Below are 72089 nucleotides of genomic sequence, written 5' to 3' on the forward strand. Positions count from 1 at the left end.
TCCTCCTGTGGTCTGCGGCCAGTGGTGGCCTCAGCCTTGGCTCCGGCGGCAGCCGTGCTTCCATCACTGCGAGGCGCGCGTCTAGCATCGTTCCGACGGCACGCATGATGCGCTGGAGGCGCCGCTCCTCCTCATCGTCGCTCCGTTGGATCGGGGCGGGGGCGGGTATGGCTGCCGGTGATCCCACTGCATGGGCCAGGCGCGCCATCTCCGACCTCATGTCGGCGATCGCCTTCTTCATGTGCAGGATCTCCGCCTCCTGCCTCCTGCAGAGCTCCTGCAGCCTCTTATTTTCACCGTCGGTAGTCCTCGCTGCCATCTCTTCCTTGGCCTCCCGAATGGCGAAAGCCATCTCCTTCAGGGCACGCACGTATGTGCCCTTCAGGTTTCCTGACTTTGCCGCAATAGTGACGGCCAATTTTGCGGTCTCCTCCAGTCTATTTTCAGGATCGGGTCTGGATTCCCCGGTACTGCCCGCGACGGAGTTCTCCTTCACCCTGAGGTTCCGGACGCTCTCCATAATCTCCTTTTCGGCGAGCAGCGCCATCTCTTCGCGTTGGGCCTTCAGGTGCGCCTCCTTGGCGGCCGTGAGGCCAACGTATTGCCCTATTGTGGACGGTCTTCCTCGACCCCTTTTGGACGATGTCTTGGATGTTGTGGCTCTGTTGGGCGAGCGCACCGTATCTTCACCTGAACTGCTCCCAGTTCTGTCCGGACTGTATGCTTTGTTCCTTTTTCTTCTGTTCCTGGTCGGGGACGAACGGGTTGAGCTGGCAGTGGCCATGCCGTCGTCTGACAGGATACTAATCACTTCAATGTCCTTCACGGACCCTCCTCTACTTACATCGTTTCCTCCGTCCTTCACGGACACACTACCGCCGTCCTTCTCGGACCCCTTAGAGCAGTTATTGCCCCCCCAGAAACGGTGGGGCAGCGTGCGGCCGATCTCTCGACCGCACGGAGGGATTCTCCCCCCGCAGAGCGGGAGGTACCCTCCTGGGGTAGATTATCTTCATAACTGATCATTTCATTTTTGGTTTTCCTGTTTTTATTAACCAGGGGTGCGGTCCCCTGGGACGCCCTCACGACTGGTCTCCCACCAGCCATGCATCCCATCGCCGGGCGCCAGAGCTTAAGATTGGGGTATTTTTTATAGAGGTTTACGTCCTCGCGGCCCCGTACCTCGCGGCAGCGGCCCCCGTCCCCCACACGGTGAGGATTACGGGTTGGCCGGCAGTCCATCGAGTGCAACGAGCAGCACGACAGACCACCGCCCGACGCTCAAGTGAACAATAATCCACGAAGCCACGCCGGTATACCGGTACCCCCCTCAGGAGGGCGTGCCCCTGTAGCCGAAGCCGGGGACATGGCAACCAGCGGCCAGCAGTCGCATAAATGCAACGCTGGCTCACTCCTACGACAACAGGGCACAGAGTGCCACCGCTCACGGCACGCCGGCAGTCCGCTGCCGGCGGAAGCTGCGTTCTCCAGAAGGAGGGCGCAGTTCTCCCGCTCCCCCTAGTGCTGGTTTGGTCCGCGTCATCCGATCTCTTTCGTTGCAAAGCCTAACTAAGCTATCCTACACCTAAGTCTAATCCTAAGCCTAGAACCTACGCCTAAGAATCCTTGCAACGAAAAAGATCGGACGATACCTCTGGGAATGTCGCCCAGAGGATCCCGTTATCCGCCACCTACGGACGCGCCCGGTGGAAGTTCAGCACAACTCCCCCACAGACGGAGCCCCCGGCCACGCAAAGAGCGCGCCGGGGGGCCCGCCCAGGTCCCGGGAACCTAACCTAACCTAACCTAACCTAACCTAACCTAACCTAACCTAACCTAACCTAACCTAACCTAACCTAACCTAACCTAACCTAACCTAACCTAACCTAACCCAGTTCCCCCTCAGCTCTCGTGGCGGTCGGATCGTTTTGCGTGCGCTCCGCGTTTAAAAAATCGAACGAACGGGTTATTTTACGCAAAATATAAAGTGTTATACATCAAAACGTGCGCGTTCGCGAATACTATCCGTGTGTGAAAAAAGTGCGAAAATCGAACCACTCTGTGAGACACCAGGTCCAAGAAACGGATTCTAACCTGCAAATTAGATATTCCAGACGCAACGCTGCCTGATTTTCAGCGACAACTTACGTTTCTTGAACTGCAGTTCGAAGCGCACCAGGGGCAGCTACAATCAGGTAAAGTCTCGGATTTTTCCGGGTAAAACTCGCCGAGCCACAAAAGAAAAACCGAAAACCACGTGGCCACGTGCTCCCAGTTCCCGACGTCTTGGAGAAATTTTACCAACTCGAAATCGTGAACTATCTCGAGACACGTCAGTTGACACTTCGAACTTCGAAATCGGAGCACCCCCCTGGAAGTTGGAAGACTTTGAAGGCACTACGAACTTAGATCTCATCCAGAGCTGAAACAAGATCGATGACGTCACCTTTTCTGGACCCTTAGATATTGCCCACCACTTGGACAATAATTGTAAAAAAATTCAGGAATTTTTGACAGGCAGTTTTGGAGTAACAGAGGACATAGAAAACCTGTGACGTCACGCAGAGCCGAAAGTACCTGTGACATCCTGCTCCCGGCAGCACCCTAAAGAAAACCTCCTACAAGGAAGGAAACTCCTCGGGACCAACCCCCTGAGACGCGAAGTTTCTGCACTAGAAGCTATTTGCAGAAAATTGTCAGCCACCTCCAGCTTTGGCAGCTTCCTGAGGGTGGTGTGGGCCACGGAGGACCTCCGGACAGGCGGGACATCAGGGACCGGTTCACCTCCTGTGGAACAAAATTTTTAGATTGTAAGTAGGACTAAGGATAGATTTTATATAGAATTTAAGGTGGAACAAAGGTACCGGCCGGCATTACCGCTTAAGTTTGTACACCCCCTGGAGCCTCAGGGGAGCGAGATATCGCAAAAATAACAAATAGGGTCGACTAACATATTGGCACCCCAAAAAACCACCCCCGACGAGATTTTTTGGAAAAACGGGAAAAATTTCGGTTTTCCCGATTTCCAAAGCAGAAAACAAGGGACTTGACGGTAAATTTGGGCCGCGACCGATACCCCAGTATTTTTCCCCGTCTCGATATCTCGTTCCTAAGGTCAAAACCAGGCAAACGAAGTTGGCAAAAAACTACCCCTAAGTTTGAGGGCGAATAAAAAATCGACCGAGTGACCTATCCCTTTGTGATCTCGGGACCGGACGGCCCAATCAAAATACTACAGCCCGGTACTTTTCCCGGCGAAATCGGAAAATTGGGAAGAACTTAACAGGTTGTTTAAAATACTTCTTCAAGCAGATCGACGGCAGAGAGATAAAGTTGTTTAGGTATTTAAAAATTCCAAAAATACCTCATATCTCGTAAACCGTGCGTCCTAGCCCAAAAAGAACGAAAAATTTCCACCCCCCTCCCTAACCCACCCCCCTGCCCCGCAAACCCTGACCCTTAAACCTCCCCTCCCCCCGCACCCAACCCCTAGGGTCCCAACCCCCTACCCCTAAAATTGACTTTTGTCCATTATTACTTGGACTCTGAAAAATTTTTAGTAGCAAATTTATAATTATAAAATATTAAAAAATTATTGACTATTATTTTGGCATACTCATAAATAGGTAGTATAAGGACACTTTAGGGGTAGCAACCCCCAAATTAAATAAATCGCCTTATCTCGCGAACGGGAAGAGCTACAGTAACGGGGTTTTTTGCATGCAATAGGGCTTAGTCTGGAGCAGTTTTTTGGATAGAGGTGGAGACTCTACGTAGAGTCGAAACTTAAAACTTTACATTATACGATCGAAATCGAATTGACTGACCGTGTATCTTTTAAGTTGTAAAAATACCTACCTAGTTACATTCTCATACTGACTCTAGGTAGAGTAAAATTTTGTGCACTTCATTAACAAAATTTTTTGCATACATTCCTACACACACACACACACACACACACACACACTCACACACATATACACACACACACACACACACACACACACACACAAGCATATAAATAAAAAACCTTCTTACCGACACTCGACGAGTCTAGAACTCGTATAGCCTGACGGAATCTGTAACAAAAAACAAAAAACAGAGATATAAATTTTTTTTTTTATTTATTTTATTTTGCTTATTTGTACCGTCCCTTATATAACTTATACAAACCTTTTGTGACGTCCTGTTTAGGTAATTATATTACGTGATATTGACGCGTCCTCACTGCAAGGAAAATAAAAATAAAATTAACGATGTACGCAAATATTAGAACCCCAGTGACCAAAAATCTAAACTCTCCTCCGAAAAACGCAGAACATGCTGGATCATCCAATACAGATGACCCAAATATTACAAGAAGCGTAAGACGAAGTGTGGGAGAATGGGAATCAGCCAAGGCCGACTAAGCCATAAAATTGAGAACACCAACATCTCCCACAAAAAAGCCATCTGAAGCCCCCCAAAAACAAAAAATACAAGGCTTTCCAAGCAAGACTGCGGAAGCTAGAGCCTGTCTTAGTAAGGCCAAATTAAATCTTGAAAATTCGAGAAATTTGAAGACAGACATAAAAATGGCAGTCTTACAAGCAATAGAAAGGCTTTATGAGCTTGTTAAAGAGGTGGAAGGAAAAGCTACAAGGGGGCAGAAAGTAGAGGAAAAGGGAATGCATAAAGAGAAAGAAGCAGAGACCAAGGAAAAGGATAAAGGTCAGGATGAGACCTTAAATGCATTAAAGAAAAAACTGGAAGAAAATTGCAGTCTCCTAAGAGAAAACTCCGAGAAGATGGAAGAGCTGAAACAAATATTCAGGACTCAAAAAGCGACTTATGCGGATGTGGTGGTATCACAGCCGGGGAGGCAATCCCCAAAATCCACCACATTACATTCAATAATGATCTCATCTAAAGATGAAAATGAAACAGGCGATGGTATTCTCACGGAACTCCGAAAAACAGCTAGTGAAGATGAAGGGTGGGTGAGAGTGGAAAGAGTGAGGAAGATTAAAGACAGGAAAGTTATAATGAGTTATAGAACAGAAGAAGAGAGAACAAAGGCAACACAAAGATTAAAAAAGTCAGAGGGGGAACTCGTCGTTGAAGAGATAAAAAATAAGGATCCCTTATTGATACTCTATAATGTTTTAAAGATGCATTCCGACGAGGACCTCCAAAAAGCCTTAAGAAGTAAAAATAAAGACCTCTTCCGTAACCTCAACAAAGAGGATGACAGGATAGAGGTAAAATATAAAAAGAGTGCCCGTAACCCTCACACCCACCACGTAGTGCTAAAAGTGTCCCCAACCATCTGGAACCGAGCCCTGAGCATGGGGTCGCTGCACATTGATATACAACCAGTTAGAGTGGCGGACCAAACGCCACTGGTGCAGTGTACCCTTTGTCTGGGGTTCGGACATAGCAGAAAATTCTGCAAAGAAGCTTTACCAAGCTGCAGCCATTGCGGCGGACCACACATGAGGGCCGACTGTCCGGACAGACTGACAGGCATAGAGCCTACATGCTGTAACTGCCGGAAGGCAAATATGACAACCACAGCACACAACGCTTTTAGTAGGGAGTGCCCCGTAATGGCAAAATGGGACAATATAGCACGGCGAGCAGTGGAATACCACTGCTAAAGTTAGACCAAAGAATGGACCCCCATCACCCCCCTACAGAGTATTACAAGCAAACCTCCAAAGGAAAAAATTAGCAACCGCTGAGTTGGCCATTGAAGCCACTACTCGGAAAGCTGCAATAGCCTTAATTCAAGAGCCATACGTGGGCGGGGCAAGGAGTATGAAAGGATTCCGGGGCGTAAGGGTCTTCCAAAGCACTGCACAAGGAGATGGGACTGTTAAAGCTGCGATAGCTGTCTTTGATCACGACCTGGACGTGATACAGTACCCGCAACTCACCACCAATAACATCGTGGTGGTGGGGATCCGGACCAGGGCCTGGGAGATCACGCTGGTGTCCTATTACTTCGAGCCAGACAAGCCCATAGAGTCTTATCTTGAACAGATCAAAAGGGTAGAGAGAAAAACGGGACCCAAAAGGCTTATCTTTGGAGGTGACGCGAATGCCAAGAGCACCTGGTGGGGGAGTAAGGAAGATGATGCACGAGGAGAACAACTGATGGGGACTCTCGGAGAGTTGGGCCTACAGATTCTAAACGAGGGAGATGTCCCGACATTTGATACGATCAGAGGAGGTAAGAGGTACAAAAGCCGCGTGGATGTGACGTTCTGTACCGAAGACATGCTGGACCTGATAGACGGATGGCGAGTCGATGAAGACCTAGTGAGCTCGGACCACAACGGTATGGTATTCAATATTAGACTACAAAAATCAAAAAGCATCAAAATTGAAAGAACTACTAGGATATTTAACACTAAAAAAGCCAATTGGAGCCTATTTCATGAGAAGATGGCCCAATTACTGCTAGATAACAATATGACAACTTTGATAGATACAATAGACAATAAAACAAAAGTAGAATCTGCAATCGATACATATACAAACATAATAACAAAAACTTGTGAACAATCAATTCCAAAAAAGACAAGCAGAGAAATACTTACCATACCGTGGTGGTCGGAGAAGCTCGCAGAGATGAGGAAGGAGACGAACACTATGAGACGCCGCATCAGGAACGCAGCGCAGGATCGAAGACAACACGTGGTTGATGAGTACCTGAAACAAAAAGAAAAATATGAGTCGGAAGTTAGAGAGGCCCAAGCCGGGAGCTGGAAGGAGTTCTGTGAGAAACAGGATAGGGAAGGGGTCTGGGAGGGAATATATAGGGTGATGAGTAGAGCTCGGACAAGGGAGGAAGATTGCCCTTTAACAGATGTGGATGGAGCCCCGCTGGACCCTGAAAAGTCAGCAAAGCTCCTGGCAGAGACCTTCTACCCGGAGGATCGGGAAGAGGAGGATAATGATGAGCATGCCGAAATCAGAAGGAGGGCTAAAATAAGCGAAGGTGTGCATGATGAGCATGTACCCTCGTTTACTGTTAACGAACTCAAGCATGCTCTAAAAAGTTTTAACCCAAAGAAGGCACCAGGAGCAGATGGACTCACGTCCGACATATGCACTCATGCAATAGACCTGGACGAAAAACTCTTTCTCGGCCTAATCAATAAGTGCTTAGAGCACAGATACTTTCCGAAAATCTGGAAAGCGGCAACAGTGGTGATACTGAGGAAGCCGGGAAAGGACTCGTACACTGAACCGAAGTCGCACAGGCCGATTGGTCTTTTGCCTGTGCTGGGAAAGCTGTACGAGAAGATGCTGGTGGCCCGACTCAAGTACCATCTATTACCGAAGATGAGTACTCGCCAATTCGGCTTCATGCCCCAAAGGAGCACCGAGGACTCCCTCTATACACTAATGCAACATGTAAAAGAGAAATTAAAGGAAAAACGCATTATTACCATAGTGTCATTGGATATAGAGGGAGCCTTCGATAGCGCGTGGTGGCCGGCTTTGGAGGTCCGATTGGCTGAGGAAAAGTGTCCGGAGTACTTGAGACGGGTCATCAGCAGCTATCTCAGCGATAGAAGAGTCTCAGTGCGCTACGCAGGCGCTGAATATGAAAGGGCTACCAGCAAGGGTTGCGTGCAGGGATCCATCGGAGGCCCAATTTTGTGGAACTTGCTCCTCGACCCATTAATTCACCAACTTCAAGCCAGAGGTGAATACATACAAGCATTTGCTGATGATGTGGTCCTGGTCTTCGATGGAGACTCTGCACTGCAAATAGAAAGACAGGCAAACACCTCCCTCGAACATGTTCAAGCGTGGGGCGTCCGAAATAAGCTCAAATTCGCGCCGCACAAAACTTGTGCGATGACAATAACGCGGAGGCTAAAGTACGACACACCACGCTTGAACATGGGCGGAACGGAGATCGCCACCTATAAAGAGCTCCGGATCTTGGGGCTCACTATCGACGATAAGCTCACATTCAACACACACGTTAGGAATGTATGTAGAAAAGCTATCGGAATGTATAAAATCCTCGCGCGTACAGCCAGAGTTGGTTGGGGGTTGAGTCCTGAGGTTATCAGGGTGATATATGTGGCGGTAGTAGAGCCTACAGTGCTGTACGCGGCTGCAGTGTGGCACGAATCGGTATATAAGCTGGGAGTCCAAAAACAGCTAAACGTTATTCAAAGGGGCTTCGCTCAAAAACTTTGCAGGGCATATCGCACGGTCTCCCTGAACTCGGCACTGTTAATGGCTGGGATACTCCCTTTGGATCTTCGAGTTCGAGAGGCAGCCTCTCTATTTGAGGCCAAGAAGGGAGTATGCCAGTCATGGCTTGGGGACAGAGAGATCGAGCGAATGTCATCAGCGATGGATGCCCCTCATCCCGCAGAGCAACAGAGTCTGGAGCTTGGCAATCTGGTAGACGAGGAACAATACAACAATCTCAACCACCTTGACGTGAGAATATTCACGGACGGGAGCAAGATTGAGGGCCGAGTCGGGGCCGCTTTATCCATTTGGGATGGTGAGGTCGAGATAAGGTCCCTCAAGCTTGCTCTCGCACCCTACTGTACCATCTATCAGGCCGAACTCCTGGCTCTGAGCTATGCGGTTAAGGAAGCCCAGCTCCGAAACGGGTCTACTTTTGGAGTCTTTAGCGACAGCAAAGCGGCACTCCTCACAGTCATAAATCACGGTTCCCTCCATCCACTAGCCGTAGACATAAGAAAAATGTTAAAACAATGCGCACTGCAAAATAAGACCGTTGCCTTATACTGGATTAAGGCACACGCGGGATTGGAGGGAAACGAGCGAGCAGATCAACTCGCTAAGGAAGCCGCTCTGCTGTCGAAAAAGAGCCCAAATTACGACCTGTGCCCCGTTTCATACGTCAAGCGAATCATCCGGAGTGGTTCGCTTGACGAATGGAACAGGCGATATCGGGATAGCGACAGAGCATCAGTCACTAAAATGTTTTTTCCGGATGCAGTAGCGGCGTACAGCACTGTAAGAAAGATGAGGATAACTGGGCACATTACCCAGTTCACTACGGGGCACGGAGGGTTCTCCGAATACTTGGCTAGGTTCAAGTGTAAGGGGGACCCCTCGTGTGCCTGTGAACCTGGCATGCCGGAAACGGTTGAACACCTGTTGACCAGTTGTCCCATTTTTGGGAAGCAGAGGTTCGAGCTCGAAAATAAAATAAACAAAATCGTAAATAAGGAAAATTTGTGTAAATTGATTGTTGAAAAGTATACTAAGGAATTGTTTATAGATTATGCTGTACAAATAGTAAAAGTAGTGAATAAGAAAAACAAAGAATGAAATTATGTTATCACAATATCGTGAGTATATTGTAGAGTAGCATTAATGGAAGAAGTCAAAATAAATAGTAGTTAAGTATAGCGTAAGATATAGTCAGTAAGAAAAATTGTAAGTAAATTATTATGTAGATTAAGAAATTGTAATAAAAGTAAACTGCCCATCCCATAACATCCTAGACCCCAAGTTAAGATTAGAATTAAAGTATGAATGAGAAGAACGAAAGTACGAGAGGGATAAATGATAGAACTGGAATGGTAATAGAGGACGGAATGCCTGAGAAGACCCTAGACTAAGCAACAAAAAAAAAGAAAGACCTTATGTCCAGCCTTCAAAGCTTTGCACCCTTGCAGAGAAAAGAGTGACTTAAAAAAAAAAAAAAAAAAACCTTTTTTTTTTTTTTTCGGGTAGAGGGCCGAACCTCCTACGAGGTCCCCGCGCAAAAGGGGCGCGCGGGGTATGTGAGACTCAACGGTCTGCATGGTGTTGTGAGCAGACCGCGGGCCCAAGGATTTTAGAGCCCACCCACTAAACGACTCCTCTGCACTCTTACACCCGACGTCCGATCCCCTCCGAGGTCAGAACCCGGATGAGGTAGGGGGGCTACCGCGGTCAACACTACAACCAGACGGCGCGGCTCACCCCAAGGACGCCCAGCCGACGGAGCCTTCGAGGCGAATCGAAGGCTCTGAAACGTCGGCCGTCTCGGTACGGCAGCCCGTCGGGCCGCCCAGACGGTGCCGCTGGTGTCCCGGAATACCCCGCTGGACCAGAACCAGCCTGCCGGGTCAGGACGCGATACACCGTCGACCGGTCGCTCTATTCACTCCACGGCAGCGCGCTAGAGTGCTGGTAGCGCGCCGCGCGGCCTCACCCCCTCAGGTCGCCCCTTGACCTTCACCGGGGGGAGGCCGCCACCTACAGGGGCCGGGACGTACGGGCGTATTCCCGCCTCCGGCCCCCGGCTCGACGGCGACGGATCGGTGCGGAAAGGGAAGAGCTCTCCCTCTCTCGCTCCGCCGCCTCCTTCTGCGAGATGGTGGACTCGCAGAAGTCGAGCATCGCCTTCCAGGACGCGTCGCTGCCGAGCATCGTAGCCACGACGCGCGGCAGCGAGAGGTCCTCTCCAATGACCGCGACGAGGGCGGCGCGTTGCTCGTCGAATCCAGAGCAACGCGCCAGCGTGTGTTCCGCTGTATCTTCCTCGTCGCGGTCCGCGCAGTGGTGGCACTGCGCCGTCGGTTCCCTTCCGGCTATCTTGTGCAAGTACCGGCCGAAACAACCATGGCCGGTAAGCATCTGCGTTAGCCGGAAGGTGAGGCATCCGCGGTCGCGGCCCACCCAGTCCGCGAGAACCGGGCGGACCGCCTCGACGGTTCGGAGGCCGGCCGACGGGTCCGCCAAGCGGCGAAACCACGCCTCCAGCACGGACCGCCGAGATTGGAGCCTCCGCGCTCGAACTACTCCTTCGCCGGGGCGCCCTTCCCCCCTAGAGCGGAGGTCGCTACGCCACCTGTAATCGGCAGCGAGCGCCTCCGCCTCCAGGTCCCAGGGTGGCGCCCCGGCGAGCAAGCACGCCGCCTCGAAGGAGACGGTGCGGTATCCTCGGATCGCCCTGACCGCGATCGCGCGCTGCGGACGTCGCAGCGCCGCGACGTTCTCGCGGGTCAGGGCGTGGCACCATACGGGAGCGCCGTATAGTGCCATCGACCGCACCACCCCCATGTAGAGGCGGCGCGCCACCTGATCGGGACCCCCGACGTTTGGAAGAAGCCGGCTCAGAGAGCCGGCCGTCGCCATCAGCCGAGGGCCCAATTTTTCGAAGTGAGCGCGGAAGCTCCACCGACCGTCCAGTTCGAGGCCGAGGTACCGAAGACCGGTCACCCCGACCCCGACGCGGACGCCTCCGATCACGAGGTGGGCACCCAGAGGCGGCGCTCGTCCCGGCCCGTGAAAGAGCAGGGCCTGGGTTTTGTCGAGCGCCACCTCGAGCCCCAACCGTCGGATCCTGGTGACGACGTGTGCCACGCCTGCGCACGCCAGACGGGCAGACTCCCGGTAGTCCCTCCCCGGAGCTACGACCAACGTGTCGTCAGCGTAACAAATTACGCTGAGCCCGGGGAGGGGTCCCCGAATGACGCCCCGCAGGACCCAGTCGTAGCCGATGTTCCACAGCAGGGGGCCCAGGACGGACCCCTGCGGAACACCGCGCTCGACGGGGAAGCGGTACATCGCCCCACCGTGTCCGATGCACTGGATCGACCTGCCCTCGAGGTAGGAGCCGATCAGTCGGCGGAGGTATGCGGGGACGCCGTGATACTCCAGCGCCCCCGCGATCACCGACCAGGGCAGGGTGTTGAAGGCGTTCCTTACATCTAAGGATAACGCCATCGCCACCCCGCCCCGGGATACGGCTTCATCGGAGAGGGCCCGCACGCGCAGAATTGCGTCGATAGTCGAGCGGCCCTCTCTGAAGCCGTACTGCTCCGCCGAAAGATCGGGACCCGTCTCGGTCAGGTGCCGGACGATGCGGGCCGCGACGATCCTCTCGAGCATCTTGCCCGCTTCGTCCAGCAACACGATGGGGCGATAGCCCGCGGGTGAGTCCGCGGGGCGCCCGTCCTTCCGCAGAAGGACCAGTCTGCCCGTCTTCCATTTCGACGGGAACCGTCCCGACTCGAGGCACGCTTCGAAAAGCCCCCCGAGCCGGTCCCCTAGGGCCTCGAAGGCCAAGCTCCAGACCCGGCCGTGAACGCCGACAGGGCCGGGGGCCGCGTCCTTCGCTCTCATTTTGGACACGGCCGCATGGATCTCCGCCCCCGTGATAGGGGGAGGGGGCTCCTCGGCAGCGGGAACGCTGGGGCGACGCGGCGGCGTGCCCCACGTGGCGTCCATCTGTGGGGGCTCAAAGTCCCCCCCCGCTGCCGGCGGGAAGAGTGCCGCAACAATTTCCCGCAGCTGCCGAGGCTGGAGCCTCTCGGTCACCGGGAGCGCCCACGGTTGCAGTTTCCTGCGAACCATCTTGTATGGGCGCCCCCAGGGATCTTCGTCGAGCGACTCCAGGAGAGTCTTCATGCTCTGCTTCTTGGCCTCGCCGATGGCCAGCTGCAGCGCCGTCTGCTTTTGACGACAGTCAGCGTGCAGCTGGGCCGCCGTCTCCGCGAACGCAGCGTCGCGATGACGGCGGCGGCGGTGGCGTGCGCTCCGGCGGCGCGCCCTCACGCACTCCCCTCGGAGTCTTGCGATCTCGGGCGACCACCAGAACGCACCCCCACGTGGTGCTCGGGGGCCGACCCGGGGCATGGCGGCATCGCAAATGTTTGCCATGGTGCCCCGGAACCAGTCGACCTCCGCATCCACGTCCGCGAGCCGCGCGGGTTTTGGCGCCCACGCAGCAACAGCGGCCGCCTCCATCAGCAACTCCTTGTTCATCCGTTTCAAGGCCCACCTGGGGAACGAACGGGGCGCACCTTGCGGGAGCTCCTCCTCGCCGCGGGCGCCCGCGGCTGACGACGATGACAAGGAGGAGGCGGAGAGCTCGAATCGGACGTATCTGTGGTCCGAGAGCGGCTCCGCCCCCTCTAGTACGCGCCAGCCGCGGGTGCGGCGCACGGCGGACGGGGACGCGAACGTCATGTCCACGTGAGATTCCCCGTTCCACCGCACGCAAGTCGCGACCGTGCCTCTGTTTAGGAGACAGAGGCCGGTCGCGATCGCCCACTCCGAAAGAGCCTCGCCTCGCGAATCCGTGCGGGGGGAGCCCCAAGCCGTACACTTGGCATTGAGGTCCCCCGCGACGATGACAGGGCGGGACCCGAGGCGGTGTAAAAGCGCCTCGAGCCCGCCCAGAAACCGCTCGAACTCGGCGAGGCTCCTGTTCGGAGAAAAGTACGCCCCGATCACGACGGTCCCGTCGATCCTAGCCGCGACGTACCCGGGTCCCCTGGCCACCATATCCAAGGGGGGAACCTTTTTTTTTTTTTTTTTTCGGGTAGAGGGCCGAACCTCCTACGAGGTCCCCGCGCAAAAGGGGCGCGCGGGGTATGTGAGACTCAACGATCTGCATGGTGTTGTGAGCAGACCGCGGGCCCAAGGATTTTAGGACCCACCCACTAAACGACTCCCCTGCACTCTTACACCCGACGTCCGATCCCCTCCGAGGTCAGAACCCGGATGAGGTAGGGGGGCTACCGCGGTCAACACTACAACCAGACGGCGCGGCTCACCCCAAGGACGCCCAGCCGACGGAGCCTTCGAGGCGAATCGAAGGCTCTGAAACGTCGGCCGTCTCGGTACGGCAGCCCGTCGGGCCGCCCAGACGGTGCCGCTGGTGTCCCGGAATACCCCGCTGGACCAGAACCAGCCTGCCGGGTCAGGACGCGATACACCGTCGACCGGTCGCTCTATTCACTCCACGGCAGCGCGCTAGAGTGCTGGTAGCGCGCCGCGCGGCCTCACCCCCTCAGGTCGCCCCTTGACCTTCACCGGGGGGAGGCCGCCACCTACAGGGGCCGGGACGTACGGGCGTATTCCCGCCTCCGGCCCCCGGCTCGACGGCGACGGATCGGTGCGGAAAGGGAAGAGCTCTCCCTCTCTCGCTCCGCCGCCTCCTTCTGCGAGATGGTGGACTCGCAGAAGTCGAGCATCGCCTTCCAGGACGCGTCGCTGCCGAGCATCGTAGCCACGACGCGCGGCAGCGAGAGGTCCTCTCCAATGACCGCGACGAGGGCGGCGCGTTGCTCGTCGAATCCAGAGCAACGCGCCAGCGTGTGTTCCGCTGTATCTTCCTCGTCGCGGTCCGCGCAGTGGTGGCACTGCGCCGTCGGTTCCCTTCCGGCTATCTTGTGCAAGTACCGGCCGAAACAACCATGGCCGGTAAGCATCTGCGTTAGCCGGAAGGTGAGGCATCCGCGGTCGCGGCCCACCCAGTCCGCGAGAACCGGGCGGACCGCCTCGACGGTATCTTATCGGAAGACCACTGACTTCCCTGCCATCGCCTGCTCTGCAAGATCACAATCAAAACACGCTACAACGTTACGCTCGAGTTGAGCAGCTTCGCCAGCACTTCTGGCAACGCTGGCAAAAGGAGTACATCAGCGAACTTCAGCAACGAACGAAATGGCGCACCAACGCTGCCGAGCTAAATGTGGGTGATCTTGTCCTTATTCAAGAGGATCACGTCCCGCCTATGGCTTGGCGTCTCGGAAGAGTTCGACGCCTATTCCCGGGCCCAGACGGAATTTCTCGAGTGGCAGACATATCAACAATACGAGGCTGCGTTCGGCGGCCCCTAATACGTATTTGTCCCCTGCCCTCAGTGCAAGATATTCAAGGTTGAAAACTGACCTTTCAACGAGGGGGAGGATGTTCGCGCCGACGTTTAGACATATTTCATAGATTAAAACCTCTTTGCCATTGCACTAAGGCACGCACTAACCTAACCTAACCCTAACCTGGCAATTCTTTTCCAGATCTGGTGGTTCGAAATGCTTTTTCGCGAAATTTTTTCGCGCGATTTCTTGCCTTCCACTCGTCCTTGGACGACCAGATTCTTTGTCGAGTCCTATTTTCTGGAGATGTGACCAATGATCTTTAAAACTGCTCCAGTTCATGAAAGCTGCTCTTTGATAGAGAGTTATTTTAGGATGGGCGCGTCATGATGAGGAATGTTATCCACGGGATCCTTAGTCTCCAGCACCGTTTAATCTGGGCACCATCGTGCCCAGATTAAACGGTGATCCTTCAATTTTGGAGACCAGATTTTGACTCCACAAAATCTGGTCTTCAAAATTGAACACAAAGCATTTTATCAATCATATATATTAATTTTTGTATTTATAACACTAAAAAAATACATGTAGGCACTCGGGGACTGCCACGTAAAATATATATATGTCGTAGGCGGCGGCGGCAGGGATAGCTAAGCGGTAGTTTCGTCATCACTCGTATTCGATTGAACTCAGTTTAGTCAATAAAACTTTTCAATAATAATTATTGAAACTCAACACACACAACTTTCACAATGACAGGATAAACCGACAGTTTCGTTGCACATACCGACAGACCGACTGACTGACTGACTGACTGAGACGGACGGACCGTCTGATACGGACTGAATGACTGTCTGACACGGAATGCCACGACTCTGTCCACGTACCGCCATTTTATAACTGTGGCGTTACGGAGTCTACCCTTCATTTTGTGATATTTATCAAAACAACATTTCATCATTTAAAATAATAATCAAAACCACCGTCTTAATATTACTAAAAGTCGTCAACCACGACACGGCCATTCTGTCACTTTGACGTTTGTGTATCGTTGATATTCCGAACTATTGACCCGGATGCGACACGGCCATCCTGTGTTACACACGTCCTCGTGTGTTAATCTGAAACAAAAGCCAATACCGCACAGTATCATTCACGCTCGGCCATATCTGACCACTCTACTAAAATAAAAGTCTTGTGTCATCACAAATTCTATAACGACATTGAAAGATAACACAAACGAAAATAAGTGATTTACTACTGCTGCAATTTCTCCCTGTACAATTCATGTACACAGTAACTAAGTCATCCCTGTGACTACAAGTGTTCAATGATAGTCATCCCTGTGACTACAAGTGTTCAATGATAGTCATCCCTGTGACTACAAGTGTTCAATGATAGTCATCCCTGTGACTACAAGTGTTCAATGATAGTCATCCCTGTGACTACAAGTGTTCAATGATAGTCATCCCTGTGACTACAAGTGTTCAATGATAGTCATCCCTGTGACTACAAGTGTTCAATGATAGTCATCCCTGTGACTACAAGTGTTCAATGATAGTCATCCCTGTGACTACAAGTGTTCAATGATAGTCATCCCTGTGACTACAAGTGTTCAATGATAGTCATCCCTGTGACTACAAGTGTTCAATGATAGTCATCCCTGTGACTACAAGTGTTCAATGATAGTCATCCCTGTGACTACAAGTGTTCAATGATAGTCATCCCTGTGACTACAAGTGTTCAATGATAGTCATCCCTGTGACTACAAGTGTTCAATGATAGTCATCCCTGTGACTACAAGTGTTCAATGATAGTCATCCCTGTGACTCTAATCAACAGTCATCCCTGTGACTCTAATCAACAGTCATCCCTGTGACTCTAATCAACAGTCATCCCTGTGACTCTAATCAACAGTCATCCCTGTGACTCTAATCAACAGTCATCCCTGTGACTCTAATCAACAGTCATCCCTGTGACTCTAATCAACAGTCATTTATGAGAACCATCGCATATAGATTTCTCGACAAGAGAACATTCGGCACCAAAATCCAAATAAAAATAATACGACTCACCAGATTGTTCTCATTTACCAAAAATACTCGATATTACACAGCTACCGGCATGTCGCTCCGCTCGGCCGGTGAATAGTTGACCCATCGAGCACCGACAGACGGCGCTTGCGTCCCATATCTCGTATTGGCTGCAGCAATCACGTGTTGATTGCGACACGATCTTCCTGACTGTACACGTCCTCGTGTGATGGTTAACCTCACAGTCTCCTACGAGGTGGCGCGCCCTAGCGCAAGTGTAGCCGGAGCGCGGGGGCTCCAATCTCAGCAGTCCGTGCTGGAGGCGTGGTCTCGTCGTTTGGCGGACCCGTCGGCCGGCCTCCGTACCGTTGAGGCGATCTGCCCGGTTCTCGCAGACTGGGTAGGCCGCGACCGCGGAAGACTCACCTCCGGCTACCTGTGCAGACTCACAAGATATTTTACCACCACGCAAACTTTTTACCACAGCAAATCTTACCAGCCACCACGCAAACTACAATTTTACGGGTTCCACCTCTCCTACACGATGTTACTCCCACACTGCGGAAGCCAACCGCAAACACTTGTCAAGCACGCACAAGCACGCACTTCACCGGAAAAAACTTGCATCCGCCAGCGGAACCCAAACACCGCCGCATCGCCAGACACGAACGCACCGGACGTCTTATCTTACAGGTCACGACGACTTTAGATGTGTCAATTTTTCTTCCCCACGGAAACTTGCTTGTTTTCTTCTTTGCTTGCTGGAGCCCGAAGTCATCGAACGTGTAGTGTTATTGGTATTGAATCTAGTAGATTCTAAAGTTTCAGCGACAATTCACCGTCTCATGTCCTGGTTTACTGCACTAGTGCCATGTAACTCTAGCAGTAGTCATTGGCTTAAAAACTATTCGTGTCGGAACTACCCACTCGTCATGACAGATCCATTATTGCGATCGAAGTTTCACTTGAGACTTGCACTTGCCTTAATTTCTTGCAGCAGCTTGTTACGTGTCGTATTTCCGCTAGTAAATGCCATGTGATAAATCGAGAGTCAACTGGGCAACATGAACGTAAGATGTGACGATTTCTTCGTGGCTCAGATCTTCCATCGAGGTAATAGAGACGTTATTACACGACTTACGTATGCTGCATTCACGCTCTTGTGGCGTACCACTACTAGTATTCTGATCTGCATCATGTTTTTTTTTGCTGTACTTCGAACATGTTCAAACACGTCACGCCAGTGAGAGTAGAGTCCTGATCTCACTTCTGATGTCGGCGGCAGCGGCATGGATGGCTAAGCGGTAGTTTCGTCATCACTCGTATTCGATTGAACTCAGTTTAGTCAATAAAACTTTTCAATAATAATTATTGAAACTCAACACACACAACTTTCACAATGACAGGATAAACCGACAGTTTCGTTGCACATACCGACAGACCGACTGACTGACTGACTGACTGAGACGGACGGACCGTCTGATACGGACTGAATGACTGTCTGACACGGAATGCCACGACTCTGTCCACGTACCGCCATTTTATAACTGTGGCGTTACGGAGTCTACCCTTCATTTTGTGATATTTATCAAAACAACATTTCATCATTTAAAATAATAATCAAAACCACCGTCTTAATATTACTAAAAGTCGTCAACCACGACACGGCCATTCTGTCACTTTGACGTTTGTGTATCGTTGATATTCCGAACTATTGACCCGGATGCGACATATATATTTTTTTCAACTTATGCAATAATAATTAGACAATAATAATTTAATATTAAAACAATAATAAAACAAGACCACGTTCTATTTATAAACATTAACTGTCCCTTTCACACTGATAAGCTAGACCGCGGGCGAGATAAAGATGGGCAGATTTTTCATGATGCGCATGCAGTGCGACGTCACGTCGCGCGCTTATTCACAAACACTACACAAGCGCCACGTGTGAATGTGTTGAACGTGAGCTACATGGTAGGCGGAGTGGGAGGTGCTAGGTTTTATTTACGTTACGGAATTTCTTGATTCGGTCGCCGCGCAAAGCCCGCGATAAAACCTATGCGATAGCTTAAAAACATATAACAATTTAAATTAATTAGAAGAAACATTGGAATCCAAATGTGATGCTTTCTTATGCGAGTGTTATGATATACGTAAGAATTTTGTAGTTTAATACGCCAGAGCTTCTATATAAGGACGAGTCGATTATTTTCCAGCCACGCCCATCTTAATTTTATATTGTGCAAGTATAAAAAAAAAACCAGGTCTCAAGCACAATTTTTACTTTATTTTTATTAAAACGATCACTTTTAAAATTCATTTTTACAACCTTTACAATAATTATTCACATTCTTTGTTCACATGTAAACATACAAAACGCACCAACAACATTATTTACAATAAAAATACATAATATTTACAATGACAGGACGTAGACAACAATAAATAGGGGGGCTCAAGACTGAGAGAGGGCGCTTCTAGACTAATATCACACGAGTACAGTGAGTCGCTCGGGCGGCGGGTGGCGCGCGGGGGGCGGCGGCTCGGGGGGCGGCAGGGCGCGGAGGGTGAGCTCCTTGTCCCGCGGCGGCGTGTCGTTCCGCGCGTCCGCGTTCTGCGCCTTGTACAGCGAATGGGCCCGAGGCAGGTCCTCGCCGCGGGTCCCGCCACGCTCCTCGCGCAGGGGGTTTGCGTACCGCCGCAAGTTCTCCTCGTTTTGAAGGTTGTTAGACTTCTCTTCGTCGCAGCGCCGTGACCGTTCCGCTGCCGCCACACGTCTCCTCCGCACGAACAGGAAGGCGCCAATGGCCGCGGCCACTACTAGCAGCACCACCGGTAGACCGACCGCGATAGTGGTCGCCGGCGCTGTCGATGGCTCTGAGGCCGGCGGCGCTATTGGCGGCATGCGGAGTCGCAGCACTGCCCCGAGCAGGGCGTGACGGGCCAGCCGCCGACGCGACACAAGCTCTCCGAGAGCCCGCACTGCAGTTCCAAGCGCCGCTGCACCGGAGGCTCCGTCTGAACCCACTTCGTCTCCGATCCACTGCACAGTAAATCACAGTTAAAACATGATGATTCGAAAAATATACAATACGCGACCTGGAAGTAAGGAGGTTTTACCAAAGCGAGATCGAGGGCGTCATCATCATCCGGTGCGAGATCACAAAGTAACGCCAGTGGTGGGGGCGGAGGGTCTTGAACGGCAAGAGCGGCAGCCAACGCTCGTCGCAGAGCTCCACAGGCACGCTCCACGTGCGCGCCCGGTCCCAGCCGCTCCCTCGCGAGCTGCAGCTGAGCACGAGCACAGAGGGCGGGGGGAGCGGGGGAGCGGGCTCCCGGCCAGCACGCGGGGGGTGCCGGGAGGGCGGGGGGCTCCACGCGTCGTCCAGACACCCGCCGGCACTCCCCCAGTGCGGCACATGGAGCACGCAAGCACAGTGCTGGTGCCGCCGGTACACACACCTGGTAATCATACAAACAGTGATCATTTATATATTATTATATACAAATATAATAAATACCTCTAAGTACGAGTATATTTAATAAATACTTATACTTCAGAACATACTTCATCGGTTCGGCAGGGTTGTGCGTTAGGAGCTAGGCAGTCCGGCAGGCCACACCACAGTCGAGTGCAGGTTGGCACCCCCCCACTACACCAACACGCGTTACATCCCCACCACCAGGTGCCGTTAGCGACGCCGCACGCTCCCGGTCCGTCGCCCACGTTCGGGTCTGGTCGGTTGTACACTCCATGGTTGTCGTTTTGTAGAACGTCTACGTCATCGCCCTCTGCTTCCAAGCCGGCAACAGCTGGAAACCAACATGCTTCGTTTACAATTTCATATCCACGCCCAACGAACAGAAGGACAATAGGAGCGGTGGTTTACTCACTCTCGAGGCAGCGTCTAGCAGCACGCTGCGGCGGCGCCGGACAGAGACACCGGGTGGAAGAGGGACGTGCGGGGTCGGCGACGCAGGCAGCGGGGGCGGGACAGGGCGGGGAGCACAGGAGGGGCGGGGCGGACACTCGCACTGCACAAGTCTCTCCGGTCCAGCCCGCCGCACATTCGCACATCCACCACCCCGAGCCACCGACGCACCGACCGCCGTTACGACAAGGCGAAGAGCCACAGAGATCCAGGGACAGTTCGCACAAGGCTCCGGTACGACCTTCTCTGCACCCGCAAGCCCAGCCGGGAGGCAGTGCGGACGGCAGACACGTCCCCCCCGCCTGGCACGGGCACGGCGGAGGAGCTGCGGGCGCGAGCGGCAGCAGGGAGTCACAGGCGCCGCCCCCCCAACCCGCAGCGCACAGACAGCGCCAGGACCCCTCCTCGCGCACACAAGTGCCTCCGTTCGCGCACGTTCCTTCGGCACAGCGCTCGCTCTCTTCTACAAGTACTGAGCAGGTTTTACCTGTAAATACAGTAGTTGGTTCCAGGTTGCATTTTTGTTGGAAACATGTTCTTATGTGTGTGTGAATCTATTAGTGTGATCAGAGAGCGATCGGGGGAGCGCGTACAAGCATGTAAAGCGTGTGAAGCGTGTGAGGGTAGTTGTGTAGTGAAGTGGAGCGGACAGAGACCTGTGTAGCCGTCGCGACACACGCAGGTGACGTCGGCAGCGGACTCCACGCAGGAGGCGTTGTTGCGGCAGGGGCTGGGGCTGCAGCGGCTCACCTCTGCAAGCACACGCAACGCGCGGTCAGGGGGACTGCTGCCTCTCGCGTCAGGTATTTATATTAATCGATCTCGGCACGCGTTCGCCGTGTGCTCAAAAATAGATCATTACCAGTTCTATTCATTAATCCCAAAAACATTTCCTGAGCGAGCAAAGGCTTTGATGAAAGGTTTTTTTTGTAACTATTATACTTTTACCTAAATTTAATTAGCATACATATTATTATTATTCATATCTCCTTATTAGTTTTTAAATTACTCGTCCTTTGTCAAGTCCAACATTGAGAAATGTCATACTGATGTGTTTACAGATGTTAAAGAAAGTATAATTATTAAAAGTGATTGCCTCAGAGGGGTCACGTCAAGCGTCAAACGTGGGGCGTCTACTCCTGTCCTGTTAGAGATGCGGAGAGAGAGGGAGGGAGAGAGAGGGAGAGAGAGAGAGAGAGAGTACAATATACGAACGGTCCCTGGCAGCTCGCTGCGTGCAGTTCTTGCCGGTCCAGCCGGGCGCGCAGTGGCAGTAGTAGTCGCTCTGCGCGGTGTAGCAGGCGGCGCCGTTGCCGCACGGAGACCCGGCGCAGTGGTCGCGGTCGTCCTGCTCAACACACCGCACGGCACAGCTTACTGACTACTGCGGGGGCGCATACAGCGCATGCGCATGCATCACCCACCTCACTGTACTGTACTACGACACACTAATCACTATTCATTAACTACAAACAAAATAGATAAAAGCAGATATATATAATAGAAACTTACTGAAATTTCCAATAGTGTATGCGCGTACAGTTAAAATAACTTACCGGACAATATCGTCCTGAACAACATGACAGCTAGAAAAGCAGAGTTCGGGTTAGTTTGTGTTAGTGCCGAAGCAGTCGCTGCACCTTCATGGAGGCTGATAAATTGAAATAAAAGAAATAGATCTAAAGTTTATTTAGTTAATAAGAATGAGATACGAGATAGAGGATCGAAAGTGGAATGGCGGAGAAGGGCTCACCTCGCAGTTGGTGCCGGAGAAGCCGACGGGGCAGATGCAGCGGTAGGCGTTGAGCAGGTCGACGCACTCGCCGCCGTTGGTGCAAGGGCGGGGGGCGCAGTCGTCCACGTCCAGCGAGCACGTGCGGCCCGCGTAGCCCGCCGCGCAGGCGCAGTGGAAGTCGTCCACCAGGTCGATGCAGGTGGCGCCGTGCAGGCATTGTCCCGTGCAGTCGTCCACGTTGGTCTCGCAGTCCCGGCCGGTCCAGCCCGCCAGGCAGGCGCACGAGTACCCGCCCGCCGTGTTGTTGCAGGCCGCCGCGTTCACGCACGGACCCAGCGCGCCCTCCGTCATGCTTCGACCCGAGCACTCGTCGACGTCTGCGAACACGTTACACACACTGTCACGTTACACTCCCAACTAGGTCGGAGGTCGAAACGGGTACGGTCATTGCGGACGACGGACAACGCACCTTCGGCGCAGGCTGGCCCGGTCCAGCCGTCTGCGCATTCGCAGGTGAAGCCGTCCAGGTGGTCCCTGCAGGACGCGCCGTGCAGGCAGGGGCCGCTGGCGCAGTCGTCGAGGTCGGTGTCGCAGAGCAGGCCGCCCCAGCCGCGGTCGCACGTGCACGTGAAGCCTCGCGTCGTGCCGGCGAGGGAGCACGTGCCATGAGCGCAGGGCTGCGGCGCGCACGGGTTGTCGACGCGCTCGCAGTCCACCCCGGAGAAGCCCTCGGCGCACCGACAGAAGTACTGATCCGGCGCGGTGTTCTCACAGGTGCCTCCGTGCTGACATGGCTCGTGGGTGCCGCAGTAGTTTAAATCTAGAAACGATCTTTCCTGAGACTCCTGTTCTCAGTCGCCGAGAACGTCATATCCGCAGAGCGCGCCCACCGACTCACCTTGGTCACAAAGTATCCCGCCCCAGTTCGTGTCGCAGGTGCAGTCCCAGGAGGAACCGTTGCAGTAGCCGTGCTTACACCCCGGATACGGCTGACACTGAGAACACAGTTCACCTCTCCATCCCGGTCGACAACTAGACAGACATAAATGGCAGCTTCAAGAATTTATCAAGCCTTAAATTGTGCATGAAGGAGGAGGGAGTGAATCTTGCGCACTTACTCGCAGTCCCCGGGCCGATCGCAACGTCCGTGAGTCGGGTGACAGCCTTCCTTACAAACAGCTGAAATAAAATAAAAAAGTTGAATATTAGAAATCGGAACATTACGAGTAATGTGATCAATGAAGAATGCGTCCGTAAATAGATGTGTTACATACGTTTCTCGCAGTTGTCCCCCTGCCAGCCCGGCAGGCAGTGCTTGTCGCCGTCGGGCGTGCACGAGTAGTGGCCGAACTTGTCGTCCCTGGGCCGGCAAAATGTGGTGCAAGTTGTATTGTAGTAGTTGGGCTGACAGAGCACCCGCACGCGGTACGCGACGGCAGCCGCGGCGCCCGCGTGGCGCAGCGCGTGCCACTCCGCGCTCGGCTCCACGATCCCGGACCACCACGCCTCCTCGATGAGCCCCGCTTCTGCAACACACCATCCGGACCCATCACAACAGCCCGACAGCCAACACTCTGGCCCGCCCCCGTCGGCCGACCCCGGCTGCCACTCACCGGGCTCGGAGTATTCGTAGTCGTCATACGCCTGCAGGATCAACGTGAACGAACGCTGAAAGCAAGAAACATTGTTCGGTGAGTGTCGCTCTGCATGTCAGGTCAATGTAATACTGCGAGTGTGAGGGCAGAGTGTGATGAAAGAAACTGACCGTCCATCGGAAGCTGAAGGGCAGTGCGAGGGTGTAGAGAGGCTCAGCCAGAGTGAAGGAGTCAGTGCCGAGAACGGGGGAGGCGGCGCGCCCGAAGGAGCAGCTCCCGCCGGGCGCGGCCGCCGACTGGTACTCCTTGAGGCAGAGCGTAAACCTGGTGCGGCAAGGATGCGAGCAGGCCGCCGCTCCCGCGCCCCTCGGACCGCCACCCCCGCAACATCCGCCCGCCCCCACCTCCAGCCGATAGTTGCTAAATTCCAGTATTTGAAGCTCGAACACGCCCGCCCCCGCCGCGCACTGCGCACACAAACGTACAGTATCATCACCAGGACTTGCTGCCGTCTTGCGCCCGTCGCAGAGTGAACACCTAAAGTCTCAATTAGTCGCAACCAAACAATGAATATACTATTTGCAACGAGCGGCAGAAACATGCAGGGAGGTGTCGACATGACAAGCTGTGCGACCTAACAAAGCTATATTGTCGCGTTTGACGTTTGTGTATAATACGGAGCACCTCGTGGTGAGCAGTTAGCAGAGAGCTCGAGAGGGCGTGGCCGCAGTGAGCTAAACAAAGACACCGCGCCGCTGTAGGGCGGAGTGGGAGGGCGAGTCTCCTCCCACTCGTCGACACGCCTGGTCGTCCCCTCGCTGCGACCGCGCGGTGCCGCTGTCGGCTCGTGCAGTAGATGTCGGCGCGATACTCGGCTTGAAGACAGCCGATACGATCCAATAATATTACATGCACATATATACTAATCTTGAACAACTTCAAGCTCATCACCTGTTTTAAAATATTATAATACTCGAAATGTTGTGTGATGGCGTGGTCAACATTAAATAGATACGTATGAGTATGATACATATACGTGATAGTATGATACGATTGAGTCGTCGTGGCCTAACGGATAAGACGTCCGAAGCATTCGTTTAAAGCGATGCACCGGTGTTCGAATCCCGCAGGCGGGTACCAATTTTTCTAATGAAATACGTACTCAACAAATGTTCACGAATGACTTCCACGGTGAAGGAATAAAATCGTGTAATAACAATCAAACCCGCAAAATTATAATTGGCGTAATTACTGGTGGTAGGACGTCTCGTGAGTCCGCACGGGTAGGTACCACCACTCTGCCTATTTTCTGCCGTGAAGCAGTAATGCGTTTCGGTTTAAAGGGTGGAGCAGCCGTTGTAACTATAGTGAGACCTTAGAACTCATATCTCAAGATGAGTGGCGGCATATTTACGTTGTAGATGTCTACTTACTAAACTACTTAACACTTACACAACTACGTAACTACTTAACACCAGGTGGGCTGTGAGCTCTTCCACACATTTAAGAAATAAAACATAAAAAAATATAGATTAGAGCCTCTCTAGACAGGTTAAAGTTTTAGGATAACCCTATAAACGGATGTGACGGGGAAAAAGCATGAAATAAACTTGAGTTGACTTCGTATAAGCTCGTGCGGTGGGTTCTGTCGAGGACCGAAAGTGCGAGTCCAGAGGATTTTATGTTCGACTTTATAAAATATCAAAGATAAGGTAATCGTTAACCGATAACATCTGACCGAGGCTCACTGCACATCGGTCAGGTGTCTCTCCCTGCACAGTGCATAGCGCACTGTGCACTGTGCAGTTCACTAAGCACTAAGCACACTTTAAGCTCACGAAATGTCAGTGGACGCAGTACGTGTGTGATGACTAGTACTTAATTCGTTTTAAGCTTCATCTATGTACCAGCGGGGGCCATGCATCGGTCGCTATGACGTGACTAAACATCAAGCTATGTACTGTTTGAGCGTATACATACATGTGCACACGCCTGTCTATGGAATGACTGAGAACTTGTCGCAGCAAAGAAAATAATGTAGAATATGAATATGAATGAGCAATGTCACTTACAAACTTGACGTTGTAGATGCTCTGTTCATATGTCAGAACCAAGATGTCAGGAGTTAAGTTCAGTTGTGTGTATCTACGGAGAGAGACTACGTCGCAGCAGCGGAGATAGAGCAGGATCTCATGGCGGGTCGACTGTCACTGGCACGGACTACAGGACAACAGGACGAATAATAACAGACTCTTTTTTTTCATTTGCCGATGAACGAGTTTGACCAATCCCCAACCTAGAGACATCCCAACGCGAGGGTCGCTGCCGGGACATGAGTCTCTGTTGTGTTTTGTAATAACAGTCTTTGAACCGGGAAATATTACATATTTGTGGCGGTAATAGGTAGAATGACCATAGGTACCAATCCGTAGAAGTTCACAATAAGCCTGAACATCACTACGCAGGTTCATAAATATTGCGAATTTCATTTGTGTGACAAGTAGCGATGCGTGCATTGTGAATATCATTCGTGAACACGCACTAAGTACGTGTTTCGTTGGGGGGCTGTAGCAGCGGTCCGATCGCACAGCACGCGGCGCGCACTGCAGGTCCCCGCGCTGCTCGCCGCCTGTGAGCTTTGACCTTCGACTAGGACTGTACATCATAGAAACACACACTGGTTTTGTTATTTTAAATTCCTTACTTGATTTATATTTTTGATTTATAGTCATAAAGCAATGGTAGTAGAATGCAATATATGATGACGCGATGATAGTAAACGGATAATATGGAAATCACGCACGGGTCGCCGACCTCGGATAATATAAAATCATGAATGAATGCGAACACGAGAAATAATACGACGGAAACGACACAACTTGTGACGCGCGTTCAAGTCTTTTATACAAAGGTTTTTTAATTGATTAAGCTCCACGGCTGCGTTGAAGCTCCAAACAATCTTCCAAGTCTCAATATACCATTTACTATCACTGGAGCAGTGAGATAAATAATTCCATATTGGCTGACACCCATCCACCGTTGTAGACGGAGGCCCCCATTATATCTTACTAATTCAAAAAATTTTGTAAAGCTTTAAGCTATTTCATATCGTTAAAATGTTGTTCAATAGTAAATATTGAGTAAATATAGTTTAAAACTACAAAAAAGATATACGGTCAACAAGATAAACTACAAAAATAATATATTTTTATTATTACGTCACAGTAAAAAGTTTACTAAATCATTATCAGTCCTTAATTCCACACGCAATTTTTGAAGTTTTCAAGTGAATCGAACCTTAAAGTTTGTTTACAAAATAGGTCGAACAGTTACGGGGGGGGTCGCGCTAGTATTTAGAAGCGAGTTCAATATTCTGTTCAGCATTGAATACAACACGTCTGGGAGCCTCCGCCCCAGCGGCAGTCGTGAAGCTGTACTGATCACCACCGCGCTCGTTGGAAATGCGGGACCCCGCCCTGCCCAGTGCACCTCAAGGTAGGGGCAGCTGCTGTACGATGTAGTGTAGACGCGGCACTTGGGAAACTTCCCTGAAAGGGGTAGCGACATTTACATTGTCGATCTCTATGAGCTCCGATAGTCACTTAACATCAGGTGGACCGACTTAGCTGTTTTTGGTCTTCAATAGTTCGTTACAGACCTTGTGGGAAAAGAGCAATTTTGTCTGTCGAGTCTTGACTAGTATAAATATTAGTTTTCAAGTACATAGTAAGAAGCCCGATGTACTATTCGTATTGAACGATGCGACTATGTTTGTATTTGGATTCGGCAAGCAGGTGTGCTGTCCACGGGCCCCTGTATCCACTTACCGATTAAGGACAGAAGGGCCGCGAGACCGTCTGCCCGTCAATGTAATTAAAAAAGAGAAACAGTATATTCTCGTGAAACAAGTAAAGTGTAGAGTTGTAGGAATGTGATGAGTCATGCGCCGACCGACGCACAGTCCGCGGAATATTAATGTGTCTCTACTACACCTAGAGACGATTCCACCAGCGGTTCCCACCATCGCAACTATTCCGCGTGCTTAGTCTATAGTATAATTATATAGTATAGTAGGATTTGATTCGCTTGTGATATTTTAATAATGTTTATGAAGGAAAGAAAAAAATGTGTAAATAATACGCCTACGGATCTATAAATGTAGAATATCTAAATCGAATAACTATCTACTTAAGCTTAGTGATTTTTTATCTGAATATACTGAAATAAAGTTATATTAAAACCTTTCATTAAAGTTTGAAACTAGAACTAGCATTTTTTTGCAAATATATTTGGTAGAGCAATGCAAGCAACTCAAAGTGATCTCACTAGCGTCACTGCCGCGCCGTGCTCGGGAGACGTTCAGATAATACAGTTCCCGATACATCTGAAGCAGCCAGATAACGTCCGGTCAAACCACCGAGTGTGCTGTGCGTCGGGCGCAGGAGCTCCATGAAGACGGACAGTTACTGTTCACTGATCTAAACCTCTGAGGACGACAAGTCGCCACACCACAACAATAAGAACATATTGCATTTAACGTATCCGTACACGAATGTGTGGACATAGAGTAATTTTTTTATAAAAAGTAAAATTGTTGGTTCGATAAGTTCAGTTGAATTTCGGATTGTTTGTATGTGCATCGTCTGAATGTGGCACTTGTGAAGACATCTTGGGACACATCACTACCGAACAAAGGGGCAGTTCACAAGATGACTGCAACAAATACTTTTAAAGCGGAATTAAGGATTAATTCCTATAAGGTAATCCTCAATATGAGAGTTTTTGTGAAGCTTGAATTAATTTTGATTCACTAAGATATAAGACAACCAGTTTAGAAACTCGTATAGTTTGCAGGGTCCTCTTTGAGAGATTCCGTTGAGCTCAGCTTTTAACGAACTTCTAATGGGTAGTATCATTCACTCGTGTGTTTCATTCAAAATTTGTGTTATTTTGTTACTTTAATTATTAGTATCATTATAAATGTTATATTGAATTTATTCACGGGATATGCAACAACATTTACTTTACTAGGACTACAGAATGTGCTCTACTCTACATGTAGAGCACGTAGCATACACACTACCTCACGGAATAAAGCTCTCTCGTTCAATTAATATTTATGAAATTCCGATAACCGCTCGCTGTGATTCTACACGCCGTCCGCTTCGTCAGATTTCGTAATTGACGTTAGATTAGTTATAGTTTAACACGTAACAAAACTAATGTACCTAGCTCTATCATTAGTGAGAATTTCATCGTAAAACTCGTAAAACAGTAAGCTTTCAGTTTCGACGCTCTTAACTGTTAAACTAGTAAAATCAGGGAAGCAGTTCTTATTAACTTATCAAGTAACTATCGTACGCGCCTTAAACTCAAACATGAAAAGTATAAGTTAAATAATAAGTCATACATTGTAATAAGATTAAGAAAGAAAGTAATCACGCAGTGGGATAGACCAGATAGTGGATCGGTTGCACCGACAGAGAGAGAGAGCAGTAGAGACGTACACGCAGCGTGCAGGCGAGGGCGAGGAGGAGCAGCAGCGGCGCGCGCCGCACACACCGCGCCCGCATCGAGTCAGCGCCCCGCCCGCTCCCTCCGCGCCGCCCGCATGTCGCGCACACACACACACCAGGTCCGTCTGCACACACACACTGGCACGCTCGCACTGGACACTCGGCGCTGCACGTGCGTCCGCCGCCGACTCTCGCGTGAGACTGCCGCGCCCCGCCGGCTCCGTACCGATGCCTCTTCCACCACCGCGCGGCCCGTCGCGAATCCGATCCGATCTCTGCGCTTGTTGCTCTACGTATGTGCAGCTAGAGCGACTCGAGTGCGTTGCACACTCGCCCTGCACCCGCCGCGCCGCGGACAACAACCCTTCACGATAGTCTGATTACACATCCACTTGTCGTTTTCCTCTTATTAAACATAGAATTTGTAAATTAAATGAGGCATTCATTTAAGTCTCATATCTGAGTCGCGAGCAGGTAAGCACACTAGCGCGTTGTAAGTCAAGTATCAGCGTGTGAGCATCGTGAGCGTGCATGAGTTTTGCAAGGGTCCACGACTCCGACCTGATGCTGACATACCAGGGCTTTACCTGGCTATCTCTGTTCACGACTACATGTAATCCTCTATTGGATCTCTACTCCGGTGACAGTACGGTACAGTAGAGTTAATGTTCGCTAGAAGGTCATTCGAACAACACAGTCGTAAGATCCTCGATCTGTAAGTTTCACAACATTTTGACTTAAATAAATAATGATCCCTAGATTAACAACATTATTAGAACTGTAGTAAATGATGGACGTGCCGTGTCCTGTTACTTTAATAGGTATTAAGGACGTGGGTTCAATAATGTCCAGCCCTTTAGTTGGACTCATCGGACGGCGGCTGATCACCACAAAACGAGCAGCTCCGCGGGCCTCCGCGCGTGCCCACTTACCCTTGCACTGAACTTATTTTAGTTCGATCTCCTGTTTGTCCCAGCGCCGTCGACGCTGCTGTGTATCAAGATCTCGTGAATAAGCTAGATAGGACTCTCCAAAACTGTACAAGAGTCATTTTTAGCCTACGCACGTGTGATAATGTTTCCCGTTGCCGAACTCAGCAGAGATGGCTCTCCACCGAGCAGTGGAGAAGGACTTTCGTTAACTTTGTTGTCCTTGTTCTATGGTATTTGACCTTCGCCGGGCTACGTATCCTGAAGCTGAAATATCATCAACGATGGTATCAGTATGTAATACAAGATCAGATGATGAACAAGCTAGTATTTGTTTTTGTAGGAAGATATAGTTTACACGAGCATGTGTACAATACCTACATGTCATGGTGTTGCGTGGCGATATTTGTTTGTAAAGCCAACATTCCTGATATATTTTATTTCTTACATATTATTTATAATAAGTATACATTGCAGTGTTTTCCTCCTCATCTATTTTGTTAGATTGTTACCTGCATTGTGTAACAAAGATTAAATAAACACAGTGACACCACATTGACACAGTGGCAGCGAGTCAGTATTCAGAAAAACAAGAAAGATGAACAGTAAGTTTATACTCGTAAACGATTAGATGTAGAGTGTTTGAGCGTGAGTAGCGTGAGTAGTAGTGAGCAGATTGTGACCCACGTATGTATGTATGCATGTTAATGAATGCGCGCTTACCTGTGCGGATAACCCTTACCTACGCTATCCCTCTAGCCCTACGAGTATACTGACTCTGCTTCTCTAATACTACTTTCCTTGTGAATTCGTTGTAGTCTAAACTTTAGAGTAACACGCGTAGTAAGTGATGCGATCATGGTGGTGTTCAAACCGTGCAAGCAAATCTCATACTTATTACCAAGTCTCAACATCAGGTGGGATGTGAACTCGTTTTTCCATCTATAAAGAGTAGTTCCACGCTATGATTGTACTCGCAGTAGAAGCACGATGCCATCAAAACTGTCATACGCTAAACGAGTGTCAAGGCAGCGGCCGCTCGCGACGCACGTCCATCATTACAATATCATGGAAACGAGGCACCGATAGATACAGTTCACGTGTCATCTCGTTGAAGCACACAGACACACACTCACACAGGGTGCTCTACAAATTGCTCATATGATATTTGGAACAGTAATACATTGTGCAGGCACATGTCGTTCGGTGACACATGTTACGACGGGTCTCCGGATGAAAGCTCGTTTGTTTAGCGTCGTGCCCTTCGACCTGGCCTGGTCCGGGCGGCGGCGGCGGCGGCGGCGGCGGCGGCCGGGTGTCGCGCGACAGATGCGCAACTGTCACGCAATCAAGCGGTATTGTGCCATTGCGGAGTCACTATTGTCGTCATACGGTCTGTTTTTTTAAAATACATATTTAGTGTTTTAATATAAGTGAGCGTGAGACACTGTCTCCAAGAGACGTAACGCAGGACAAGTTGGTAACATTGGGTACTTAATTACTTCAACAGCAGTTGAGTGATGCTCCGCGCCGCTATTCATCAGCGGGACTGTGCATGCGCCCCCAGTCACTCCGACTCGTCCCGCCAACTCCTCACCACCTTTGCATAATTACACTATTCTCGTTTATTGCTTACTAGTCAAACTCTGCCGCTTCACTTGTGGTGTATCTTGACTTTGATCCTGTGGCTACCAAACGTCACAGCATCACCTGCGCCTCTAGCATCATTTGGACGTTTCTTCAAAATTTCTAAAAGTTAGGTTGCGGAGTAGTATGTTGAAAACATACTTGTATACACACAGATCAATATTGTGATGTTCAATCCAGTAATTTATACTCGTGTATCGATCAAATCTTGGTTTGGATGGGGATGGATGTGTCGCAGGACCACAGCAGCCGCTGTCTCCACAGCAGACGTGCTATGAACTGGTCGTTGTACTAAATTAAAAGGTACTCTGATATTAACGATGATATTAATAAAACTATATTAATTGCAATAAAATATCTTCGCAAGTTTATAATGTGACGTCCCGACCCTGTCCGCGATTAACGTCTGGGAGGCGCATAGACTCACTAACGAGTCCTATTGTGATCCAATCAACACACGCTCATCGGCACTTTACATTATACTTTATACTTCACTACTCTGATGTGCTACTCTACCTACCCGCTGCCCCCTGGCCTACTGCTCTGCATGCTAAGAAAGTAAACGAATTATACTCAATGCGATTGAATTATTGTTTTCGCTTTGTTTAGAAGTCGTCGTGGCCTAAAGGATAAGACGTCCGGTGCATTCGTATGAAGCGATGCACCGGTGTTAGAATCCCGCAGGCAGGTACCAATTTTTCTAATGAAATACGTACTCAACAAATGTTCACGATTGACTTCCACGGTGAAGGAATAACATCAAACCCGCAAAATTATAATTTGCGTAATCACTGGTGGTAGGACCTCTTGGGAGTCCGCATGGGTAGGTACCACCACCCCGCCTATTTCCGCCGTGAAGCAGTAATGCGTTTCGGTTCGAAGGGTGGGGTAGCCGTTGTAACTATACTGAGACCTTAGAACTTAAATCTCGAGGTGGGTGGCGCACTTACGTTCTAGTTGTCTATGGGCTCCAGTAACCACTTAACATCAGGTGGGCTGTGAGGTCGTCCATCCATCTAAACAATAAATAAAAAAAAAAGGTGAGTGAAAGAGCTCACGGCCCACCGCCCACCTGGTGTTAAGTGTCTACTGAGGCCCACAGACACTATAACGTGAATGCGGCCCCCCAACTACAGACGTGAGGCCCAAGTGTCGAATGTGTTGTGTGACGGCTTGCTCGCCGTTCCAAATGAGGACGGATGACTACTTCATCGCAACAATAGGCAAGATGGTAGTCACTATGTGTGTGAGCATCAACATGCATCATCATATGCCGGGCGGCAATCGCAGTATGCTGTTGTAATACTCAGACAACTCTGTTGTCCTTTCTCCTGTTAATTCCTTAGTCGTTTTTGATTCTACGACTTATGAGGATGTGCGATGGGTGGTGTTCCTCTAGGTCGTCTTCGCTCAGTCGACAGAGAGTCAGTATAGTTACACAGTGTCAAGTCTGTTGGGAGCGGCTCTATTCCGCTTATTCGCAAGGCCGATATGCGGAAGAGTGACAGTGGCAGGGACAGTTGCGGTCGATACACGAAAACGAACTCGATGATTCACCCAAAAAGGGAATACTGTCAACGTAGGGAACGAATGATGATCGTGACACATCGATCTTACATGGCTCTGGCTACTAGAAGTTGTACTATCCCGCATCCATCTTTAAAACAATCTGAAGACGCGACCATCGACATCCCAGCCCGTAGAGGAGATACAGTTAAACATTCACATGATTATCAACACTGCACTAATTGGTAATGCGTAAGCAGTAGAAGAAGGAGATACGCTCTCGGTGGGCTCATGTGATTGTCGCCTGTAACGTGATCCGATGTGGATGCGCATCATCTCGGACGAACTCGACTCTCCATAAAATAGTATCATAGAAATGTGCGTCAACGATAATAAATATTCTTCCGAATGAGGAACGTTCACAAATTGTCGCCCCGATCGAAGCTCCGCCAAGTGTGAATGGAAGTGCACCCTACGTCAGCGGCGTAAGGTCCACGTTGAGTCGCAAGTCAACAGGTCGCTTGCTCTTCAAAACTCTAAGAGTCAATTATTGTGAGGACGGTGGCGGTAAGTGGTAAGCCATTCTATCATTTCTTCATATTGTTACATCTCACATAGTAATGTACTCTCCTGATAGAACTGGCTTGTCCTTGGAAGGCTCAGAGTATCGTAGACTGGATCCAGGTCTTATACTGTACAAGAACTTATTAGAAAATGGCTTTGCTTATTTTGAAATTCCTATTAGATACAAGAGAGTTTTTGAGAGACAATTGCTCCGACAGTTGTCTTTGTTCAATTCTCAGATATTTTCGACAGTTAAATACAAAATTTAGCATCTTATCTTTTCACAAATTACTATTATTGAAACATGTTAATTAACAATCTTATTCAAAATATTATATAATTTTCAAAAATTTAATTCAATCAATCAATCAATGATGCCATTGTTCTAAGCTTTTAGAACAGTTGATTTTTTTACAGAACTTCCCTCAATAAAAAAAAAAAATATATATATAATATATATATTTCAAGACATCAGTTTCATATTGTGTTAGTATTACAAATAACTTAAGAACTATGTTAGTATTCAATGTGCCTATTGAAATATGCCTCCTCTAATATCTTCCATTGTTTTTTATCTTCAGTAACCCTCCTCCAGTTAGGACGGGCTGCAACTGTATCTATATCATCCTCCCATCTCATCCCTTGCTTTCCTCTATTCCTTTTACCGTCTCTAGGGTAGCACTCGGTGATGATCTTACTCCACTTTTTTAGTACTTCGCCATATATGTCCCCTCCGTCTCCACTTTAGTTGATCCATCGTTATAAGCACATCTATAACTCCAGTTTTTGATCTAATAAAGATGGTTCTTTTCTATCCTGACTTCTGATGCCAATCATGCTAATCTCCATAGCTCTTTGGCAGTATACTAGTCTGTCCTTCTGACGTTTACTGAAGGACCAGGTTCACAATCGTAGGTAAGGCAGGGGAGGATGCGCGCATCGAAAACATTCCGTTCAATTTCTATGGCCGGTTTGTGGGATTTCATTACCTCCTTCAGGGACAAATATTTTTGCAGCTTTTAGCTATTATTTTGTTGATTTCTTTGTTCGTATCCAGCCACTCCATCGTGTATATGCAAGTACTCGCATTAAAAAAACGAGGACCAACCAGGACCGATATATCATCTAGCAAACCCTCCTGGAGAGTGGCGCGCCCGGCTAGTGTCTGCCGCCCAATTCTTTAGTACTATACAAGTATCATTATTGTTGTTTTGATATTTTAATAATGTAGATCTCGTTATTTTTAAAGGTGAAATGTCCTCCCGTGCACTCGTCACTTCGGGACATCAATTGCACGTAGTCAGTTAAGTGTCCAGACCCAGTAGTCTTTTTTCTTTGTTTCTTAGTTTCAAGTTCATTGGAGTCTGTATTGTGCGCGAACGAGTGGCCCGAGCCGATTCTCACGCGAATTACTCACAATTCGTTCAATTAGAGGATCGCGGCGCGAGCTCGCTGCTAATGTTACACAATTAGCGAGACGAGTCGAGAGACTCCGGCCCCGCGCGCCGCGTCCTGAGGGCTCCCATGCACTGGCAGATGGGTCCTGAGATCGTTTGCCCCATATTAGACATTTCAATATAATGCTCCTGAACACACCAGTTAATCCGCAGAGCGCTTCCAGAGATCCTTCTTGCCACGTACAGTCCGGGATAACAATAGACTTCCCTAAACGGTATTTCCTGAGCGCTGTGACTTGGTCAAGTCTTCTTCGAACGTAATTTGCGAAGAGTAGTCAATGATAGGCAGCGACTTGGCGAGCGAGAGTAATCCTTCACCGTGAGATTGGGCGTGTGCTCATCTGCCTACAGCGGCAATTTAAAAGAACGATGCATACATCGATGTGGCTTGGCGCTAATTGAGACAATTACCATTGTCTTTATTTTCGAAATTATTTTTACTGCCCCCGACGGTGGACAAGTACACTGCCCACCATACTGTGAGTAGTCACCTCCTCAAAACAGTCAAATCATTACCACGAGTGCATGATAACAATTTACGAATTGGTGGGCCGTAGGATCTCCCTCCCCTTCCCTCCCCTAGTGGTAACGAGTACCTAATAATAAGAACGTGAAGATTAAAAATGAACAGACATTCGACAGTAACCGAAGTGAAAACAACTAACGACTGGTATGTGATTGAAATGAACCCCGTCGGACGCGGCCGCGCGCTCTGCAGAGCAATGTGGCTCGCGTGTGTGACTTGTAGTAACAGGAATCATCACAGCGGCTGCGGGTCACCTCAGAGGGCGCCCAGCCAGTGGCGCATAGGTTCAGTTTATCCGGGAGTCGTACCCGCGCGTCATGCGTCATCTGCAATAAATAAGGGATCCAGATCGGAGGCTGTAAACGTGTTGGTCGACAATAAAACCGGTCGCAGGCCGATCTCGACCGGCGCTTTAATTAACGTTATCACATTTTAATTTGGTTAATGTCGGCCGAGCGCATTCCCAGAGACTCACACGGCTCTCCGCGGACGCGCACACCACTCACTCATCGATAAACTCCAGTAGCAGCTAGCGGAGATCACCACCTACACTACCTAACGTACAGCTGAGTAAAGGACGAGGATGCGACCAACCATCTACTCTGTTTGATACGTCGACAAAGTACAGGTGAACTTACATATGTACGAGCACGTTATATGTATAGGCGCACAATATGAAGCAGTACGGTGCGCGTGCACACTGCGCAGCCCGTTTGCTGCCAACGAGCGCGGCGCAGAGAGCTACCACCGCGAGGACCACGGCCTTATTATCATTTGAAATGACGGGTTAGGTTTTAATTGTATCCTGCAATTGTTCAAAAATATAAAACGAATGAGTACTGAAGCCAGTAAGTATCTTCTAGCCGTCCCCCGCTCCTCCCCCCGCTCCCCTCCCCGCCCCTCTCATCGGTCCGCGGTAGTATTCGCAACAAGCAGGTACAACGCAAGTGTTGCTTGCAGTCGGTACCTGTAATTATGTTAGCATTTAGTGTGAAATCAGTGTATACGATACCTGTAATGTTCTGTGCTGATGTATAATATGTTGGTACCCAGTAAATAAAGTAAAATAAAATAAAATTTACTATTGCGATTTTTCCAAGTGAGCTTCGAAGCTGCTCAATATCATGCACAAGCCTCAACTCTGACATACTGTTTGTACTAACTAGCTCTACTTGTAATGTAACATTTGTTATTGTCAACTCGACTCAACTTGTTATGTTCTAAAATCTAAATTATATACACGTGTATGAGCCAGCGCTGGTAAATACCACTACCCTGCTCGTCTCTCTTCTTCATTCTTCTGGAATTTATATTTATTTAAGAAATAAATGTATTGGCTTAAATGTTCACGTAAGCATCTTTAATATATTAAAAACACTACTGAATATCAATCGTATGTAAAAAAAATATCTTCCACACAAGGATTCTCGTATAAGTGTGGTCTGTGTCTGTGAGGCTGCGGAGCTCAGATCTCGGCGGCACAAGTCGCGCGGTAACGACGCGGGATCACGCGAGCTGGGGGGCCGCGGCAGGCATCAGGCGGGAGGGGGGGGGTGCAAGTCGATAGGCTCGCCGAACGTTTAATTAAAATACCTACTTGACGACGTTGTTTCGGGGTTTGTCGAAAGGGTCGCTGTGTTTCTTTACAGCTTGACAATGGCAAACTTTTACTACTCCCTCAAAATCTCAAAATTATAAACATATGTATGGTGGCTTATTGTGTGTGTTCAACACTTGCTAGCGTGCATGCGATCGCGTGTGTCGCGTTCGTAGTTTAAAGCTTTCTTTAAACAAAAAGCAATGTGTGCTAGAACTTACAAAATGAACTCTAATTTGAAAGCATTTGCTCGTAATTTTTTTCAAATACCTGACTTAGAGCAGTAACCCCGGCGACTTTGATCTTTGATGAGAGCTGAGCGTCAGGTTGTAATATTGACTACGAGATCCTCCCTAACTTGCTAGGGTCGTCCAGGGCGGGGACCGGGCACCAGGCGAGAAGGTAGGGCAGTCGTTTAGTGGAAAGGCCCATTATACCATTCGGCGTAACACGCTCTTAATTGAAATTGTCATTTAGCCGAATTTAAAACGATTAATCGTTATAAAAATAACATAAAAATGTATCATCGATTAAAATAATAACAAAAAAAACACGTGTGGCACTCGGGAACTGCCGCGGTAACTTATGCAATTATTATTAGACAATAATAATTTAATATTAAAACAATAATAAAATAAGACCACGCTATATTTATAAACAATAACAAAAGCAAAACATTAACTGTCCCCTTCACACTCACAAGCTAGACCGCGCGAGAGAGAGATGGGTAGACTTTCCATGATGCGCATGCAGTGCGACGTCACACCGCGCGCTTATTCACAAACACTACACAAGCGCAACCTGTGTATGTGTTGAATGCGAGCTACATGGTAGGCGGAGTGGGAGGTGTTAGGTTTTGTTTTCGTTACGGAATTTCTTGATTCGGTCACCGAGCTCAAAGCCCGCGATAAAAGCTATGCAAAAGCTTAATAAATTATAGCTCCCAAAACTATAATTAAATTTTGGGAGCTATAATTTATTAGCTTGATTTTAATTTCTTAAAAATTTCAAACAAAACAATTGTTAAATACCATTTGCTCCTCTGCCTGCTTCGTTTTCATTTTTTTGTTTCACAGCTAGTTATAAAATTTATTGCTACTCGTATCAACAAAACACATTTGGAGACGGATCTTTCCCCACCTTTGACAGAAAAAAACCACTAAAACAAAAAAGAAAATACTATATAATAATAATGTGTTTCATTAATGTGTTTAAAAAGCCAATCTAAATCTAAGTAAAATTAAAAAGAATAGAAATTGTTTCTAAAGAGATGCGTGCGGTGCTGGCGACCATCGCGTGACGTCACCGCGCCAGGTGGGTCGGCGGCCGCGGGCTGTGGGTCGCGCGCCGCACGGCGCCGCTCACAGACTGTTTGTTTACCGGTTAGCGTCCGGCTCCGCACCCTCGGGCCGCTGTCTGCGCCCTCCCGCTCAACCTTACTATGCACTACTTACTCATTACGAGACAAAAGGCTGTTGCACCAAACTATTGCTAATTTAAACAGGCACAGACGAAACACATTGAAGTCGTCGTGGCCTAAAGGATAAGACGTCCGGTGCATTCGTGTGTAGCGATGCACCGGTGTTCGAATCCCGCAGGCGGGTACCAATTGTTCTAATGAATTACGTACTCAACAAATGTTCACGATTGACTTTCACGGTGAAGGAATAACATCGTGTAATAAGAATGAAACCCGCAAAATTATAATTTGCGTAATTACTGGTGGTAGGACCTTTTGTGAGTCCGCGCGGGTAGGTACCACCACCCTGCCTATTTCTGCCGTGAAGCAGTAATGCGTTTTGGTTTGAAGGGTAGGGCAGCCGTTGTAACTATACTGAGATCTTAGAACTTATATTTCAAGGTGGGTGGCGCATTTACGTTGTAGATGTCTATGGGCTCCAGTAACCACTTAACACCAGGTGGGCTGTGAGCTCGTCCATTCATCTAAGCAATAAAAAAATAATAAAAAAAAACAGTGAATTATCATGTCCCTGTCCGTCTGTTGACGAGCTTATATATATACTTTTAGGAGCAATCCGGTTTTTCTACAAATTTTCAATAAAAAAAGGAAACAATGTAGTACATTCAATAAATCTAAATGTTGAGGTGTCAATGAGTAATTATGGTCGAGGTTCGATAATTGGGCGAGCACTAATCTCGCCTCGCGGTTTGGTCTGCCTTAAAAAGTGTCGTGTATGTGTCTCATTTTCAGAATAAACCTAAGTATGCGGACCAATTAGAGAGACAGACTACACGTTACCGGCCACCGAAACATACAAAAACATACAACAGGTGGACATAATTTGTACAATAGACAAAATAGACGGTCTTGTCACTGAGATCTATTCTAGACAACCGTTTTCCTTTAAGGAAATTCTGGAAAAGTGACAATCCATTTAAATACAGAAAAAAAACTGCATGTTGTACTTTAATTTCCAATTTTATGTAATATTATTCACAAGTACAGTACAGTGGATCGGTGTGTGTGTGTGTGAGTCGGGTTAAACGTCAGTTAAAGTACAAGATGTATGATTCGGGCGCACGTGGGGCACAGGAAGTGACCCGCGAGCAGGGCGGCCGCTGCGGATGAGGCTCGCAGCTCGGCGACGGTGCAGCGGCGCGCGGGGGGAAGCGGAGTGATGTGAGACCGGTCAGCTTCAGCCTCTGCGTGGTGCAACCCGCCCTCTGACATGCGACACTGTCACTGACAATAATGCTCTCGCTGCTGAAATAAGCGCTGACGTCACAAAGAATGTGTGTGAAGAATACGTGTTTATATATTAACTTGATAGAATCGATGGGCTCCCAGCTCACCTGACGTAAGGTGGCTACTGGAGTCCCTGGATAACATCCTGAATGCAGAATCTTAGTAGCAAGTACGTGTCGCTAATGTGCTCATGCGGGGTGCAGAGTATACCGACAACGTTACATATTGAATAGTCGGACAGGTGAAAAGGATTTAAAGAAAGATGACAGGGAGCAGCACCGTGTGATCTCATCTACTTTATAAATATAACTACTTTTCCTGTTTAATCTCATGTTACGCACATGATGGTGTCAGCGCCTCGCGACTGTCTACACTCGCAGTAATAAAAACCCCCACCCCTCCAACACCCCGCGGTCCAGCAGACATTATGCTTTATGGACTCGACTCAGCCAATTGGTTTAAATAAATTTAATTTCTGGACGTGAGATTGGAGTAGTAGATTGTAGTAGTGTATAAATAAAAAGCCGCCCCGCATCGCGCCGCCGCCCTGTGACTACTCGGTGGTTAATTACATTCTTTGAGCGTCAGATTCGTCACTCGTTCATTACAACGTTGGGGAAATTTAAATCAGCAAGTTCACTGACCTTGACTAATGGCTACTTGTTTGTCGACGGTTCTTGAGGTTAAGGAGAATATTGATTCATTTACCTGCATATCTATGGCGAGTAGCGGCCCCAGTAGACTGAGCACTGCGTGTAGGAAACTGGGGATACTCCTGCACGTAACTGCACGTAACTGCAGGCTCTCGCGCGACATATTAACGTGAGCTGGACGACAGACGGGAACACGAGGTGTCCCGGTGCACGCCGCATCAGGTCACTCTACCGAACCGATAGCCGGTGGAACCGGGGAAGTCACCGTCAGGCCTCCAGTCACGATGTGTGGACTTGATATTTTCACTGCATTATGGTAAATTGATTGATTTGATTGACATCTACATGATGGATTAGGTCTGTGTGTTTATATATGGCGGTCCCAGCGGGGTTGACTCTTTACTTGCGCCTTTGCTGTGTACGTTCTGAAGAGGAGCTATTAATTGCAGTGAAGTTTTAATTAGAGTCAACTCACGAATATACCTGCTCACAACAAACTTCTATAGAATGCACTTTGGACATCCAGTTTTAATAACAATCAATAATTAATGATGAATTAATCAATAAGTATATTCATTCTGAGAGATGTTGTTATAATTAAATTATCAATCCTATTTTGATTAGTTAAAAATAATTTGTGTCAGGACAATCATAGCATAGTGAAATGTTAAAAGCGTTGCGCTACGTAGTCTACAACGTCACAGTACATGTAATATAACGAAAAGTATTTCCGGCGCACCGCAGCTCTCCGGCCCGAGCAAGATCATATTCATTAATTATCTGTCCTATTTCGAACAGGCCAATTAAAAAGCTCAACGAATTAGTGCTATAATCCTTGTAATATTGTTTTCCATCGCGCAAGTACTGTGTTTGCTTGGATTAGAAACATTCTATTAGTTTACAATTACAGAGTAGACAAGCTCTAGATGCAGTAGGCGTTGACAGTTGGGATGTGGATCTGATCGTTTGAAGGTCATCTCTCCCCGTGATATAACTGGTTCATTTCGACAACTACTGTATAATTATGTATAGTACATATGTATTTAAAATATGAGTTATAGTACAATATATAATATGTAAGTATGGTTTTAATTATGCATGTAACTAGTCAGGTCATAAGTATTGTCACACAGTAAAAACTTTTCTTTTAGAATGCTGGCCACAAAAAAGTTTATTGAATTAGAATTTCGAATTGTTCATGAAAATAAAAATGTATACTTTTAGAATTTTACTCATTTTTAAATATGGAGTGGACGCTTAAAGAAGACCGTGTTGCAGTTATTGCGTTGCATCGTTGCGGTTACGCGCCAATTCAAATTTTTAACATACTGAAAAATTTGAATATATTCCAAAAGATTCGTTTATCGTACCATCAAACGATACAATGAAGACTCTAGTGTAGATGACAGGTCAAGAAGTGGTCGCCCTCGGTCTGTTAGGACTCCAGCAGTGATAAAAGCTGTGAAGGCGCGAATTCAAAGAAATCCCAAACGTAAGCAGAAACTGTTGGCCCTGCAGATGGGGTTAAGCAGAACCACGGTAAAAGGGTGTTAAATGAAGACTTAGGGCTTCGGGCATATCGAAGAAGAACAGGTCATCGTTTGAATGTTCGTCTAATGGAACTGAGACTGAAAAGATGCCGCGCTTTGTTGAAGCGGTACGCGGGAAAAAAATATCGGGAAATTCGCAATTTTTTTCGGATGAAATAATTTTTACCGTAGAAGAGAGCTACAGCAAACAAAATGATAAGGTGTACGCACACAGTAGTGAAGAAGCGAGCAACCGTATTCCGCGTGTCCAACGAGGTCATTTTCCATCCTCGCTCATGGTATGGTTGGGAGTTTCTTATTGGGGCTTAACAGAGGTACATTTTTGTGGGAAAAGTGTAAAAACGAATGCAGTTGTGTATCAAAATACAGTCCTGACGAACCTTGTGGAATCTGTTTCTCATACCATGTTCAATAACAGGCACTGGGTATTCCAACAAGATTCGGCGCCAGCTCATAGAGCGAAGAGCACACAAGACTGGCTGGCGGCGCGTGAAATCGACTTCATCCGGCACGAAGACTGGCCCTCCTCCAGTCCAGATTTGAATCCGTTAGATTACAAAATATGGCAACACTTGGAGGAAAAGGCGTGCTTAAAGCCTCATCCCAATTTGGAGTCACTCAAGACATCCTTGATTAAGGCAGCCGCCGATATTGACATGGACCTCGTTCGTGCTGCGATAGACGACTGGCCGCGCAGATTGAAGGCCTGTATTCAAAATCACGGAGGTCATTTTGAATAAACTTTAGTGTCATAAGAATCTATGTTTTGTTAAGTTTATTTTGGTATATGAATGGTTATATAATGAATAAACTTGTTTCAATTATTTTACATTAAACATGTGACAGAATTTATGACCTGACTAGGTACATATCGACGCTTGAAAGGCAAACGTGACTAAACGACAATGCGTGAACTTTACAGTAGACTAATAATTTAAAGTTGAAATACCTAAAAAAAATTCTATTTTAACGAATCTAGCTGTAAGATTGAAATGATTTTAATAGACCTAGAAATATATATTATTTGCGCATCTAATATGGTTATTGCCTATCATTCCTATTGTCGCTTAGTAACGTTTGCCTTTCAAGCGTCGATATGTAGATAGAGTGACGTAAAGTTCATCATGTAATGTTGCGGATTCAATTACAATTGGCTAATTCAAGCAATGAGATTGGATGCAGCGAGCACTGGACCGCCGGAGGAGGACTAACCATAGCTTGAGGTGTCCCATGAGGTCGTAGATAACTAAACACTCCTTTTGTTTCAAAATCTTATAATATTTAATTTCTTAATTCCTTGTTTCGGCTATATTTATTCCGAATTGTTACGAATGCCCACTGATTTAGTCTGGTATTAGTGACTTAATCCTAGAGACTCTACCCAAGCAAAGATGAGTCGGATTACAACATTATGTGGATACGTGTTCACGTCACCCGCGTCACACGTGACACATAGTGCGACCTGATCTCACGCTTAGAATGTCTCCATTTATAATCTTCTTAACCAAAAGTGGAGGAGAATGGACACATCCACGGGCACGTGTGTGAACGTGTCTGCACGTGTCGAGCGACTTGCGGGCCTCGTACAGCGTCCGGCGAGACTAATGTGTTACTTGGATTAGTGTGTATTTAATTTTGTGTTTTTGTAAGATAAAGTCCATTGAGAGGCATGAGATTGACGAGATGCGTTCGCGAGCCTAGAGGGCTGCGGCTCCATCGATGGTGGTGAGTAGTGCTGGACATTACTGGTTCGGCACGTCGGCAGCAATGACGACGACAACAGTGACATCGTCTCGCACTGAGCCGGAAAATGGTTTTGCTCGTAACATTGAGTGGGGTACGCTTCCAGCCGCGCCTCACAGTCGCGAGGACACCGCCGTCGCGGCGTCGTGCCGAATCTACACATCGAGTGATTAATTGAAGCCGGCGCACTCTCGAGAGTGCTCTCTTCGGCTAACTAATTCAATATTTCACATTTCATTGAGTTTACACAATCGTAAGTAATTACAGTACATTGTGTGCGTGGTCGGGCTCACGCGACGGCGTGACGTGAGGTCCAGGGTTCAGTGCTCGTTTTAATCACGTATCGATTGCTCACTGGTGGATCGCGCTGAGTCTATTGTCTGGATCCACTAACCGTTTTCTTCTTGATGGAATTCTTAATTGGATTTGAAATGAGCTAGCAATAAACATAAAAAGGTAACCATAGAGATATTGAAGTATTCATAATTACATTGCTTCAATTGAAATAGCCACGTTTGATTGCACAATAGCGTGATACTGTAAGTATAAATAATATAAAATTTATCTTCTCTGTTATCGTAGAAGAAGAGATTCAAAACAAATAAAACATTGAAAACAATGTTATCATCGACTTCTTGTCAGTTTTACCCACTAAGCAAAGCGGGGTGCGGGGTGCGGGGTGCGGGGTGCGGGGTGCAGGCGCGCGGAGGCAACGGGGGTTTCTTCGACCTACTCATTTCCGCCGTTAATCCTCACACGTTACATTTAGAAGGGAAGCGCAAACATTTCACAATACCGCTGCTTTTCCGACCTCAGGTCTCAAGGGCGACAGGGACATTTTAGTGATCATAGTCGCAGCCCGCCACGGAAGTGGAACATCATGGGAATAAAATGATATGACCAATTTATTTGGTGTTCTTTTTTTTTATTGCTTAGGACGAGCTCACAGACCACCTGGTGTTAAGTGGTTACTGGAGCCCATAGACATCCACAACGTAAATGCGCCACCCACCTTGAGATATAGTTCTAAGGTCTCAAGTAAGTTACAACGGCTGCCCCACCCTTCAAACAGAAACGCATTACTGCTTCACGGCAGAAATAGGCAGGGTGGTGGTACCTACCCACGCGGACTCATATGAGGTCCTACCACCTCTTATATATATACTTTAATACTCTAAGCCTTAATTAATCAGGTAAGACGGATGAGACCCGTGGGGCACCGGCGCGCGGGTCTGCCTCTCCTCTGGACCGGCTGCGGCTGCGGCTGAGCATTGATCTGAGCGACGCAAACAAGCCGCCTGCGCTCATGTTTGTGCGAGTACACATATACCCACAGACGAGCCTCTGCTTCCACTACATTGACGTGCCGTATTCAACAGCCCGAGGATGCGGTAAAATAATCAACTCATATATACCACGTTATTGAACTATTTTTATTTTGTAGCAGATTTTCACTCACGTAAGAACGTAATGGAATGGGCTCTGTCTGATGTGCTTGTACAATGCAGCTCTTATATAATAACTTATCACGTTATTCTTACAAGTAACTATGAAATATTTAATTCTATACTATATATATTCAAAATGTACTTACTATACTTTATATCGCGTGGGTAGTGATCCGTGTTCAGTGAGAGGTGAAAAATAGACAAGGTGGTGGTACCTACCCGCGCGGACTCACAAGAGGTTCTACTACCAGTAATTACGCAAATTATAATATTGCGGGTTTGATTTTTTTTACACGATGTTATTCCTTCACCGTGGAAGTCAATCGTGAACATTTGGTGAGTACGTATTTCATTACAAAAATTGGTACCCGCCAGAGGGATTCGAACACCGGTGCATTGCTCAACACGAATGCATCGGACGTATTATCTTTTAGGCCACGACAACTTCGATTCTCAGGCACATTCTCAGGGTTCAGGCTATTTACACACTAGATTTCGCGAAAATCTGCTGAGTGGTTTGAGCATGTATATGTATGTGCAGCAGACAGAGTTAATTTTTTTATTTGGTTGCTAACATGTATTAGCTTACAATATAAATTGACATGCCCAATCTCGTTAAAACGATAACATTTATTTTTTCAAAATCCGAGTTGAGGCTAAGTTTATATTCAGAGTCAAATTAATTTCTGTATACCTCTAAAACACAACCAAAACCCAACATGATGCATGTCGTGAGCACAGCCAGGTGTCTGCGGAGGCGGGTTGCCACATCCGCACGGCTCCGTACTCACGTGGTGGAGTCGAGCGGAGTCGAGGGGCGGGCGAGAGAGCCGGGACGTTAAACCAACAGCGCCCAGGTGTGCGTTTGCGGAGCTCTCGGACGCGCCGCTACCTAAATATTATTGGACGATGATACGCCATTAGTGCCATTACGCATGTCCCTCCGGCCCGCCCGCCCGTCCGACTCCGAGTCCTCGCACACAACCCGGACAACAATAACATCCGACGACATTCCTCCACTAAAACAAATAGCACTACTATGGTGGTCGCAAGCTGTCCTTGTGTCATCGTATTATTATTAGGACCATCGCCATCGCTCGGTCGTCGCCGGTGTTAGGTTAGGTTAAATATAACTGAGTCTCCTACTCTGTGCGGGCTCTGGCTCGAGGCGGAGATCGAACGTCGGTTGAGAGAGTGCAAGAGGAGTTGTTTGGCGGGTAGAACCCGAAACATCATTGGGCCCGCGGTCCGCTCACAATATCTACAGACCGTGAAGACCCACATACATACATACTTTGAAGTCGTCGTGGTCTAACGGATAAGACGTCCGGTGCATTCGTGTTGAGCGATGCACCGGTGTTCGTATCTCAGGCGGGTACCAATTTTTCTAATGAAATACGTATTAAACAAATGTTCACGATTGACTTCCACGGTGAAGGAATAACATCGTGTAATAAAATTGAAACCCGCAAAATTATAATTTGCGTAATTACTGGTGGTAGGACTTCTTGTGAGTCCGCGCGGGTGGGTACCACCACCCTGCCTATTTCTGCCGTGAAGCAGTAATGCGTTTCGGTTTGAAGGGTGGGGCAGCCGTTGTAACTAAACTTGAGACCTTAGAACTTATATCTCAAGGTGGGTGGCGCATTTAAGTTGTGGATGTCTATGGGCTTCAGTAACCACTTAACATCAGGTGGGCTGTGAGCTCGTCCACCCATCTAAGCAATAAAAATAAAAAAAATACTGCGCGCCTCCTAGGCTTGAAAACCTTATGTATGCGGTTCAGCTATTATCTGAAATAAATTAGGTTACATATAATTGGATTGCATTGCACCAAACACGAGGGTTCTATTGTATTGAAGATTTCAAAAGTGCCACGTCATCAATTTACGTAGATATATCAAGACGCAGTGCGGTGAATCTCTGGAGATATCACGATAAAGCCTTAAAACAGAAACATGTCGAGTCTAAACTAAACGTACCTAATTAGAATCAAGACAGTTGTGCGCTAACAATAGCAATGGATCGAATGCTATCAGAAGTGAACAATTGGGCGGCGCTCTCCGCGGCCTGCACCTCACAGATGGCTGCGTCGGACTGGTTCGCACAATCAGTAAATGTCATCGATCGAGGTGATAAGATGAGTGTGCAGATATGACACCAGCATCACGACTCGCTCGTCGCTTGTACGCACGGCCTTACAGATGCTCAAAGGTACTCATTGTTGATAGCCTCGTAGGAATGTGTTAATAATATGGGTGAGCTTAACCTTTAAAAACTTGTCAATACTTATTAAAAAAATATCGGACCAAATACATTTCGGTAAGCTCTCTGTGTTTGGATGAAATATAATTAAATGTTACTTGGTTCCAGACGAGCGTGCGAGTTGCTAGACGCATGGATCCCGGTCCATTGATGGCTCAGATTTAAAGCTGTATTTTAAGATTCTTAGCAGCTTTGTTAATATCGAAACGGAAACCTTGCCGAAATTACAGAGTGAGCAAATATTGAAACAACGCACGATGACCCGCGATCATCAAATAACTGTAGAGTTTACCCAGCGCTGTAGCTCTTTGGTGACGCATACCAATATCTCATTTATTTTTGCAAACAATAACACGACATATTATTAAAATCACGATGTAATAGGAAATACTAATACTAATAGGTTAGGGTAGGGTAATATTATTAACACCAATAAATACTAATAGGAAAAACGGGTTGGCATGTACATACATACATAAGTCAACGGCGACATTGTTGGGCTTTTAATTTTTTTACTGATACTCAGTTTTCTCATAAACAGTAAATATTAGGATGTTCTACTCTGCTCTACTTTAGTCTATAATGCCTCATCGAAAATGTATTGAATGTCGAAAAAATTCCGTAAATTGAAAGCTCTTGCTTGATGTAGGTATATAAGTAAGTAATGTTCAATAAAAGCGAGATATTCGTTTGAACGATGCAGCACTGACGGTCGCAACTCGCAAGTGCTCGACGAGCGCTCATCAGTCTGGACGAGTTATGTCACCGGATATGACAGCACGTCACTACTCGAGGAGACTTCATAACGCGACCCTCACAAAAACACGTCGAAGAGCCTTCCTCGCGGACCCGTCTGTGCGGCGGCCACAGAGCGCGCGGACAGACGTGCCGTCCACCATACCACACTACACACTTACAACTAGTATTTATCTATTTTGACACACATTTACATTTAAGTTAATACAATACAAATAATGTGTGATAGCCGGTTGTAGACACAACGCCTTCACTGTTACTGTAGAAATAGAGCTGAGTTATTTATAGAATTGTCCTCTATATTCCAATTTGAAGTATATGTAAAGTATTAGTACTGGTAGTATTAGTAGGTTGCGTTTTCGATCTGGTGATAGATTCAGCAAAGCACTGCTTCTGCCAGAGATAGTATGTCTTCGGATTAGAGCCCCGTGAGCTTACCTACTTGCTCGGCGACGCTAGCATAGCCCTCTAAGGTTACCAGCTTAGGTAGGAAAATAACGACATTTAAGGTGGAGGATTGAGTAGACTTGATGATACTGACTAGTATAATCATGTGACCAGAGTCTCCGTTGAGACGTTAGAAGGCGGTCACGTGCTTGCGCTCGCAAAGCAGTGCATGTTCTGCGTTAATTCGTACTCTGTGCGGGTATCACCGGCCGCGACCCGCACTCCACGCGCGATGTGACAGGATACACGCAGCAGGTTCGATCTAAACAGTTTTTGTGAAGAATCAAAATGAACCGAGTATTCATTGTATGAGATCTGACCGCGCGCGATCCGACCGTCCGAGTACTTCGACTTCAATACATTTGCAGTCAACATCTATTTGACCGCGGTCATATTTGTCAGTATCGAGTAGTAGCCGGTAGTAGTAGCCTGCTCAGATTATATGTAGCACCATGTAGATACGGGTCGACAGCTACGAGACCCGTTTGCAGTTGATCACTGTACTGGTTTGGTCGCGCACATCGCCTCGCCGCGGCCGGCCCGCTGTCCTACGAGTCCCTACGTACGTGCTGGTTGGTGGTCAACTGACGGAGCCGCCTGGAATGTCCGATACTTTTTTTAACCTTCAAATTATGAAACGTTGTGAGACAACATAGTTTCAATATAGCGTTTGTCAAACTTATATTGTAGGCACACCCGACTTAGGTATATGTCGGCGTTAAGCCAGGATTTACACACATAAGTTCTTTTACAATGAAAATACAATACAATTCTATAAAACTTTAACATTACTTGTTTACAACAAAAAGCCACGCCTGAGTTATTCAGTGGTTTTTACACAATTAGCCATTTTGTGATGGTTATAGCAACTACAACTTCTTTTATACAAACAAATGTAATTACTGCGAAACAATTCACAAAACATAGCTTAATATTCACAATACATATTTTAGTGATTTTACATGACTCACATTTAATTTATTTTACATGAATTACTTTTAAGTAATATTAACTAACATTGTTATTATCCAGCCTAATAATAGATGGCGCCAACAACATCATTGCATAACAATTACAATACTTAATTAAATTATTAGTACTGTTAATTATAATATAAATTATTATTAATATTTATGCTTTATTCATATTTAATCATTTATACAGTCATTTGTGTTTTTAAACAATGATATAAACATTAAACATATTCTGAACATTTTCACATCAAAACAGTGTCTGCTAATTATTAAATATGGTAGAATAACAGTTTTGTTGCTAATAATAAATAAATATTAACATAGAATAAACTAAACTATATATTATTATGTCAATTATTGCCAACAGTGGCGTTTGCGCCCATATATACGTAAACGGAATAATACTTGAATATTTGTTAATCCGATGAGTGTTTCGATATTTTTTTGTAGCTTAGATGGGTGGACGAGCTCACAGCCCAGCTGATTTTAAGGGATTACTGGAGCCCATAGACACCTACAACTTAAATGCGCCACCCACCTTGACACATAAGTTCTAAGGTCTCACAGTATAGTTACAACGGCTGTCCCACCCTTCAAACCGAAACGCATTACTGTTTCACGGCAGAAATAGGGAGAGTGGTGGTACCTACCCGCGCGGACTTGCAAGAGGTCCTACCACCAGTAATTACGCAAATTATAATTTTGCGAGTTTGATTTTTATTACACGATGTTATTCCTTCACCGTGGAAGTAATTCGTGAACATTTGTTAAGTATGCCCCTTAATTGCTATTCGTGCATACTTAGGAAATCAATTTTTTATAGGATAAGGTAAGTACGTCTTGTGTCCTGCGGCGCCGAGAGGCTAGCGATGTATGTTCACGACGCTGCGGTAATGGGTGCGACACGGAAACTGCTTTCTGAGACCTGCTTTTTTTACGGATTGAAGTATTACTGGTGTCCCGGAGGCCTTTCCAGAGCAAAGGCTTACCCAGGAGGGATGGAGTTTGCTAACAGCTGCCCGAGCGCCTCCGAAGGAGACCTAACAACTCAAGAGCAGCTGTTTCGCGAATGAATCTACTGCCGGATCGGAATCGCGACCCGCTGAGAAGATCCGACGAGAAACTGAGCGAGTGGATGCATGGGTTAGGTTGCACGTCGACCTTTTTGTACGACGAGTAGGGTTACCGGGGTTCCTAAGCCTGCTCCTAGTGTTAGAGCTGAAGGCGTCGATTGCAAAGTCTATTGGATCTGATGGATCCGTAAGGACGTGGAATCTGCTACTGAACGCTGAAGCCTGCTCAATGGGTGAACGCCAAATGTCGTGCTTTCCACCGAGCTGGTACTACAAACTTTGGACAACAAATATTTTTACAAAAGAGTGACAGTAAATTAAAGTAAATATACCCCAAGATTTGATTATGTTTTCATATTTTAATATATGATTGTAATAGTACAGTTGAATCGCGTACGCTGGGTGTAGTCCTCTCGAGCGTTGCAGCACAGCATCAATTACAATGAATAGCTAGTCCTGGTCGTAGTAGCATCGAGTCAGATAGTTTCTCATAGAATCTGTAACGAGCCGGGTGCTGCGCATACATCAGCATTGATTGAGCGGTGGCCGGGCCGGACTGCGCACGGTTACTGCGCACATAAACAACGTGCCACTCTGACAGTACGATTTATTACATCCACTAATGTGAATGTTTCCTTTATGAACTGCTCACTAGCTATTGTTTTCTAATTAAAATGTATTCAACAGCATCATTAATAGTTAACAGATAATATTATTACCTACGTTTCACAAATAGAGTTAATTCATTCAATTCTGTTGACTAACCCTAAAACTCGTAAATCAAACAGGCTCGTTCGTCTCCCTTGCACCGCGAGCTACACACTCGTACATGCTCACAGCTCGGAGTCCCTTCATGAACCTGTTCGCAGTTTATTTGTAGAATAACTCTTAAATGAGTGACAATAAAGCTGTTTTACTATTTCTGGTACTGATAACCTAAATAATAAAAAATCTTCAGGATCGAGAAGATTGGAAGAAGTGAACATTGTGGCTCAGTTAGTATACAGCATGGAGTGGAGACATGGCGTAAAAGTCATGATGAAATTTTGTGAAGAGAAAGATAAGACTCGTGTAAGTCTGTCTCTCCTCAAGAGTACGCCTCCTCGTAGTGTTTAAATGTTATGTCAAAGGAACTGTACTAATAATATAATTTGTTCAAGTATATATGCAAAAACGGAAGTAAAGGTAAGGCCCATGCTTGTTTGTGAGTGAGTACGAGGAGTGCCAGCGTAGCTGACTCTCACAGCACGACAGGAATAACGACAGCCCTAGCATCCCACTCTTCGACCCGGAAGGTACGAGTGTTTCATGGCAGGAGCAAGCAGAGGACTATGGCCACTCATGAATCTTGTGAGGAATAGTTGAGGTTTTTTTTCTTTTTTTTTTTTTTTTTTATTGCTTAGATGGGTGGACGAGCTCACAGCCCACCTGGTGTTAAGTGGTTACTGGAGCCCATAGACATCCACAACGTAAATGCGCCACCCACCTTGAGATACAAGTTCTAAGGTCTCAAGTATAGTTACAACGGCTGCCCCACCCTTCAAACCGAAACGCATTACTGCTTCACGGCAGAAATAGGCAGGGTGGTGGTACCCACCCGCGCGGACTCACAAGAGGTCCTACCACCAGTAATTACGCAAATTATAATTTTGCGGGTTTCATTTTTATTACACGATGTTATTCCTTCACCGTGGAAGTCAATCGTGAACATTTGTTGAGTACGTATTTCATTAGAAAAATTGGTACCCGCCTGCGGGATTCGAACGCCGGTGCATCGCTCAACACCAATGCACCGGACGTCTTATCCGTTAGGCCACGACGACTTCAATTAGGCCACGACGACTTCGAGGTCGTCTCTGATGCCTAAAAATCGCGTACAGCGACTCGCCACGTCTTTCATTTATATCGGAGACTACAAAAAACCTTAAAGTGATTCAAGTGCAACGCAAAGATGCAGTTGTTCTGGTCACATGTTGAGTTGCAAGAGCTCTCGGTGAGTCGGGAGGTGTCTGCATAACTGGAGTCCACAACGGGACCGCACCGGCGCGCGGCGGCACGTCGCTCTGAGCACGTCTCGGCTCTCGGTGTCGTCTCGACAGTCGCGATCACTCCGCATCGAACGGGGCTCTAAAAGTGCTGCTAATCTGTGTAACGACCAGTGTCAGGTCCGCTCGTCCGCTCGTCCGCTCGCCCTGTCCACGCAGCGACGCTGTACTTCGAACGCTTACATTTGCTATTAGATTATTTACTTACATATTATTACACACTTGGACTGGCTCGGTGAGCAGAGCGTCGTTGAAGGTCGGATGATTTATGGAACTAAAACTCTCAATAACTGCTCGGTGTCTTGTAAGAACGATGTGGAATGTTTGATCTCCAAGTGCTGTACAAGGGGCGAGCGGGTCGCTGCGTGTGTGCCGCGTGTGTCCCTCACTGTACGTAGCGATGCAGTGTGAGCGCGCGGCTCCCACGGTCACGTGCCGCGAATATTTTCCTCTTTAGAACCCGTTACTCGTTACTCAGCTCAAATGTGCTGCTTCTTTAGGTCATGCGAATATCAACTTGCATTACTAACGAAATCTATTTTAAGAACATTTAAATTTCATACGACAAGTAAAAAGTAATTATATGCAAAAACAATAAAGTCTTTAGTGAATTGAATACTTTACTTTGACGTAATTCTTGTTGTTAGGGAGAGAGGAGATTCCAGATTGTTTGCGTCATGGTGCATATGTTGCCGGGTTTTTTTTAACGATTTCAGAAAATTTTAAACACTGACATTGTAGCAGTTGTATTCAACATTCAGCACACAGCGTTCTGCTGTGGCACAAGTATAAAGTCGATCGTAATTTTAAACGATTGCCAAACAAACAGTTGTTGTTGGAGGGTCGGCAACAGATGAACACAGCTCTCGTCGTATAATTAATTTCTTTTCATAAAACGAAACACAATTCAACCCACACCACACATAATAAATATGAAGCCACTTGTGTGTAGCCATTACAATTGAATAGTTATATTCACTTGCTTATGGGCCGCACATTAAAATGATTACAGCGACAATGATACCCCTCTCAGTATCACGAGCCGGCGGTAGAGCCACATACTGCGGAGACTCAACAAAGGGCGCGGTTAGTAAGTGCGGGGCGACATGTGGTCCAGTGGCTCGTGTCGCCGCGTCGCTCCGGCGCTGCGCTCCGTTCTAGGGGGATGCTTGGATACTGAACCATTCGTCACAATACATTATTATATCTTTAAGTTGTATTTACAAGGTTGGCTTCTATTAAAGTAGCTTTGATACTTTCAAGACAAATTGACGAATAATACGATATAGATATTGTACGTTTACTCTTGTTTGTTTGTTTGTTTGTTCGAGTGGTGCGACTACCACATCCAAAAGTTCGTATTTAATAAAGTCGATTTGTATAGGACAGACCTCCAGGGCGCATGCAGTCCTTCATCCCGGGCTTCAAGTAACTTTTAATTAATTGTGTTCGTGGTAAGGTTTTTGAATGATATTTACATTTCAATTGTATGGACAAAACTATTGATAACCAACAACTATTGATAAGACGCACTTCAATAGTAGCCTCCAGTTGTACGACGGAGATGACCCGTGATTTATTTTTTTATTATTATTTTTTAATATTTAAATATTTTTAGTTAGATTAAATGCATAGTAACATCAAATTGAAAACATAAAAAAAGAAACACAAAATTATCCGCGCACACACAACCCTCGTAAATCATAACTACCCTAATCTCATAATGATACTGCACCGCGCCGTGAACCTGTTGAGTCGCTCCCTGGTCGCAGCCACTGCATTAACTCGAGTGTGCACGCGCCCTTATGTCGGGGCGGTGTCGTGTGGTACACGGTAGATTGTGAGCAGATGGACTGCAATTATACTGGAGAGCCAAAAATGTATCGTATGTAATTCTAGTTCAGTTTTGGCGGGACGGGGGAAGGGGTTCGGGGTACCGGAGTACACTGCGCTTTTTATAATTTAATATAGACAGATTATTCTAGACAAAAATTCTGATCGAAGTGTCTCAATCGGCCAAGTACACAGTGCATATTTATTTCAGAGTGTCAAGTCGCATGTCGATTTAGCGCCACAGTGTAACATAAAACAGTCTCGTAACAACTAAGTGTGTGACGCGCGTGTATGTTAGCGTAGTTAACAACCGCTCTTTCAATGGACGTCGCATTACTTCGCGATGTGGTCGTAACCTCGGGTGTGAGATGTGATAATTCCTATCGAGTCGAGTCTGTGTAACTAACAATGTACAGAGAACGGTACATCGATTAGGATCAATGAAAAGTTTTAGAAGTTAAATTAATAAGTTCAAGATTGTCTTGATCGTCTTTACAACACACATTTGAAGTGGAGAATTTTATATTCAAGCAATATTATGAGTTAATAGAGACGTCAACAAAATAATACGATCTAGTGAGCAGTGTAGCTAGGGATAAAATCAAATGAAATGAAACTATGAAGGACCTCAGAGTACATTCACACATAGCACACTGTTCCTATCGTCGTCGTTGTATCGTGGCGTCCCAGAGGTCGTAACTCCAGGCGGCATGGCGGCAGTGCATTAGCAGCGCGCACGGGACCGACTCCATATCTCCATCAGCTCCGCTCTCGTTACTACACCGTGTTTACACTCGATTCTGTGTTAAAACTGTCGCCGCCTCTATACTTATGGTAATGGTGCCACAGCGAGACTTAGTGAGAGCACCGTTACTTGTTTGTTCTGTGGTACGTTGCTGTTCAATCATAATTAGCTAATGAGATTACTGTAAGAGTGAAATATTGTTCGTGGGAGGTGTGTGGTGACGTCGCCGTGGCCTCGGTGTGCCCATCAAGCAACGCGACATGTCGGTCTTAAAATCGCGGACAAGTGATAACTTTTTTAACGAACGACTTCCAAGATGAGAGAACAAAAAAAAATCCAGCAAATTTTGAAATTTGCGTATATACTGGTTATATATGCGTACGTATATATTAGTGGGAAGACATTTGTATGATAAGCCGACACAAGTAGGTGCAGGTGGGCCCAGGTAGACACAGATCCAACGGCAACCACCTATGTCTTTCCCATTTCTGCCGCGAAGCTGTCATAGGTTTCGGTTTGAATTGGATTCGTTTCTTATGGTGGGTGGCGGCGTAGAAGTCGTTAATTCTGTTGACTCCGACTCCAGTAGCCACAATACACCATGCAGGGGACCCTGAGTTCGCTCGCTGGTTTACCCAAAAAAAACTATAAACTTAACTATACTGAGACCATAGAACTTATATCTCAAGGCGGGAGCCGCATTTACGTTGTAGTTGTCTATGGGCTCCGGTAACCACTTAAGGTGTTAGGTGGGCTGTGAACTCGTCCACCCATCTGAGCAATAAAAAATAAAAAAAGATGTGGTGTCGTGGGACACCAGGTAGGAACGAACTCCTTTGGCTAATGTAGAATCGACCAAATTTGCAAAAAAAAAGAAGGAGAAAGAGAAAGGTATTATACACTACTCGCTGGTGTATACGACTGTCGCGCCTGCGCACGTCTCATTTAACGGTTTTATTCCACGCACTTTTTCTTACGGTTTTACTATCACATTCAGTTCGGTCGCGCAGCAAAATCCCTATCTCCTCCAAGCCTGCCGTAAGGAACTTCGTTCCAAAAAAGAATAAAATAATACTTTTATTTAAGCGAATTTGTTTACCGTTAAAACATGTTTGTACAATAAATTGAACTAAAAAAAGACGTGATGGTGTGTTGATGAATCATGTAACAAATTTGCGGGATAGTTTAGGCTTTAACATCGTGGAAGGTCGTCGTGTTGATAAGCTGTCACGAGCCATCAAGCAGTCCCTCGCGTTGCTGCGCTACCAACGACACATTATTGTAACTACAATGAGATTCAGTAGAGATTGATTTAGGCAATTTGCGAACAAATCATAAACTAAGTCTGTAAGTGGTCTGCGTCTAAGTGTGTGTGTGTGTGTGTGCGTCTAAGTGTGTGTGTGACGTACCGACAGAGCAGACACTTGTTTGTTACTGTGTGTGTATTGAAATGCATCATATCTGAATACATTATGTCGATGAGCTTGGAAGAAGAGCTTATCTGGACACCTCTCATCAACCGAATCGAAAGCCGAGCCCGCATCCTGACAACTCGCTGTAGATAAGCGCAGCCGACACAAGCACGCGTCGCTGCAGCAGGCTCCAAGCGTCTCCTCTCCTTATTACTCGTCCACTTGAACTTGATGTACATTGTTTGTGTGAACTATCGACGTGGGTTGTACGAAATCATCAGTCAGTAGTAAGCGGTAACTAACTAACTCCGAGTGGTGCCGGGACCGTCGCTCATATCGGGGCGGGCTCAATGTACAGTGTATTCAGATAATTCTTGGTTTATTTCTCACAAACAACATAGTGTAATAATTCTGTGGCATGGTGGTTGTGGGGGGCGCTCCCCACGCAGGACTCGCCGGCTGAATCCTTTTAATTAAAATGTCTGACGGGACTTTGTTCCGAATTAAAATGGTTTTGTGTTCTGTCATAAGTGCACCACTACACTTACGTCACTCGGCACAACTACTTTGCTATTCTTCTAAACAGTAAATTAAGAGTGTGTACAAAAGCAATATAAACTCCCCACAAGTTTATAATAATCGTCTAGTTTGTTTAATAATATCTATGTATAGTTATATATATTTATAAATTCTTATAACTTCGACAAGATTATGCGTCATGATAATCGCCTTATCGTTGCCGCCGCTGACTACTCACCGATCCTGATCACGCAGGAGCCAGTCACCGTAGACGCCCTAGACACGTCTTTACGGATCCATCAGATCCAATAGACTTTGCAATCGACGCCTTCAGCTCTAACACTAGGAGCAGGCTTAGGGACCCCGGTAACCCTACTTGTCGTACATGGCGTGCAACCTAACCTGTGCATCCGCTCGCTCAGTTTCTCGTCGGATCTTCTCAGCGGGTCGCGATTCCGATCCAGTAGTAGATTCATTCGCGAAGCAGCTGCTCTTGTGTTATTAAGTCTCTTTCGGAGACGCTCGGGCAGCTGTTAGCATATCTCACCGCTCCTGGCTGTGCTTTTGCTCGCCCACTTGTCCTGGTGAAAATAAAAAGCCCCCGGAACACCAATATCCATCAAACCCAAAAAAAATTTATCACAGAGTGTAGGATGCCCACGCCGATGTAGCACTAACTTTACTGCTAAACAAATCAAATAAACCTTTTCGTTAAGAAGCACGTTCGAGCCGCTTAGAAAGCCGAGAGCGCCGCGCGTGGAGTGGTAGAGCTACGCGCAGGCTCTACCTGCTCCGCGGTCGCGGTTTGTTTGTGTCGCGCGGCTCGGGGTACATTCCTCACTCATTATTCAGCCTCTAATCGCGTTCTCATATAAATTAATCTTTTCCTTCGTTATATTTAATTATCTGTCTGTAATCTCTTGCGGTCGAGCGACGTACGGTATCGCGCATGTCCACTAATATGACAGCGATATCGAGTCCTTGCGCTGCATTTCTTGGACTTTACGATAATATTACTATGCCGCTAGAGCCACTGCGTTTGTACACAGTGTGCTTCCTCATTGAGAATGGACTTCTCTTGAATGGACTTGATTTTTCCTGAACGCTATAACTTGTCCTCCTTCAAACGAGGTTCGGAGGCAGACTTAAGCCCCTAGAGCGTGTATGGGATAAACCCGGAACGTCTTTCGGTTTGGATATTTTCATCTGTCAAGAGGTCTTAAAAACGCATTCCAAAAATGCAACGAAATTTGTTAAATTGTTAATTTGTTGTTTAATAGGCGAGCGGCCTGGGGCGGTCCTATCTACCTACCTATCCACCCATCTACACGAGCCGACTTCTATAACGTCTGTTGGGCGGCGCGACCAGTCCTTCAACTTGAAGCTCGCCAGGATGCGGGTTACTTCTGTCTCGGAGGTCGAACTGCCAATGAAAAACTTCCAAACTTTTTAAATTATGCTCCTACACTTTTCTACCAACTATTTTCTAAGCGGCGTCGACAAATTGGAGCATTGTACAGAGCTTGATTAGGAAACTATTTCAATAGCTTTTATCTAAAATTCTGTTTGTGAACGACAACAAGTCCACGATGAAGAATTATCCAGATTTATGATCTGTGAATCCAAGTATGCGTGATTTTAAACTCATTATTTTTATAGCTTTTTACGTATGCTGCATATGAATATAACGAAAACATACAATGCATAGATTGCATCTTGGAAACCGTCACAAACGTACTCGTGTCTGCAGCTTGATCACGAACGAGATAAGTTGAAGTTAGCGTGAAAACGTTGCAGGAGCGAGCGAGAAACTATTAAGTTGAACTAAGTGAAGTTAAGTATGAGATGGGCTGCGCGATTAATGTGATCCGACATCATGTCCCCGAGTATCAACTTGCAGTCGTTTTTTGTTCGTTTTCTGCATGCTATGTTTACATTAAAATAATTAAGTATTAGTTTTTTATTTATTTCCGATTCAATAAATTGAAAAATCTCGAACTAAATATTTTTGGCAAACCAAGTTTAGTTATTATTAAAGTCTCAAAATGATTGTTTTGCACTCACTAGTATCGCATCTTCTCATTCACTTCGTATTGTGTCGTTATTCTCGCTGGGCGCTATTGGATTGAAGTTCGAGGTGGCCGCGTCTACTGCCCCTGGCTGTATGCCCCGAACCCGAACCCGACTGCTCTAGAGGGAATCAAACATTTATATATGTACCTCAGGGGCTCATAGCATCCTGACGGGCACAAGCGAAGCCGGAGCAGTAACATGCAGTGATGGCATAGGTCAAGTCTCGATCTATCTATAAGAGTGATTAATATTATAACATGTATGTGGAGTTTATTGACCTCCAAACGATTCTAAAGAAAGCACATGTGCTGAGCTTGTATAAAAATATTTGTAAGTATAAACAGTTTTTGAGAACGATTGCTTTACCTATCAGACACCCAGCGGACACATCTCGTCAGCTATGGGGTTATAATGGACGAGTATGACTCGCTTATACCTAGTCAGGTCATAAGTATTGTCACACAGTAAAAACTTTTCTTTTAGAATGCTGGCCACAAAAAAGTTTATTGAATTCGAATTTTGAATTGTTCATGAAAATAAAAATGTATACTTTTAGAATTTTACTCATTTTTAAATATGGAGTGGACGCTTAAAGAAGACCGTGTTGCAGTTATTGCGTTGCATCGTTGCGGTTACGCGCCAATTCAAATTTTTAACATACTGAAAATTTTGAATATAACCAAAAGATTCGTTTATCGTACCATCAAACGATACAATGAAGACTCTAGTGTAGATGACAGGTCAAGAAGTGGTCGCCCTCGGTCTGTTAGGACTCCAGCAGTGATAAAAGCTGTGAAGGCGCGAATTCAAAGAAATCCCAAACGTAAGCAGAAACTGTTGGCCCTTCAGATGGGGTTAAGCAGAACCACGGTGAAAAGGGTGTTAAATGAAGTTAGGGCTTCGGGCATATCGAAGAAAAACAGGACATCGTTTGAATGCTCGTCTAATGGACCTGAGACTGAAGAGATGCCGCGCTTTGTTGAAGCGGTACGCGGGAAAAAAATATCGGGAAATTTTTTTTTCGGATGAAAAATTTTTTACCGTAGAAGAGAGCTACAACAAACAAAATGATAAGGTGTACGCACACAGTAGTGAAGAAGCGAGCAACCGTATTCCGCGTGTCCAACGAGGTCATTTTCCATCCTCGCTCATGGTATGGTTGGGAGTTTCTTATTGGGGCCTAACAGAGGTACATTTTTGTGAGAAAGGTGTAAAAACGAATGCAGTTGTGTATCAAAATACAGTCCTGACGAACCTTGTGGAACCTGTTTCTCATACCATGTTCAATAACAGGCACTGGGTATTCCAACAAGATTCAGCGCCAGCTCATAGAGCGAAGAGCACACAAGACTGGCTGGTGGCGCGTGAAATCGACTTCATCCGGCACGAAGACTGGCCCTCCTCCAGTCCAGATTTGAATCCGTTAGATTACAAGATATGGCAACACTTGGAGGAAAAGGCGTGCTCAAAGCCTCATCCCAATTTGGAGTCACTCAAGACATCCTTGATTAAGGCAGCCGCCGATATTGACATGGACCTCGTTCGTGCTGCGATAGACGACTGGCCGCGCAGATTGAAGGCCTGTATTCAAAATCACGGAGGTCATTTTGAATAAACTTTAGTGTCATAAGAATCTATGTTTTGTTAAGTTCATTTTGGTATATGAATGGTTACATAATGAATAAACTTGTTTCAATTATTTTACATTAAACATGTGACAGAATTTATGACCTGACTAGGTAAATATCTCAAGTGAATTTGTGTGAATGAATGTATCAGAACCTGAATGGTATCTATATCTATCGTGATTTTCTAATTTTCAGAAACTTTAAGACGTCCGATTAACTTGAAAATGATTGCAAATTGCAAGGACAGATGACTATAATTCATATATAATTTTTTTTTTTTTTTTTATTGCTTACATGGGTCGACGAGCTCACAACCCACCTGGTGTTAAATAGTTACTGGAGCCCATAGACATCTACAACGTAAATGCGCCACCCACCTTGAGATATAGTTCTAAGTTCTCAGTATAGTTACAACGGCTACCCCACCCTTCGAACCGAAACGCATTACTGCTTCACGGCAGAAATAGGCAGGGCGGTGGTACCTACCCGTGCGGACTCACAAGAGGTCCTACCACCAGTGAAATATTATACAATATTATACAATTCAATATACAATACAATTATATTATTTTGACCCAATATAGTGGTAGGACTACTGGACTACTGGACTGGACTACTGGCGGCAGGACCTCTTGTGAGTCCGCGCGGGTAGGTATCACCAATCTCCCTATTTCTGCCGTGAAACAGTAATGCGTTTCGGTTTGAAGGGTGAGGCAGCCATTGTAACTACAGCTGTTGTAGATGTCTATGGGCTCCAGTAACCACTTAACACCAGGTGGACTGTGAGATCGTCCACCCACCGAAGCAATAAATAAATATATATATTATTATCCTGATCCAAGATCACCAGTATGCAGAATCGTTCATTTCAGTTTTCTGTTGGGCTTGTTGCTGTTATATATAGCTCATTATTTAGTTTCTAAGCTGTATAGTTGTTGTAATTATTCGTTTGCTCACCTTCAATAAAAATATGGTAGTATAGGTGGTAGTATTTCTGTTTGCTTAAAGAGGTCGTACTTTAGTAGATGTAGTGAGCGTATGCACTTGTGTGCATGTGTGCACGTGGCGCGCGTGTGGGTGTGTGTACATACTAGTGCGCGACCCCGGCGCCGTCCGTTAGTCGTGGATTGGCAGGAAATTACAAAGTAAATTGTGGCGGCTTCTCGACCATTACCATGCATCACTCCGTCATTACAGCGCTCAGTAAACGTACAGAAATGAACTCTGAATTAGTATAACCGTATATATATATACATGCACACCGTGTCCGTACTCTCACCGAGTCGGATTGTCGGGTCAGACTTTTCCTTGTTGCCGATTGATAATTTTTACTCTTCATTATGACTGTACGATGACAAAGAAAGATATACGAGCCCCAGTCGTCCCGCGGCAGCCTCGCGGACTATGTAATGTGGGCGAGACTTAGTTGGGTCGTGGGTAGCAGTATGGCCGACAGATGCTCCAGGAGTAGATCGAAATAGACACACGATTAGCGCGCGAATTAAAGTGAACAGCGGAAGTCGCTATCGGCGCGCGCGGACATTGCGCAATGCTCGATAACGGGCGATGTATCAGTGCGGCGCTCTGCGGCGGCCTCTGGACGCTGTGCGAGATCACTCACCGAGACCTCGTTTGTGTAGAGTCACTGAAATAAACTACAATTTTACGACGATTATATAAAATCTTGTAATTGAACATAATCCGTAAATGGGTTGAGTGTTTTTTTCCCTTCCCAGTCTCTGAGAGTCTAAAGGGCTATTCCAGCTTCACGCGGACGGGTAAGTTACGAGCTCAACCTGAGAGAATTTGATAACATCATTCCTAGCAAGAGCAGCGCTTTGCAGCATCTACTACCAGATCGGAATCGTAACCCACTGAGCAAATCCGGCGAGAAACTCAGTGGGCTGTTTCTATGAATTAGTTGGCTGTAGCTTGAAGTGGTTTGGATGATGACCGATGCTTCAGGGGTCTAAAAGCACTGAAAGTAGATCTAGGGATCTAACAAGACATGTTTTGGGCGACGGCGACTATGCCCCGTCGCCTGGGTCGCATATGTAATTAGTGGCAGCCACGATAAGACGGTTATGGAGTCACGCTTCTTTGTCGAAGTAGCATTCCGACGCTACCTTAAGCTATTTACGCCGACACTCCTCACGTAGTACGATGTTCCGACGGCTATTCTGCAAAAACGAGATTGAATGACCTGGAGAGAGTTGATGTGCACGCGAACCATGTGAGCGAACACTACACTTGCATAGTTCATAACTTATTGTAGACGAGATACTGACTAGCAATACTGAGTCAACGGCGGCGGGCGTCGAGACTCACGCGGTCCGGGAGTGCGCTCCTGCTTCTTTCAGGGCAAAGTTAATCGGAAGTAAATGTTGTGTACTTAGACAGTTGTAAAAGCTCACGACCCATCTGGTAATAAGAGGTTACCAAAGCCCATAGACATCTACAATGTAAATGCGCCTCCCACCTTGAGACATGAGTTGTAAGGTCTCACTTTTAACAATACAACGGCTGCCCCAGCCTTCAAACCGAAACGCATTACTGCTTCACGGCAGAAATAGGCAGAGTGGTGGTACCTACCCATGCGGACTCACAAGAGGTCTTACCACCAGTAATTACGCATATTATAATTTTGCGGGCTTAATTTTTATTACACGATGTTATTCCTTCACCGTGGAAGTCAATCGTGAACATATGTAAAGTACCTACTAATTTCATTATAAAAATTAGTACCCGCCTGCGGGATTTGAGCACCGATGCAACGCTACATATGCACCGGACGTCTTATCCTTTAGACCACGATAACTTCAAAACCGACACTGAACCTTTCCGATTTACTAGCAGGAAACGACCCACTGGTCCCTGGGTCTGCCTGGTCGTGACCACTTCTAACTAATTAAAAATCATTAGACGTAAAACTTTCTTTTCGTCATTATATAGTTTTTGGTAAATAAATATAGATTGTCTCGAGCAAAATGTCTGAGTGAAAACTTATGGATTTAAAAGTGTAGTCAGTAGTATAAATGTCTGTAGATAACAAACAGTACTCACTTAGTATCAGCAGAAACATTTGCGTTCATGGCTTAGTGATGTCGAGCTAGAATTGTCTCACATAAAGCCAAATAATAATTTTATAAAATGGTTTTTTAGGTATATTCGTGCACACTAGTAAATTAAGTACGAGTATATAAATAAATAAATAAGAAGTGAAGGAAATATACAGTATCTGTTTGAATGTAGTTGAAAGTAGTGAGGTGTGGTGGTCCGGCGACCACGCGTTACAATGTACTTCCGACGAGACGACGCGACGTGCTGTCCTCCTACCAACAGTTTTTGTTGTTGACCATCAATCGACTGGAGGTGTTCGGCGCGTTGACAGCACTCCTACATGACGAATGGCCTTCGAACGACCGACGCGACAAGTCCACAGCTGTTCGTACATCATGGTCACCACACATTGACACATGGCTCATGTTTATATCAATATAGCTTTGTTTGTGAATGAACAATTTGAGATTTGTGTATAGTCTTTTGTGTATAGTCTAGTATCTATCTGGCTTACCTGATGTGAAGCGGTGACCGGAGTCAACAGATACCATTGTGTGTATGCGGATATTCTCGTTGAAGTACATGTTAACTACAATTAGGCCCAAACTCACTATAAATTATAAAATACCCGAAACAGTATGTAATTTATGATGAATAGTGTTAAAGACTAAAGTGCGGTAGAGTAGATATACTCGTATAACCGCAGCCGCTGTTGGTAGGCAGTACAATGTAGAGTCGCCGCCGCTTGTGAACGACCGGCTTTTTGCACATATTGAAACTGCGACCACGCCCGCGCCTCGCCACCAGTAACGACAATACAGTAGGGAAACCAATTATTATTTATAATAAACTTATAACAACCATAAAGTCAGTCGGAGGAGCCTACCTTTACGAAGCTGCAGGTGAAACCGTAGACTGTGAACTTGACACGACCAGACATAGTTGGCCACTATGTCACTAAGCCCCTAGTTTATATACGAGTAGCTCATGTGTACAGTGTATGTCTCATACATCTAGGTTTAAAAAAACTGAGCACATATGATTCGCGTTGAAGCGTCAGCCCGCGACTTCTGCGTGGCCAGTGCACTGAGCGCCAATAGCTGGGACGCTACTGGCGCTGACTCTGTACTCGACAGTGGAGGCCGCGGTAAGTCTTCTGCGCGCACGAAATAAACAAAGACCAAATTTGTAGTTAAGTATAAATAAGTAAAAAAATAAAATAAATACTATCCTGGCATACTGTTGCAACAGCGTTTGTGTAATACATCATTTTCGTCAGTGATAGCTTATTGTGAGCGGTCTGAGTGTTCGCGGTTCCGCAAAAACCACACATTTCATTGTTCACCACCGTCGTCGACTCTACAGCTCTACCGGCGACTCTACCACACGAATCATTACAGAGTCTTGACTCGTACTCCGAACAAAGCCTTCAAATATAATTTAAGATTCAGCGAACAGTAAAAACTCGTCTCGTACTTTTGTTTTGTATATAGTGGACACTGTTGAACGTCTACCTACCTAACCTCTACTCTATACCTTTCTAAGCCTTATATATTTATTGGGTTTATATTTGCAATTAGAATGTTATAGCCTTTGTAGGCTGATGAACATACACGGCGCGCACTTGATGGTGAGTAGTAATAGACAATGTACAATGCACATGTAAAAGAAATATATTGCTTTGAAATTGGATTATTTGTTTGAATGACAAGAACCTATATTTACATTTCTGTCTCAGAAATACACACGACTCGAAACTAAGGCTTGGTCATCAAAACATTTCGACACCACAGTGTAGGACTGTCGCCATATAGTAGTAGCAGATGGTAGTCAATGTCACGTTCCGTACATCAGGGCGTAACGAGTCGATGCTATCGGCTATCGCGTGGGAGCCCTCAATCAATACTAATGTCGTTCATTTTGAATACTAAATACAAAGGCGGCTCACACTCTACATTATATCGCAATGTCCATCAAACCTTAAATATTTACATTCTAAGCTTTTAGAGATATGTCTGATTCTCGCTAACGGCACTTTCAAAGTAAGGACGAAAAATTATTCGTTTGGAAGTTTCCCTTTACTGCTTTTTAAAACAATCGGGGCTGCCATCCCGCTTACGCTAGCTAGTAAACCATTAATGATTTACTGTATAGGTAAGTATATAGAGTTATATAAAAATGAATCTGCATAAAGTATGAATGGCATAGCTTAAGACCGGAGGAACAAATTATATATTTCTTTTTTTGTTGCGTTTGTGATTGTCCGGAGCAGCCTCCTATGAAAGGAAAAATTAAGAAAATTGCGCGCAAAATTAGAAAACTTAAGATTAAATAACCACCCTATTAAATTTTCTAATGATTTTCTAATCTAATGTAGCCTTATGGTGTTTGACATTACATTGACAGAAGGCGTGCTGAAAAAATCGTAAAAGAGGATGTAAAAAAAAGCGAAGCGAGGTCGGGTCGCTAGTTCTGTTTAAATTTAAAAAAATCGCGTTTCCGCGACTGCATCGTCTCCAATACAGACACGTATGTAGAAGCGAAATGATAAGGCAACTAGTTCACGATAGAGTCGCGACGAGTGACGCGTGTGGTGAGAGCACACACACACGCGACCGGCCGGACAACACACTCGTATTGTTGTTCTAGTGTTGCCGTTGGTACTTACTTTATCAGTGCAATAGTTTCAATGTAGAATTATGCTTAAACATGCTATGTTTATTTGGTAAATGGATTATATTATATTACTAGCAGACCCAGCCACACGTTGCTGTGGCTAAGGTTTTTGTCTCTAAATAACACGTGGCTATGCTAACACCAAAAATTTTAAAAGTAGAAACCATTGAATTTCACGGTATTTACTACAAAATAACTTATACTTTAGCCTCAACAACACGTGGTAGTTATGCTATTAAATTGTAGCTTATATGACACATTTGTAGGTTTAACATAGCAGCGCCATCTATTGATTACTTACTCAATTCAGTCAACAGATATCACCATCTGTTAAAATCGTTTGGAGCTAACAGATAATTGTGAATGTCAAATAATAGACAAATAATTTGCAATAAAATAATATTACGGCTATAAATTAAGATTTATGAATTAAATGTTTAAATGTTTTAATTGCTAATATTAATTTTAATTTTAATTTTACTAACATAGTTCTAAGTATTATTCAACTTACAACATATGGACTTAAGAGGGTCTGAATTAAATGAATTTTATTTTATTTTTATTTATTTATAAATTAAGATGTAAGATATCTTATCTTTCAAGTTGGATCAAACTGCACCCGGTGTGCAAATTTAATTTAAAATCGGTTAAGCAGCTTAGGTGTCCATCGCGGACAAACAACGTGACACGTGATTTATATATATTAAGATGGTCATAACGTGTTTTCAATTGTTATTATTTTTACAGAGAAGAATGAACGCATTCTCGGTTCCTTTTTACTATTTATTGCCTACACAGTTGAACAAACCCACAGTTTACATGGCATTAAGTGGTCCCCGGTATCGTTCGGTATCACAACGAGACTGCTGCCATTCACTGTTAGACTTGAAGTCGAAGACTCTATGATAATATATACCCTGCGGCTGCCGGGGGGACGGTGGTCGCTCGAACGCTGGGAGTGTTCAGGCCATGACCGCACAAGAAAAAAAACTATATGCGGAAAGCGGCTACCCTTAGATAAATTGAAAACTCAATGGCCTTCGATTCTACGAAACATTACAATTTTATGGTTATTTAAAGTTCAAACCGTAGACCTAGTTCAACCGAGCCACTGCTGCTCTAAACGAGAATAAACAAAACTCAAACAGTTTGATTTTCCAATTATGTGCCGACGTACCAAGTGAATAGGCAATTACACCGGGATCGAACCCGGTACATCAAGAGTACAAACGAATCCAATCACCGAGCCGGCCGGGCCCCGCGCGGTTGCAGATCATTGTTCAGAACCAAATCTAATAATATTTATATTCGATGCTCTGTAACGAGTTAATAGGATGTCCCGCATGTGCTCGCGAGGAGGTTTTGTTTAATCAGATATCCCGTTCAGCGACAACGCGGGTCTCGTCTCGCCACTCACCCCTCGGCGCTGGGGTGGCGACCTACAGCAGCTCGCCGACAGCCCTATTGCTGCTAGTGAGGAGTGTTGTTAGCCCGACCGCCATCGTGCTCATTTCTGCGGCGAAACAGTCGTGCATGCTGGCTAAGAGGGAGGGCCACTTAACGCCAAGTGGCCCGCAAGTTTTCCGCAAGCTATGATTCACACAATTACAAATGGCCATACAAATCCACGCGATATTTATGTTGTGCACACTCCAACCTGTGATTTTAGGTTTAGAAGCAGGTCAACACCCTCAGAAATGTTTTAGCAGGTGCTGGTACACGAGTTTTTTAGAAATATTGTGTGAAGAAATATTATGTATAGAAATACTATATTTCAATATTTCTGGTGTATACAATTCAAATAACGTAATAACGCTTGTACTAAGTGCATAATTACAACAAATATCAGAAAATTACTGCAAAATAAAGTTAAGTAATTTAATAATCAACATTATGTGGGTGGCGCGCGCCGAGCTGGACCGAGCCGGGAGACACGCCGACACTACGCCGACACTAGAGCGACTAGCGAGCACAGCCTCCGCTTCTATTCAATTAAAAAGTCCGGTTTAATTTGAAACGTCAACAGCAGAGATTTGACGAGGAATCCGGCCCCGGGCCGAGGTCCTGTGAATCGAAACAATCACAAAAACCAGTAGACGCCGACCGACGGCGCGAGACCCTTCAGACGTGACGTCACACACACGGACGCCAAACATTTTTACATTCGTCAAAAACTGGACACTGCGTATCGTCTGTCTTGTTCCAATCATTTATGGAACTGTAGCGTGGGAATAAGACACAACACTCGACGGAAATACGACCTATACTTAATTTTCTTTGGGAGGTCAATGTATAGTGGCAGTATCTCAGGAACCAGTCGGGAGCGGTGTTATGTCAGTGGCGGCGGCGGAGGGGGCTGAAGGGAGAGGGGTGAAGCACCTGCACTCGCCAGGGGTCGTCGACCTCGTTGCGCCCTTTCGCGGTCCTCGCACTGATTGACCTAGGATGGGCTTTGGCGGTTATACGCTAAAAAGCTCCTGATCAATGAACTGAGCGAATGTTCCATATAACCAAAACATAGTATCTAGGTGCAGCGAAGTACATCGCGCTCGCACACTTAGAACTAGGCTAAATATAATAACGTTCGCAGGATTGAGAATAATCATTAGTTTTCGTTTAAATGACGATCCAGTTTTGGACTGTAAGTCAGAAAACATTTAAAAAACAATTAATATCCGCGCCTTCAGTTTTACTCATAAAAGGATTCTTCAACAAAATTCAATTAATATTGAATGAGATGAGCGTCGGAGGCTGCGCGCAGCTCGGCTCAGCTCTCGTCGGAGGCACGTAATGTAATTAAATAAGGTTTTTGTGCGATTGCTTCGTAAATTAAATTTGTGATGGCTTGCGGCGAGCGACGCGCTTATCGCTCACCTGCTTATAAGTGACTACCGAAATTGTAGATATTTTAATGTGAGCATCACCTGTATTGCAGTAGCAGTCGCGCCAGAAGCAGAAAGAATGCACAAAGCGTTTAAGGTGTGTACGAATTTAGAGAATAGAAATTAGAGATTTGAGTTAGGTAGGAAAATGTAACGGTAAGTCGATACTACTGCTGCTGCTGCTACTAAAATAAGCGACGGGCGAAGGGGGTGAACCGTTCCAGCTGGCGGGGACCCGATCAACCACTGAAGTGTTCTCCACCGTTCATTGGTTCCCTTGCCTTTACTTGATATTGCAGTAACGATGCACAGTCTCATTGTTAGTGTTTAGTTTCGTAGTCATGGTTCGTTGAGGTGCATCGATCTCTGGCGGCGGCCGGGAGCTCGACATTGCAACGATATCACGCCTTATAAGAGATCAACGGTTTTTTAACCAAACATTCGGACTCAAAACTCGTTGTTCACCTACAGTAGTAATGAGATCTAAAGACATTCCTCAAAAGAAGACGCCGGCAGGACAAAGTCGCAGCACACGGCACTGCGCACACCGACAGGCACTAAGCTGGACGGGCGTTGTCGCGGCCGGCGTGGGCTGGGCGGCTATCGAAGCCGAAATTGCATTGACAATCTCAGTGCCAAAACAAACATAACAAAAAACAAAAGATGCAACAAAATGAAATCCAATAAATTCCGATTTGACCACAAACAGTTAAGGATTACATGTTAGATTATATCCGGTTCTAGGGCGGTAATCGAGTCACGCAAAAACACCACCGCGCCGTAGCGACACAAACGCGGCGTGTAATCCTATTGACGAACAGCGGCGCACAGCACAGCATCTCACAAAAACTCTATTATGCGCCATAATGTCGTGTAATAGACAAATTCTCGAACGAACTGAGACTCAGCCGAGATCTTATTTCGTTTTTTTTTATATCGACTTTCATCGGGTTTTTTGTTACAGTTAGATAAATTAATGAAATTTCATGATATATTATTGAATCGTAGGCTTAGGAGCTGTCTCCAGGCCAGCGGACCGTAAGTGAACATTAAATTTTATTTTGAACCAGCTCACAATCCACTTGCTTGCTGAGTGGTTACCAGCGCCAACAGACTCCGCGACGTCTATTGTATCTATAGGGTGAATTTTAATTTAATATTATATGTAATATATATAATTTAATTTAAAAAAAAAATATTTTAATTTAAGTTTTATCTATGGAACCAATGCAAAAGCGAACTATACGGATCCGATACATAGAGCTTCGACACCAGTAAATTATACTTAACACTATCGAAGGACGCACAAAAGTTTGTCTAAATAGCATCCAGTGAATCTCCATGGTCAACACCTTGAGTTAAGTCTTCGACAAAGGACAACAGGTTAGTGGTTGTGGATTTTGCCTTGATAGCTCCATGCTGCTCTGTAGTAAGAACCTGTCTAAAATACCAAGTCAAAACGTAAAACTTCAAACGGTTAGAATATAGATAAGCCTATAGTCCTGTCACCACTCGTAATTAGCGGCCAAATCAGTCATTGTTTCCAAGCTATAGGAGAGCCCCAGAGCTCAGTGATTTATTTAAAATAATTGAAAGTGGTGTGGCCAAAACATAGGCACACCTGACAATAAAAACAGAAGGTGTACCATCTGAGCCCGCTCCCTTATTTACATTAAGCTTTTGAAAATAAAAACTTGTCAAAAAGTTAATATTTGAAAACTCAGTAAACTCATCAAAGCTATGTATGATGGTCGTACTGTCGACTGAGGAGAATTCAGCAGCAAAAATATCACAGACATTCGATCCATTGGTAGCTGTGGTGTCATCAAGAGACAGAGACGATAAGTCGTGGCCTAAAGGATAAAACATCCGGTGCATTCGTATCTAGCGATGCAACGATGTTCGAATTACAGACGGGTACCAATTTTTCTAATGAAATACGTACTGTACAAATGCTCACGATTCACTT

At 46.4% G+C, this 72089-nt stretch overlaps 2 protein-coding genes across 3 annotated transcripts; one reads left to right on the forward strand and one right to left on the reverse strand.

Annotated features, from left to right (window-relative positions):
- The first annotated feature begins 4574 nt into the window (after positions 1–4574).
- LOC114245555 (putative 115 kDa protein in type-1 retrotransposable element R1DM) lies at positions 4575–9321 on the forward strand. The gene is made up of 2 exons (XM_089738547.1): positions 4575–5537; positions 5611–9321. The coding sequence occupies exons 1-2, from the start codon at positions 4575–4577 to the stop codon at positions 9319–9321; spliced, it is 4674 nt and encodes a 1557-aa protein (XP_089594673.1).
- A 9573-nt stretch (positions 9322–18894) lies between these two features.
- On the reverse strand, positions 18895–29686 carry Ser (protein serrate). 2 transcript variants are annotated; one of them, XM_089738729.1, is made up of 15 exons: positions 29397–29683; positions 24060–24356; positions 23908–23962; positions 23569–23820; positions 23413–23473; positions 23193–23326; positions 22764–23114; positions 22313–22671; positions 22116–22145; positions 21775–21907; positions 21216–21311; positions 20522–21046; positions 20196–20440; positions 19748–20089; positions 18895–19670 (listed from the first exon to the last, which is right to left on the reverse strand). In XM_089738729.1, the coding sequence occupies exons 1-15, from the start codon at positions 29460–29462 to the stop codon at positions 19116–19118; spliced, it is 3501 nt and encodes a 1166-aa protein (XP_089594855.1). In that variant the 5' UTR covers positions 29463–29683; the 3' UTR covers positions 18895–19115. The 2 variants fall into 2 exon arrangements, with proteins under 2 accessions (XP_089594855.1, XP_028033281.2); XM_028177480.2 differs by lacking the exon at positions 22116–22145 and having other exon boundaries at positions 29397–29686.
- Between the last annotated feature and the right edge of the window lie 42403 nt (positions 29687–72089).

Source organism: Bombyx mandarina, chromosome 25 (genome assembly GCF_030267445.1).
Source record: "Bombyx mandarina strain Sakado chromosome 25, ASM3026744v2".
Classification (NCBI taxonomy): Eukaryota; Metazoa; Arthropoda; class Insecta; order Lepidoptera; family Bombycidae; genus Bombyx; species Bombyx mandarina.

Coding starts and splice junctions, on each gene's coding strand:
- LOC114245555 (XM_089738547.1), top strand. CDS start 4,575: ATGGCAGTCTTACAAGCAATAGAAAGGCTTTATGAGCTTGTTAAAGAG. Junction 5,538..5,610: donor CATGCTGTAACTGCCGGAAG/GCAAATATGACA, acceptor GGGACAATATAG/CACGGCGAGCAGTGGAATAC.
- Ser (XM_089738729.1), bottom strand. CDS start 29,462: ATGCGGGCGCGGTGTGTGCGGCGCGCGCCGCTGCTGCTCCTCCTCGCC. Junction 21,047..21,215: donor GTGTCGCGACGGCTACACAG/GTCTCTGTCCGC, acceptor CTGTATTTACAG/GTAAAACCTGCTCAGTACTT. Junction 20,090..20,195: donor AACCCTGCCGAACCGATGAA/GTATGTTCTGAA, acceptor TATGATTACCAG/GTGTGTGTACCGGCGGCACC.